Below are 72089 nucleotides of genomic sequence, written 5' to 3' on the forward strand. Positions count from 1 at the left end.
AACTATGAACTATGAACTGTGTACATACCTCACTTCCTGTCATATGTCACTTCCTGTTGGACTGGTATAAATACTGGACTGTTCAGTATTGTAAGAGGCTTCTACCAGAGGCATGGTAAAGACCTCTCTTGTATATAGTGTGTTTATAAGTTACTTAAAGCTTACTTTAAAGTTACTTGATGGTAAGACTCCTTTTTCTTACATCAATTTAAGTAACTTAAATATTTACACTTACAAATACTAGACCTTCGGACAAACTCGGAGTTAAGGATCCAGGGAACCACCCATCATGGAGAGAATCCTTAGACCTATTCGTCTGGACTTGGACCCGAATACACCAGCAGCTGGCAGGGTATGGAAGCATTGGTACCGTACTTTTGAGAATTTTCTGGATGAATGTAAAGCGGATGCTCCTACTAGATTGAGGATACTTATCAACTATGTGACCCCAAAAGTGTTCGAATATGTTGATGAATGGGATAATTACAATGAGGTGATTCGGGCACTTAAGAAACTGTATGCCAAGACCCCAAATGAGGTCTATGCTAGACATCTACTGGCCACAGCCCAACAAGGGCCAGGGGAATCAATTAACGAATTCCTGCAAGAACTTCGCAGGCTCAGCATAGATTGTAACTTTCAGGCAGCCTCAGCTGAGCTGTACCGCGAAGAAATGATTCGTGATGCTTTCATCTGCGGGATTGCCTCTCCATTTATACGCCAGCGTCTACTAGAAAGTAAAACACTTGAGCTACAAAAAGCTTTTGACCTAGCTTGTTCTCTGGATTTGGCAAAGAGAAATGCAGACCTCTATCAGCTGCCCAGATCTCGATCTGCTGCTGTAACTGCAACCAGACAATTCAAGCGGTCTCAGGTGAACCCTATCATGGGGGAATCTAATTATGATAATTCTGATGAAGAAGAGGAGGATGACCCCACTTTAGCAGCCTCTTGGCAATCTTGGAAGGAATGCTTCTTTTGTGGAGATGCTTTTCACCCTAGGAAAACCTGCCCTGCTCGCAATGCAATCTGCAGTTATTGCAAAAAAAAAGGACACTTTGCTAAAGTTTGCCTATCAAGGGCCTCTACGAGGGCCAATCCAGCTAAGGCCTACCGAACTGCCCCAATTAGGGCCTATCAAGATGCTCCAGCTAGGACCTATCAAGCTTCCTCTCGAGCTCTCTCCCGAAGAAGCACACCGAGAGTTTTAGCCACTCTCTGTGCAACGACACCAATTACAGCTGCTTGCCCACAGAACCTGTCTCATGCAGCCACAAAAGTTTCAATTAAAGGGCATACCTTAGATGCCTTAATTGACTCAGGAAGTACTGATAGTTTCATTAAGGAGCAGATTGTTGCGAAATTGAAACTACATGTCTTCCCATCGGACCAGGCAATTGCGATGGCTCAGTCGTCACTTAATACCAGAATCTCCGGCTTTTGTGTTGTTGATATGACACTTCATGGTCGTATGTATCCCTCCACCCGACTTTCGGTGCTCAAGGACTTATGTAGTGATCTCTTAGGGCTGGACTTCCAAAAACAGCATAAGAAACTCACCATTGAGTTCGGTGGATCCAAACCCGGACTTACTATTTCTAATATACCGTCTAAATTACCGTTTTGTGCATTGTCAGCAGCTTCACTTGATGAACCCTCATTATTTGCCAGTATTCTGCCTCGATGCAAACCAATAATAACGAAATCGCGGCGCTTTAATCAGGAAGACCAATCTTTTATTGCGGCTGAAATCTCTCGACTTCTAGCAGAGGATATCATCGAACCATGTTCGTCGCCCTGGCGGGCTCAAGTCGTCATTGTCAAGAACCCTCTAAAACCTCACAAACAGCGACTATGCATTGATTATTCGCAAACCATCAATCAATATACCGACTTGGACGCCTACCCATTGCCACGCATTGATGATATGGTTAATAAGCTGGCCGAATACAAAGTGTTCTCAACTTACGATTTAAAAAGTGCCTATCATCAGGTACCCTTGAAGGTCTCAGATAAGCAGTACACGGCCTTTGAGGCTAATGGACGGCTGTACCAATTTCGTCGCCTCCCATTCGGGGTTACTAATGGAGTGGCTGTCTTCCAACGGGCAATGGATGGCCTGGTTAAGCAGGAAAACCTAAGGGACACTTTTCCCTATCTTGATAACATTACCATTGCAGGTCACGATCAACAGGAACACGACGCCAACCTCCAAAAATTTCGGGATGCCCTCCATCGCCGTAATTTGACCCTGAATGAATCCAAATCTGTTGAGTTGCAACCGACCATCAACATCCTTGGCTACTGCGTAGGCAATGGTATCATTAAGCCAGACCCAGAAAGACTTCGCCCGCTCCAAGAGCTCCCGTCACCTAAGAATCCGGCTTCTTTACGTCGGGCTCTCGGTCTGTTTGCATACTACGCTAAATGGATTCCTCATTTTTCGGACAAAATCCAACCCTTGCTGCATGCTAGATCATTTCCATTGGGAACAGCGGCTGTTGCAGCCTTTAACCTTCTCAAAAAACAGTTGGAGAAAGCGGCTCTTCACTCCATCGATGAGAATCTCCCTTTCGTGGTTGAATGTGATGCCTCGGAGGTGGCGATCTTGGCTACTCTGAATCAGGAAGGTCGTCCTGTAGCATTTATGTCCAGGACCTTACAAGGTGCCGAGCTACATTATCCTCCGGTTGAGAAAGAAGCCACAGCCATCATAGAGGCAGTACGGAAGTGGAACCATTTTCTAGCTCGCCAGCACTTTACATTGATCACGGACCAACGATCAGTCGCCTTCATGCTCGATAATCGAAAACGAACCAAAATTAAGAATAATAAAATACAACTTTGGAGGATGGAACTGGCCTCTTTTGGTTATACCATTCTCTATCGGCCTGGCAAGGAGAATGTGGCCCCGGACACCCTCACACGGGCATTCTGCTCCACTATGTCATCCTCTACTCTCATGGATGTCCACAATGGATTGTGTCATCCTGGCGTTACGCGCATGCTACATTTCGTACGACCACGGAATCTCCCTTTTTCCACTGGAGATGTAAAGAAAATATGCTCAGAATGCCGGCTTTGTGCGGAATTAAAACCTCAGTTCTTCCGCCCCTCAGATGGTATACTCATACATGCAACCCAACCGATGCAACGACTTAGCATCGATTTTAAGGGCCCAGTGCCCTCTTCAACTCGGAACACTTATTTGCTCACCATGATCGACGAATATTCACGTTTTCCGTTTGCCTTCCCCTGCTCCAATATGCTGGCGTCCACAGTAATCTGCTGCCTTGAGCAGGTATTTTCTCTCTGTGGCATGCCGGCTTATATTCACTCAGATCGGGGTCCATCCTTTATGTCAAGGGAACTCAAGGACTACCTCTCAGAACGGGGAATTGCTACAAGCAAAACAACACCATACCATCCCATCAGAAATGGGCAGGTAGAGAGGTATAACGGTATCATCTGGAATTCCGTACGTCTCGCTTTAAGATCTCGGGGCCTACCAGACCAGCAATGGGAAACAGTGCTTCCAGATGCATTGCACTCTATACGGTCCCTGCTTTCTACAGCCACAAATACTACACCTCATGAGCGGTTCTTTGGATTCCAGCGTCGCTCATCTCATGGGACATCACTCCCATCATGGCTAACTACTCCTGGACCTGTATTACTCCGAAGATACGTTCGGACGTCTAAAAATGACCCTCTCATAGACGAGGTCGAACTAACCGATGACAACCCCACCTATGCAAACATACGATATTCCGACGGCCGAGAATCTACCGTATCATTACGGGACCTGGCTCCCTGCCCACCAGGACCTAGTGGGACATCGGGTGATGGCATTTCACCAGGAAACTCTTGAGACCTATCGGGTACCCCTCTCCAGGATCCTGATCGGACACCAACTAGCTTGGTGCCAGTAGAACCCCGTACTCAAAGTTGCGACCCTCCCAGTACCGCGCATGAAAGTACTGATCCACCACAGACCAGCTCTGCACCTCCCTCTGAACAGAGGCAGTCCGACTTTGAACCTATTGGGGCTCGTACACGAAGCCATGATCTCCCCAACCCTTCACAGGGCAATCCAGGCCACACAGACTCTGACCAATGGCCAACGGCATGTAAGCGGACCAGCGACCCTCTACGACGGGAATCCAAACGGGTGCGACTCTTCCTCGTTCGGCGGCTGCGGAACAAAAGGTAGACCACAGCCTCCTAATCCTGCAGGAGGGAAGAATGTGATAATAATAATAACTTCCGGGAAGTTATGTCATCACTTCCTGTGAACTGTGAACTATGAACTATGAACTGTGTACATACCTCACTTCCTGTCATATGTCACTTCCTGTTGGACTGGTATAAATACTGGACTGTTCAGTATTGTAAGAGGCTTCTACCAGAGGCATGGTAAAGACCTCTCTTGTATATAGTGTGTTTATAAGTTACTTAAAGCTTACTTTAAAGTTACTTGATGGTAAGACTCCTTTTTCTTACATCAGGCTCCACAGGCAACATTCCAAAGGGAGGTCAGAATTCAAAAGTGACATCACAGCCAAGCTGGTAGGTGATTGGCTTATTGGTGGGTATTTTTCCTTCCCTTTTAAACCTTTATAAGTTGGTAAGTTCAATTAAATAGAGGTGTGATATTCATCATCTAGAATCGGGGCAGAGGGTATTTAAAAATAATAATAATAAATTTAATTAATTACATAGAATGGGAGAGCAGGTGATGTGTTACTGCTGCAATATGTGGGAGCTGGTGGACACCATTGATGTTCACAGTGATCATATTTGCAGTAAGTGTTGGCTGCTCGAGGAACTCCGGCTCCGTGTTGATGAGCTGGAGTCCGAGCTTCAAACACTGCGATACATCAGGGAGGGGGAGCATTACCTGGACTCTGTGTTCCAGGAAGTAGTCACACCAATTAGATTAACTAATTCAGATGTACTCCGTGGTCAGGGACAGGAGGGTGTGACTATGAGTGAGGCAGGTACGGGGATCCAGGAGGTAGTGTTGGAGGAGCCGCAGCCCTTGCTCTTGTCCAACAGGTTCGAGGCATTTACTCCCTGTGAGGACGAGAACGGCGACTGCAGGGAGTATGAGCAACCTGGCCACAGCACCGTGGAACAGGGGGCCATTCAAGTGGGGGGAGTAAAAAGAAATGTTGTAGTGGTAGGGGATAGTATCATTAGTGGGATAGATAGGGTTCTTTGCAGCCGAGAGTGAGAGTCCCGAAGGTTGTTAAGGACATCTCCTCTGGGCTGGAGAGAAACTTGGAGTGGGAGGGGGAGGATCCAGTTGTCGTGGTCCATGTTGGTACCAATGACATAGATAGGACAAGGAAAGAGTTTCTGCTGAGGGAGTATGAGCAGCTAGGGGCCAAATTAAAAAGCAGAACCACAAGGGTAATAATCTCTGGATTACTACCTGAGCCATGAGCAAATTTGGCTAGGGTAAATAAAATCAGAGAGTTAAATGCGTGGCTCAAAGACTGGTGTGGGAGAAATGGGTTTTGCTTCTTGGGACACTGGCACCAGTACTGGGACAGGAGAGAACTGTTCCATTGGGACGGACTTCACTTGGCCAGTGCTGGGACTAGAATCCTGGCGAATTGAATAACTAGGGCTGTAGAGAGGGCTTTAAACTAATTAGTGGGGGGGAGGTGTCAAGAGAGTGAAAAATAAAAATATCAGCAGAGAAGGCAATAGAGCAAGGTAGCAGTGGGGGAATTAAAAACCAGAGCGTGTCAGGAAGGGACAGAATATATAAAGATAAAGGTAAAGTAGTAAAGGAGGTAAAAGCAGGAATAAATTGTCACAAAGCATATTCAAAAGTTCTTTATCTGAATGCTCGCAGCATTCACAACAAAATAGACGAGTTGACGGTACAAATAACTACACATGGGTATGATCTGGTGGCCATTACAGAAACATGGCTGCAAGGTGACCATGACTGGGAACTAAACATCCAGGGGTATTTGACTATTAGGAAGGACGGACAGGAAGGAAAGGGAGGTGGGGTGGCTATGTTATAAAGGGTGGAATCACTGCAATAGTGAGAAATGATATTGGGTCAAAGGATCAGGATAGTGAAACAGTTTGGGTGGAGATAAGGAATAATAAGGGGAAAAAGTCACTAGTGGGCGTAGTCTATAGGCCTCCTAACAGTTGCAACTCTGTTGGTTGGAGTATAAATCAGGAAATAGTTGGGGCTTGTAATAAGGGAACAGCTATAATCATGGGAGATTTTAACTTTCATATTGACTGGACAAATCAAATGGGGCAGGGCAGCCTTGAGGAAGAGTTCATAGAGTGCATTAGGGACGGGTTCCTTGAGCAGTATGTAACTGAACCAACCAGGGGGCAGGCAATCTTAGATCTGGTCCTGTGTAATGAGACAGGATTAATAAAAAATGTCCTAGTAAAGGATCCCCTTGGAATGAGTGACCATAACATGGTTGAATTCCAAATTCAGTTGGAGGGTGAGAGAGTTGGATCTCAAACCAGTGTACTAAGCTTAAATAAAGGAGACTATGAAGGTATGAGAGCAGAGTTGACTAAAGTGGACTGGGAAAATAGATTAAGGTGTAAGACGGTACATGAGCAGTGGTGTACATTCAAGGAGATATTTCACAACTTTCAAGAAAAATATATTCCACTGAGGAAAAAGGGGCGTAAAAGAAAAGTCAGCCATCCGTGGTTAAGTAAAGTAATAAAGGATAGTATCTGACTGAAAACAAGGGCATATAAAGTAGCCAAATCTAGTGGGAGGATAGAAGAATGGGAAGCAATTAAAAGCCAGCAAAGAATAACTAAAAGATTAATTAAGAAAGGGAAGATAGATTATGAAAGTAAACTAGCAAAAAATATAAAAACAGATAGCAAGAGTTTCTACAGTTATATAAAAAGAAAAAGGGTGGCTAAAGTGAATGTTGGTCCCTTAGAGGATGAGACCGGGAAATTAGTAGTGGGGAACATGGAGATGGCAAAAACGCTGAACAAATATTTTGTATCAGTCTTTACAGTAGAGGACACTAAAAATATCCCAACACTGGACAAACAGGGGGCAATGGGGGGGGAGGAGCTAAACACGATTAAAATCACTAAGGAGATGGTACTCGGTAAGATAATGGGACTTAAGGTGGATAAATCCCCTGGACCTGATGGCTTACATCCTAGGGTCTTGAGAGAAGTAGCGGTAGGGATTGCGGATGCATTGGTGGTAATTTTCCAAAACTCCTTGGATTCAGGAAATGTCCCAGCATATTGGAAAACTGCTAATGTAACGCCCTTATTTAAAAAGGGAGGTAGACAAAAGGCTGGAAACTATAGACCAGTTAGCCTAACATCGGTGGTTGGTAAAATGTTGGAGTCCATTATTAAGGAAGCAGTAACAGGACATTTGGATAAGCATAATTTAATCAGACAGAGTCAGCATGGTTTTATGAAGGGGAAGTCATGTTTGATAAATTTGCTCGAATTCTTTGAGGACGTAACAAACAGGGTGGATAAAGGGGAACCAGTGGATGTGGTGTATTTGGGCTTCCAAAAGGCATTTGACAAGGTGCCACACAAAAGATTACTGCACAAGATAAAAAATCACGGGATTGGGGGTAATATACTGGCATGGGTGGAAGATTGGCTATCTAACAGAAAACAGAGAGTTGGGATAAATGGTTCATTCTCGGGTTGGCAATCAGTAACTAGTGGTGTTCCGCAGGGGTCAGTGCTGGGATCCCAACTCTTTACAATCTATATTAATGATTTGGAGGAGGGGACCAAGTGCAACATATCCAAGTTTGCCGACGATACAAAGATGGGAGGGAAAGCAGTGAGTGAGGAGGACATAAAAACCCTGCAAAAGGACATAGACAGGCTAAGTGAATGGGCAGAAATTTGGCAGATGGAATATAATGTTGGAAAGTGTGAGGTTATGCACTTTGGCAGAAAAAAATCAAAGAGCAAGTTATTATCTAAATGGAGAGAAACTGCAAAGTGCTACAGTACAAAGGGATCTGGGGGTCCTGGTGCATGAAACACAGAAGGTTAGAATACAGGTACAGCAGGTGATCAGGAAGGCCAATGGAATCTTGGCTTTTATTGCAAGGGGGATGGAGTATAAAAGCAGGGAAGTCTTGCTTCAGTTATGCAGGGCACTGGTGAGACCACACCTAGAATACTGCGTACAGTTTTGGTTTCCATATTTAAGAAAAGATATACTTGCTCTCGAGGCAGTTCAGAGAAGGTTCACTCGGTTGATTCCGGAGATGAGAAGGTTGACTTATGAGGAAAGGTTGAGTAGGTTGGGCCTCTACTCATTGGAATTCAGAAGAATGAGAGGGGATCTTATCGAAACATATAAGATTGTGAGGGGGCTTGATCAGGTGGATGCGGGGAGGATGTTTCCACTGATGGGTGAGACTCGAACTAGGGGGCATAACCTTAGAATAAGGGGCTGCCCTTTCAAAACTGAGATGAGGAGAAACTTCTTCACTCAGAGGGTACTGGACTCGCAGTCCGACTGGGAGGAGGGGAGCTGGGAATGGTGGCCAGAGGGTGAGCGGGAGAAGCAGGCCACCACACGTGGAGCCGAGCCGGCAACAGTGAGGAGGAGGCCTCGGTGATGAGGAGTACGGAGTGGCCACTGCCACTGGATGCCCAAGAATTGACTTTTTGAACACGGCGCTGTAAGAATAGCTGACGTGTCCCTACGGGGAGTAAGCATTCCATTGTACTAGTTACATATGGCAAATAAAATTGAATTGAATTGAATTGATTAAATCTATGGAATTTGCTACCTCAGAGAGCTGTGGAAGCTGCGACATTAAATAAATTTAAAACGGAGATAGACAGTTTCCTAGCTGATAAGGGAATTAGGGGTTACGGGGAGCGGGCAGGGAAGTGGACGTGAGTCTAGGTTCGGATCAGCCATGATCCTATTGAATGGCGGAGCAGGCCCGAGGGGCCGTATGGCCTACTTCTGCTTCTACTTCTTATGTTCTTATGTTCTTTGTAAAATAATCTTTTCCCCAATTGAGAACTTTTGTTCCTGGTCTATCCTTGTCCTTTTCCATAACTACCCTAAATCTAACTGAATTATGATCACTACCACCAATATGCTCTCCCATTGATACCTTTTCCACTTGCCCAGCTTCATTCCCTAAAACTAGGTCTAAAATTGCCCCCTCTCTTGATGGGCTTGCTACGTACTGGCTAAAAGAATTCTCCTGAATGCATTTTAAGAATTCTGCTCCTTCTATACCTTTCACACTAACTTTATCCCAGTTAATATTAGGGAAGTTGAAATCCCAGTTAATATTGGGGAAGTTGAAATCCTCTACTATTACTGCCCTATTTTTGCACGTCTCAGAAATTTGCTACATATTTGCTCTTCTCTCTCCCTCTGACTGTTTGGGGGTCTATATTACACTCCCAGCAGTGTGACTGCCTCTTTTTTGTTTTTCAGTTCAACCCATATGGCCTCATTGGATGATCCTTCTAAGATATCATCCCTCCTCACAGCTGTAGTTGTTTCTTTAATCAATATTGCGACCCCCCCTCCTTTTTCATCCCTCTCTCTATCTCATCTGAAAACCCTGTAACCAGGAATGTTGAGCTGCCATTCCTGCCCTTCTCTCAACCATGTCCCAGTAATAGCTATAATATCATACTCCCACGTGTCTATCTGTGCCCTCAGCTCATCTGCTTTATTCCCTGGACTCCTTGCTTTGAAGCATATACCATTTAGCACTGACAAACTCCTTTGTTGTCTATTTTCTAGCCTTTGTTTCCTCTGTCTTCCAAACTCACTTACTAATGATCTGCCTTCCATTTCCAGCTTTGCTTCTCTCCCTTCTGAATCTACTCTCAGCTTCCCATCCCCCTGCCAAGCTAATTTAAACCCTCCCCAACCGCACTAGCAAACCCCCCGCGAGGATATTGGTCCCGGTCCTGTTCAGGTGCAACCCATCCGACTTGTACAGGTCCCACCTCCCCTAGAAACTGTCCCAATGCCTCAGGAATCCAAGACCTATCTCTTTAAAGGAATTAAAAACTGTTATAAATCTCATCATTCATCAAGAAACTACTCATGAAATAACGCTGGACGGCCAGCTGGTGGCGCCGTCCAAGGAGTATAAATACTCGGGCATCGGCCCCAGCTTTCCAGGGACATTTTGTAAGACAAGGAACTAGTGAAGTACAACTAGACCTCCATGTTCTGAAACAAGTGGATTAAAGCCTTGCTTTATGCTCAAACCAAGCGCGTGGTGAGTTTTATTATGTCAATTTAATCAACTTGTTTCAGAACATGGAGGTCTAGTTGTACTTCACTAGTTCCTTGTCTTACACAATGTCCCTGGCAAGCTGGGGCTGATGCCCGAGTATTTATACTCCTTGGACTGCGCCACCAGCTGGCCGTCCAGCGTTATTTCACGAGTAGTTTCTTGATGAATGATGAGATTTATAACAAAAACTATGGGGGGAAAATTGAGTCGTGCCCCCTTTGGGGCACTACTTTTAGTGCCCCGAAAATATTAGCGCTCCTGCGGCCGAAATTCATCGGTAGCGCCCTAAGAGGGAAGTGGGGCGTTACTGGAAGCGGCCCGCCACCCTCTTGGGGCGCTGCAAGCGGTGGCGCTGTGGCATGTCACGCCACGGTACTGCAGGCCTTCCTCCCATTCTTAAAGGGGAGGGGCCTTGCGCAGCATGACCCAGGGCCCAGATGGACCACCAGGGATCGGAGTGCCAGCAAAAGAGCCCGGCACTCAAGAGAAGTGCCAGGTTAACAGAGCGCAGCCGGCACTCCGCGAAGGGACTGGTCAGGAGGCTGGGGACGGCAATGGGGGGCAGGTGCCGGCAGGCGGCCAGCAACAAGAATGGCTGCCCAGCACCTTCCCTTTAATTAGCGCCGCCCCGGCCGCAGGTAGGCCCCTCTGACCCCGTCGGACATAGCGTCCGGCGGTAAGTCACGGGGCTCTACCGAAGATCGCGGCTGGGGTGCGAGCGGGGCGCTGCCCACGGTGATGACGTCATCGCCGGCAGCGCAGCACCACGGGGCGCTAACGGCTACCGCCGCCGCTAATCACCTGCTGAATTTCGCGGGAGGCGCTGGCGGTAACACGGCCGGGCACTAGTTGCTTTGCGCCCCGTTAGCGCCCTCTACTAACGGGAAGCGCAAAGCAACCGAATTTTTAGGCCTATCTCTTTGACCAATTTTTTTGCTCACTTGTCCTAATATCTCCTTATATGGCTCAGTGTCAAACTCTGTTTCATAACGCTCCTGTGAAGTGCCTTAGGATGTTTGGGTCTTGCCAATATCAACTCAGCTCATCTGATGAAGGTGACAAAGGCAGGCTTTCCTGAAAAATGAGAGGGTGAGTTAATTGCACTGTTTGCTCAAAATCTCCCAGCCCTGGCTCAGAGCAAAAGTAACAAATGCAGTTTGGAAAGACGTTACTTGGTTACCTATCCTCTCAGCCACAGAATGAAGTATCATGTTGGGAACAAAAAGTAACATAATAATGGGAGATATTACAGACGAATAGCTTTTAAAAAGGAACAGAACAAGGGAAAGTGGGAATGGGAAAATAACAAAACAACTACACACACAGGAAAAGAAATATAACGACCTGTAAAGTGCTTAGGTGGAGAACAGGACATGGTTAAATGGCAAAAGTGAGATGCACATGAGAGAAAAGGAGGCATAATGAGAGAAATCAAAGAAACATAAGACATCGACCGATTTACTGCCCCTTCTGCTCTATTTTAATTTGGGGCCAGTTTCTCCAAACTGGAGCACAGCAGTCTGCCATGGAGAGAATAGCACACATCGGGGCCAATGTTTTAATCAGCGGGATGATTCCCATTGCCACAATCTCACCTAGTCCATACTGGGAACAACACCATTTCCCTCTAACACCATTTTGTAGAATATGTGGGACAGAAAAACAGAAAACCCGCCTATCATTCACTCTGCCCAATTGTGTGATAATAGGATACAGTACTTTTTGTTGCTTTTCTTTTTCTTTTTTTATTGTTGAATATATATGAAATGGTTGTATTCATATTAAAACATCCAAATCAATCAATCTTCAAATTCAGCAACAGCAGCATGACACAGCAGACAATATGAACGTTTAGTGAATGGAACCCCTTCCTGTTCACGTATATAAAAGGTTGTACTGCTGGTGCCTTCAATGCCACAAATGTGCCATCTATGCTCCCAGAGAATTCAGCAATAAGAACATAAGAAATAGGAGCAGGAGTAGGCCATTCGGCCCCTCCAGCCTGCTCCACCATTCAATAAGATCATGGCTGATCTTCTCCCTCAACTCCACTTTCCCGCCCTATCCCCATATTCCCCTAGAGTCCAAATATCTATCGCTCTCTGTCTTGAATATATTCAACTACTGAGCATCCACAGCCCTCTGGGGTGAAGAATTCAAAAGATTCACAAGCCTCTGAGTGAAGAAATTTCTCCTCATCTCAGTCTTAAATAGCCGACCCTTTATCCCAAAATGGTAGAAATCTCTGGCTCAATCGCTCTGCTGCCTGGGCGCAATGCCAAAGTTGATGAACTCGGCAGTTCTATTGAACAGAGCATCTGTGACCTGTGCCGTGGCTGCCCTGACTGCTCCCTGATTGTTATTCCACAGATGTGCAATGGCAGCCTTGGACAATCGCACCCTTCAAACACAGAGCTCCTCCGAGAGGACCTCGAAGGACCTGTGCTGCCGATAGACACACTGTAGATGGTAGTATTTTGTGGGCTTGTCACATCTGCCACGCTGTCTTAGTCTTCTCACCTCCATGCATTGCTGTTCCTCCTTCTCCCCCACTTAAATGCTGGTCATTAGGAGGGTGTTCCTGGCATCCAGAGTTGTTTGGTGTGCAAAGGGAGGGATTTAATTTTTAATGACCCCAAAGGGAGTTGAATCAATCACAGAGCAACCAATTCAGCTCTCCAACCCTGCAAAGCTTTTAAATAAAAAATGACTCCTCTTCAGCTGCCCTGGAGGCAGTTGGACCTGCTAAGCTGCAGCAGGACCCCTCCTTCAAGGCATGCTGCCTGACGGGGCAGGAATCCGACTAGGAGCCCCAAAAAATTGCAAATTATCTTGACCCTGGAAAATTGACTGCGGCCAGGCACACAGCTATTGACTGGAGCCAGGCACACAGCTATTGACCGGAGCCAGGCTCACAGCTACTGACTGGGGCCAGGCCACACAGCTATTGACTGGAGCCAGGCACACAGCTATTGACTGGAGCCAGGCTCACAGCTATTGACCGGGGCCAGGCACACAGCTATTGACTGGGGCCAGGCACACAGCTATTGACTGGAGCCAGGCTCACAGCTATTGACTGGAGCCAGGCTCACAGCTATTGACTGGAGCCAGGCACACGGCTATTGACTGGGGCCAGTGCAGTGGGGAAAGAGTTAAACTGACATCGCTGGCAGTTTCACTGAATGGTGTAATAAAGGCCATACTTTGCAGTAGTAAGCTTTTTCTAGAATTGGCAGATCAGATAGCATAGCCGGACATGGAACCATAAGAGGCCTAAGAGGATGTACGTTCTGTTCTGGCAGGAAAGTAAAACAATGAGTTGGAGTAAAAGAGGCCTAGAGAGGCAGGAAAGAAGGACAATGAGTCAGAAGTACAATGTTGATGAGACCCCCATTTGGCATAAACAAAGGTCATAGGTGCAACAACAGCTTGAGGGATAACAGCCGATAATAAAGGCAGTACTTTAATGTAATGCGGCATAGGCGACCAATCAGTGAAGATGCATGCGGGCCAAGGTCCAATCAGGTGGCAGGAATTAATTTTGAATGAGCTGGACATATATGTTGTAATGTCATAAAAATGTAGTAGTCTGCTGTACCAATTTGGAAAGGTCTGGCTAAGACAGAGCAGACAGTTTCCCCACTGGTGCAATAAAGACAACTTGACTATCGATCTAAACCGTGGTGTCGAGTGTTGGTTTAAATACTCCACAACAGCCAGGCACACAGCTATTGACCCGGGGACAGGCACACAGCTATTGACCGGGGACATGCACACAGCTATTGACTGGAGCCAGGCACACAGCTATTGACCGGGAGCAGGCACACAGCTATGACCGGGACCAGGCTCACAGCTAATTGACCGGGACCAGGCTCACAGCTATTGACCGGGGGCAGGCACACAGCTATTGACCGGATCCAGGCACCGGCTATTGACCGGGGCCAGGCTCACAGCTTCTTGACTGGGGCCAGGGCTCACAGCTATTGAATGGAGCCAGGCACACAGCTATTGACCGGGGACCAGGCTCACAGCTATTGAATGGAGCCAGGTACACAGCTATTGACCGGATCCAGGCACCACGGCTATTGAACCGGGCCAGGCTCACAGCTATTGACCGGGACCAGGCTCACAGCTATTGAATGGAGCCAGGTACACAGCTATTGACCGGATCCAGGCACACGGGCTATTGACCGGGGCCAGGCACACGGCTATTGACCGGGGCCAGGCCTCACAGCTATTGAATGGAGCCAGGCACACAGCTATTGACCAGATCCAGGCACACAGCTATTAACCAGGGCCAGGCTCACAGCTATTAACCAGGCCAGGCTCACAGCTATTGACCGGGGGCCAGGCACACAGCTATTGACCAGAGCCAGGATCACAGCTATTGAATGGAGCCAGGTACACAGCTATTGACCGGATCCAGGCACACAGCTATTGACCTGGATCCAGGCACACGGCTATTGACCGGGGCCAGGCTCAACAGCTATTGACTGGGGCCAGGCTCACAGCTATTGAATGGAGCCAGGCACACAGCTATTGACCGGGACCAGGCTCACAGCTATTGAATGGAGCCAGGTACACAGCTATTGACCGGGACCAGGCTCACAGCTATTGAATGGAGCCAGGTACACAGCTATTGACCGGATCCAGGCACACGGCTATTGACCGGGGCCAGGCTCACAGCTATTGACCGGGACCAGGCTCACAGCTATTGAATGGAGCCAGGTACACAGCTATTGACCGGATCCAGGCACACGGCTATTGACCGGGGCCAGGCACACGGCTATTGACCGGGGCCAGGCTCACAGCTATTGAATGGAGCCAGGCACACAGCTATTGACCAGATCCAGGCACACAGCTATTAACCAGGGCCAGGCTCACAGCTATTGACCGGGGGCCAGGCACACAGCTATTGACCAGAGCCAGGATCACAGCTATTGAATGGAGCCAGGCACACAGCTATTGACCAGATCCAGGCACACAGCTATTAACCAGGGCCAGGCACACAGCTATTGACGGGGGCCAGGCACACAGCTATTGACCGGAGCCAGGATCACAGCTACTGAATGGAGCCAGGCACACAGCTATTGACCGGAGCCAGGATCACAGCTACTGAATGGAGCCAGGCACACAGCTATTGATCGGGGCCAGGCACGCAGCTATTGACTGGAGCTAGGATCACAGCTATTGACCAGGGCCAGGCACACAGCTATTGACCGGAGCCAGGATCACAGCTATTGCCTGGAGCCAGGCACACAGCTATTGACTGGGGCCAGGCACACAGCTATTGCCTGGAGCCAGGCACACAGCTATTGACTGGGGCCAGGCACAAAGCTATTGACCGGGGCCAGGCACACAGTTATTGACTGAATCCAGGCCCACAGCAATTGACCGGGGCCAATCACACAGCTATTGACGGGGGCCAGGCTCACAGCTACTGACTGGGGCCAGGCTCAGAGCTATTGACTGGAGTCAGGCACACAGTTATGGACCGGGGCCAGACACACAGCTATTGCCTGGGGCCAGGCTCACAGCTATTGACTGGAGACAGTCTCACAGCTATTGACTGGAGCCAGGCTCACAGCTATGGACCGGGGCCAGGCTCACAGCTACTGACTAGAGCCAGGCACACAGCTATTGACCGGAGACAGGCACACAGCTATTGACTGGAGACAGGCTCACAGCTATTGACTGGGGCCAGGCACATAGCTATTGGACCGGAGCCAGGATCACAGCTATAGCCTGGAGCCAGGCACACAGCTATTGATCAGAGACAGGCACACAGCTATTGACTGGAGACAGGCTCGCAGCTATTGACTGGGGCCAGGCGCACAGCTATTGACTGGGGCCAGGCACACAGCTATTGACTGTAGCCAGGCTCACAGCTATTGACTGGGGCCAGGCACACAGCTATTGACTGGGGCCAGGCTCACAGCTATTGTCTGGGGCCAGGCACACAGCTATTGACTGGGGCCAGGCTCACAGCTATTGACCAGGGTCAGGCACACAGCTATTGAATGGAGCCAAGCACACAGCCATTGACTGGGGCCAGGCACACAGCTATTGACCTGGGCCAGGCATACAGCTATTGACTGGGGCCAGGCACAAAGCTATTGACCGGGGCCAGGAACACAGTTATTGACTGGAGCAAGGCACACAGCTATTGACTGGGGCCAGGCACACAGTTATTGACTGGAGCCAGCCACACAGCTATTGACCGAAGCCAGGCACAAAGCTATTGACTGGGGCCAGGCACACAGTTATTAACTGGAGCCAGGCATAGAAACATAGAAGATAGGAGCAGGAGTTAGCCATTCGGCCCCTCGAACCTGCTCCTCCATTCATTGCGATCATGGCTGATCATCCAAATTCAGTACCCTGTCCCTGCTTTCTCCCCATATCCCTTGATCCCTTTAGCCTTAAGAAATATATCCAACTCCTTCTGGAATATATTTAATGAATTGATCTCTACTGCCTTCTGTGGTAGAGAATTCCACAGGTTCACCACTCACTGGGTGAAGAAATTCCTCCTCATTTCTGTCCTAAATGGCGTACCCCTTATCCTTAGACTGTGACCCCTGGTTCTGGTCTCCCCAACCATCGGGAACATCCTTCCTGCATCTAGTCTGTCCAGTCCTGTCAGAATTTTATAAGTTTCAATGAGATCCCCTCTCGTTCTTCTAAACTCCAGCGAGTATAAGCCCAATCGACCCAATCTCTCCTCATACGTCATTCCTGCCATCCCAGGTATCAGCCTGGTGAATCTTCGCTGAACTCCCTCCGTGGCAAGAACATCCTTCCTCAGATAAGGCGACCAATACTGCACACAATACTCAAGATGTGGTCTCACCAAGGCCCTGTACAACTGCAGCAAGACATCCTTGTTCCTGTACTCAAACGCTCTCGCTACGAAGGCCAACATACCATTTGCCTTCTTAACCACCTGCTGCACCTGCATGCTTACCTTCAGCGGCTGGTGCACAAGGACACGCAGGTCTCGTTGCACTTCCCCTTCTCGCAATCTATTGCCATTCAGATAATAATCTGCCTTCCTGTTTTTGACACCAAAGTGGATAACCTCGTGTTTATCCACATTACATTGCATCTGCCATGCTTCTGCCCAATCACCCAACCTGTCCAAATCATCCTGGAGTTTCTCGGCATCCTCCTCACAGCACACACGCCCACCCAGCTTTGTGTCATCTGCAAACTTGGAGATATTACATCTAGTTCCCTTGTCTAGATCATTAATATATATTGTGAATAGCTGGGGTCCAAGGACCGATCCCTGCGGTACCCCACTAGTCACTGCCTGCCACTTGGAAAAAGACCCATTTATTCCAACTCTTTGCTTTCTGTCTACCAACCAGTTCTCTATCCAAGTCAATACCTTGCCCCCAATCCCATGTGCCTTAACTTTACACGCTAATCTCTTATGCGGGACCTTATCGAAAGCCTTTTGACAGTCCAAATACACCACATCCACTGGTTCTCCCTTATCTATTTTACCAGTTACATCCTCAAAAAATTCCAGTAGATTAGTCAAACACGATTTACCTTTTGTAAATCCATGTTGACTTTGTCCGATCCTGTCACTGTTTTCCAAGTGCTCTGCTATTATATCTTTTATAATGAACGGTAGCATTTTCCCCACTACCAATGTCAGGCTTACCAGTCTGTAATTCCCCGTTTTCTCTCTACCACCTTTTTTGAATAGTGGGGTAACATTAGCTACCCTCCAATCCATGGGTACTGTTCCAGATTCCACCGAATGTTGGAAGGTGATCAGCAATGCCTCTACTATTTCTAGGGCCACTTCCTTAAGTACCCTAGGATGTAGATTATCAGGCCCTGGGGATGTATCGGCCTTCAATCCCATCAATTTCCCCAACACCATTTCCCTACAAATACTGATTTTTTTCAGTTCTTCCCTTTCATCAGACCCTATGTTCCCTGACATCTCTGGGAGGTTATTTGTGTCCTCCTTTGTGGAGGACACAACTATTGACCGGGGCCAGGCACACAGTTATTGACTGGAGCCAGGCTCACAGCTATTGACTGGCACCAGGCACACAGCTACTGACTGGGGCCAGGCACACAGCTATTGACTGGGGCCAGGCTCACAGCTATTGACCGGGGCCAGGCACACAGCTATTGACTGGAGCCAGGCACACAGCTATTGACTGGGGCCAGGCACACAGCTATTGGCCGGGCCAGGCACATAGCTGTTGACTGGAGCCAGGCACACAGCTATTGACTGGGGCCAGGCACACAGCTATTGACCTGGGCCAGGCACACAGCTATCGACTGGAGCCAGGCACACAACTATTGACCGGTTTCAGGGACACAGCTATTGACCGGGGGCAGGCTCACAGCTATTGACTGGGGCCAGGCCCACAGCTATTGACAGGAGCCATGCTCCCAGATTTTGGCGGGGGCCAGGCACACAGCTATTGACTGGAGCCAGGCTCACAGCTATTGACCGGGGCCAGGAACACAGCTGTTGACCGGGTTCAGGCACACAGCTGTTGACCGGGTTCAGGCACACAGCTATTGACCGGGGCCAGGCACACAGCTATTGACCGGGTCCAGGCACACAGTTATTGACTGGAGCCAGGCACACAGCTATTGACCGGCGCCAGGCACACAGCTACTGACTGGGACCAGGCACACAGCTATTGAATGGGGCCAGGCTCACAGCTATTGACTGGGGCCAGGCACACAGTTATTGTCTGGAACCAGGCACACAGCTATTGACCGGGGCCAGGCACACAGCTATTGACTGGGGCCAGGCACACAGCTATTGACTGGGGCCAGGCACACAGCTATTGGCCGGGCCAGGCACATAGCTGTTGACTGGAGCCAGGCACACAGCTATTGACTGGGGCCAGGCTCACAGCTATTGACCAGGGCCAGCCACACAGCTTTTGACCAGGGCCAGGCACACAGCTATTGACCTGGGCCAGGCACACAGCTATTGACTGGAGCCAGGCACACAACTATTGACCGGTTTCAGGGACACAGCTATTGACCGGGGGCAGGCTCACAGCTATTGACTGGGGCCAGGCCCACAGCTATTGACAGGAGCCATGCTCCCAGATTTTGACGGGGGCCAGGCACACAGCTATTGACTGGAGCCAGGCTCACAGCTATTGACCGGGGCCAGGAACACAGCTGTTGACCGGGTTCAGGCACACAGCTGTTGACCGGGTTCAGGCACACAGCTATTGACCGGGGCCAGGCACACAGCTATTGACCGGGGCCAGGCACACAGTTATTGACTGGAGCCAGGCACACAGCTATTGACCGGGGCCAGGCACACAGCTATTGACTGGAGCCAGGCACACAGCTATTGACTGGGGCCAGGCACACAGCTATTGGCCGGGCCAGGCACATAGCTGTTGACTGGAGCCAGGCACACAGCTATTGACTGGGGCCAGGCTCACAGCTATTGACCAGGGCCAGCCACACAGCTATTGACCAGGGCCAGGCACACAGCTATTGACCTGGGCCAGGCACACAGCTACTGACTGGGACGAGGCACACAGCTATTGACTGGGGCCAGGCTCACAGCTATTGACTGGGGCCAGGCACACAGTTATTGTCTGGAACCAGGCACACAGCTATTGACTGGGGCCAGGCACACAGCTATTGACCGGGGCCAGGCACACAGCTATTGACTGGGGCCAGGCACACAGCTATTGGCCGGTTTCAGGGACACAGCTATTGACCGGGGGCAGGCTCACAGCTATTGACTGGGGCCAGGCCCACAGCTATTGACAGGAGCCATGCTCCCAGATTTTGACGGGGGCCAGGCACACAGCTATTGACTGGAGCCAGGCTCACAGCTATTGACCGGGGCCAGGAACACAGCTGTTGACCGGGTTCAGGCACACAGCTGTTGACCGGGTTCAGGCACACAGCTATTGACCAGGGCCAGGCACACAGCTATTGACCGGGGCCAGGCACACAGTTATTGACTGGAGCCAGGCACACAGCTATTGACCGGCGCCAGGCACACAGCTACTGACTGAGACCAGGCACACAGCTATTGACTGGGGCCAGGCTCACAGCTATTGACTGGGGCCAGGCCCACAGCTGTTGACTGGGGCCAGGCACACAGCTATTGATTGGAGCCAGGCACACAGCTATTGACTGGGGCCAGGCTCACAGCTATTGACCAGGGCCAGCCACACAGCTATTGACCAGGGCCAGGCACACAGCTATTGACCTGGGCCAGGCACACAGCTATCGACTGGAGCCAGGGACACAACTATTGACCGGTTTCAGGGACTCAGCTATTGACCGGGGGCAGGCTCACAGCTATTGACTGGGGCCAGGCCCACAGCTATTGACAGGAGCCATGCTCCCAGATTTTGACGGGGGCCAGGCACACAGCTATTGACTGGAGCCAGGCTCACAGCTATTGACCGGGGCCAGGAACACAGCTGTTGCCCGGGTTCAGGCACACAGCTGTTGACCGGGTTCAGGCACACAGCTATTGACCGGGGCCAGGCACACAGCTATTGACCGGGGCCAGGCACACAGTTATTGACTGGAGCCAGGCACACAGCTATTGACCGGCGCCAGGCACACAGCTACTGACTGGGACCAGGCACACAGCTATTGACTGGGGCCAGGCTCACAGCTATTGACTGGGGCCAGGCACACAGTTATTGTCTGGAACCAGGCACACAGCTATTGACAGGGGCCAGGCCCACAGCTGTTGACCTGGGCCAGGCACAAAACTATTGACCGGAGCCAGTCACACAGCTATTGACCGGGGCCAGACACACAGCTATTGAATGGGGCCAGGCACACAGTTATTGACCGGGGCCAGGCTCACAGCTATTGACTGGGGCCAGGCACACAGCTATTGACTGGAGCCAGGTGTTAAGTATGTGTATTGTATTGAACAATTAACACAAAGACTTAAACGTGTAACTCAAACAGGTCTTTACTGGTTGGAGGTAGGGACTATACATAGGTCTTTACTTCATGCCCACAGGTGGGAACTGAGGGGAGATCAGTACCCACAGTACTATTTATACCCCTATGGCCAGGAGTGGTACTGCGTATCACTACGCCCAACAAGTAGTGCAGTCCTGTCCATAGGTTCAAAGTAGCACACATATTACATACACAACATTCCTCCCTTCCTAGCTTTACAGTCATCTCCCCATTTAACATAACGTAATAACATATATACATATATAACTTCAGGTTTACATAACAGAATAACATAGATACATAGATAACTTCATGTCAAAACAGATCACAGATTCAGTCTCTGCGGAAAACAGTTCACAGATTCAATCTCTGTGGTGGAGTCGGTTCACGTTGCTGGAGTGACTCATTCAATAGTCCTTCCATGGATTTAACAGTTTGAACTTCCGAACTGAATTGGCTCCGTTCGGAGGGACCACGTGTTTGATCTGGTAGAGGTAATAATGGTTCAGATGGGTCATCTTCTGTTTCGACTTTTCCTTTTCTGCTTCTTGGAGACTCTCTGGGCTCCACTGTCAGCTGCCAGCTGCATGCGCAGTTCCTCCTTCTCTCCCTCCTTTTTCCGTAGTAGAGCCACCTTCTCCCGATGTTCCGTAGACTTTCGGTGCTCCTCCATGATTTCTGTATGGTGGGAGTCGAAGTTACAAGTTGGGCAGGACAGGACATAGTAATATTCGGTGTCGTCCTGATCTAGGCCAGCGAGAGGGTCTTCTATTTCCTCCATACCCAGCTGGGCGTTAGCCAGCTTTTGTTCCAAGTCCAGACATCTTTCCTGAAGAGACTTCTTCATGCGTACCTCTTCATCCAGCTTTTTCTGGGCTTTCAGCAAGTCGTTTACTAATGACCTCATTTGAGATTTTACTACTTCAACTTCTTTTGGAGATTGATTGATCGGACTATTCAATCCCTCTACCGGAGCAGCTGTTTCAGCGGTCTGTTGTTCTACGTTGACGTGAGTCAGCGTACTTTTGGCATCCAAGGGCTGCTCTGTTGCAGTCATCTCAGTCTGTGTTGCCACCTCAGCTCTTCCAATAACCTTTGAGAGCTCCGAACCCCTTTCATTTGAATATTGAAGTTCGTGTTCAAGTTTTTCCCATTTCAGAGTCCTGTCCTTCAGCATATGTAGGAGTTGGCTGACCGTTAACTCCTCTGACATCAGACGTTTTGTGTGCTCCTGCTCCATTTTCTCCATCAGCTGCTTCTGTTGTCTTTCCAGATTCTCCAACTCTATATCAAAGAACTCTTTCATTGCATTCAACTCTTGCTCAAAACGGCGAAGCATTTGTTCTAATTGCTGTTGTAGTTTGAAATGGAGTTGAGTTCGAGCCCGGTGTCCCTCAGAAATGGGCACATCAGTAGACTTGCCAGACTCAGAATCCACAGTTAAACTATGTTGTTGTTGCTCAGTGGAATTCTGTGCTGAAACTTTGTCTTTTGCACCTGAGTTGGGCTTACCATCATCCGTTCCAGAGTCTGGGCCGACTATCTTCACCGAGTTCTCACTCGTTATTGTTTGTAGGAAATGCCAGTCCATATTCATTTTCCTAATCCACTCCCGTCCTAGTAGTGGAGGACCTCCTTCAGATATCACATATAAGTCCATTATTTGACTGTCTTCACCCTTGTGGACCACTGCAACCTCTATTTTCCCGATGGGGTACACTCTTTGCCCCGTGTATGTTTTCAATCTAATCCCCGTATCCTGTAGGGGAATATGTTGGAATAACTTTCCGTAATCTTTCTTATTTATGACCGTCAATGCCGATCCAGTGTCCAATTCCAGTTTTACTTGGACTCCTTCTATCTGAAGAGTGACCCAAATTGTCTGGAGGTCTGCACCCTTACCAGCGTTGAGTACTCTTAAGCTAGCCAGTTCATTACAGCTTAAGCTAGCCAGTTCATTACTGCTAGCGTCAGAATCGGACTCCTGTTCGGCCACCTTGTGTACCTTTGCGTATTTTCCTTGCGGTGACTTCTTGTTGCTGGTCTTCTTCGCTGACCTGCATACTCTAGCTATATGTCCAAGCCTACCACAAGTTCTACATTCTTGGTTTTTAAACCAACACTGGTTCTGATCATGCGTTGTCTTTCCACAACGATAACATTTGCCAGAACTCACACCCAATTTGTGTGCACTGAGCTCCGGTGACCGTAGCTGCATTACTGCCGTGCCTCTCGCTGCGGCTTCGTGTGCTGCTGCCATAGTGACCGCCTTCTCAAGCGTCAGCTCATTCTCCTCGAGCAGTCGCTTTTGTGTATCCTGTTTAAATAAACCACACACAAATTTGTCTCGAAGTGCCTCTGTCAGTCCCGTTCCAAACTGGCAATATTTCGCTAATTTACACAATTCCAGCAAATAATCAGCATTGCTTTCATGCTGTAGCTGCCTTCTGTCGTAAAATTTAAATCGTTCCGCTAGCATCAGCGGCGTGGGGTTTAGATGATCTTTCAGGACAGTAACAATCTCATCGAACGTCTTATCCGCCAGTTCATCTGGTGATAACAGGTGTTTCAATTGCCCGTATGTCTTCGCACCCATTAAATTTAATAATGTTAGTGCTTTATCAGCCTCACGAATTTTATTGGCCTTACAATAATTTTTAACTCGTTCAACATATATGGCCCAATCTTCGATGTCACTATCAAAGTTGCTAATATTCCCGTGTTTAGGCATTGTAGTACTTTATCAGATTTGCAATTTCTCAGATTTTTTTTTTTTTTTACTGCTATCCAAGATGGCGGCTTCCCGCTCTTGCCGTCGTCCTCCGCCCACAAAATGGCGGTTTTCCCGCGCTTGGCGGTCTTCACCCGTCCCCCGATGCCGTCTCCCTTCAGCCCCGAGTGCGGCCCTTATCTTTGGTCCCGATCGCTGGCCCGCGCTTTTCACCGCGGCTCTCGCGCCTTCAGTGTCTGCCGACGCTGCGCCTTCCAGCCCGAGTGCGGCCCTTATCAGGGATTTCGATCGATCGCCCTTCTACCTCCGACTTCCCCCAGCCCTGTCTTTGCAGCCAACGCTGCTTGGCTTACCCACCACCGAGGTTGAAAAAGCTGCAGGATGTCTTCTGTCCTCCCGTTTTCAGTCACTGATGGAGGCTTCAGGGTCCTAATGCCTGTCGCTTCCAGTGGGGTGGTGAGATTTGAAACCTCTCTTCAATGTCCTGTCTGTGGACGAAGCCGCCGTGGAATAACTGCCGCAGGGTAAGAACCTGACTCGTCGCCAGTGTTAAGTATGTGTATTGTATTGAACAATTAACACAAAGACTTAAACGTGTAACTCAAACAGGTCTTTACTGGTTGGAGGTAGGGACTATACATAGGTCTTTACTTCATGCCCACAGGCGGGAACTGAGGGGAGATCAGTACCCACAGTACTATTTATAACCCTATGGCCAGGAGTGGTACTGCGTATCACTACGCCCAACAAGTAGTGCAGTCCTGTCCATAGGTTCAAAGTAGCACACATATTACATACACAACACCAGGCACACAGCTATTGACTGGAGCCAGGCACACAGCTATTGACCGGGGTCAGGCACACAGTTATTGACTGGGGCCAGGCACACAGCTGTTGACCGGGGCCAGGCACACAGCTATTGACTGGAGCCAGGCTCACAGCTATTGAGTGGGGCCACGCACACAGCTATTGACTGGAGCCAGGCTAACAGCTATTGACCAGGGCCAGGCACACAGCTATTGGCCGGACCAGGCACACAGCTGATGACAGGGGCCAGGCACACAGCTATTGAGTAGGGCCAGGCACACAACTATTGACCGGTTTCAGGGACTCAGCTATTGACTGTTGCCAGGCTCACAGCTATTGACTGAAGCCGGGCACACAACTATTGACTCGTTTCAGGGACACAGATATTGACTGTTGCCCGGCTCACAGCTATTGACTGAAGCCAGGCACACAACTATTGACTCGTTTCAGGGACACAGATATTGAGCGGGGGCAGGCTCACAGCTATTCACTGGGGCCAGGTACACCGCTATTAACCGGGGCCAGGCACACAGCTATTGACTGGGGCCAGGCACACAGCTATTGACAGGAGCCATGCTCCCAGATTTTGACGGGGGCCAGGCACACAGCTGTTGACCGGAGCCAGGCTCACAGCTATTGACTGGGGCCAGGCTCACAGCTATTGACTGGGGCCAGGCTCACAGCTATTGACTGAGGCCAGGCTCACAGCTATTGACTGAGGCCAGGCTCACAGCTATTGACTGAGGCCAGGCTCACAGCTATTGACTGGGGCCAGGCTCACAGCTATTGACTGGGGCCAGGCTCACAGCTATTGACTGGAGCCAGGCTCACAGCTATTGACTGGGGCCAGGCTCACAGCTATTGACCGGGGTCAGGCACACAGTTATTGACTGGGGCCAGGCACAGAGTTATTGTCTGGAACCAGGCACACAGCTATTGACTGAGGCCAGGCTCACATCTATTGACTGGAGCCAGGCTCACAGCTATTGACTGGGGCCAGGCTCACAGCTATTGACTGAGGCCAGGCTCACAGCTATTGACTGAGGCCAGGCTCACAGCTATTGACTGGGGCCAGGCACACAGTTATTGACTGGAGCCAGGCACACAGCTATTGACCGGCGCCAGGCACACAGCTACTGACTGGGACCAGGCACACAGCTATTGACTGGGGCCAGGCTCACAGCTATTGACTGGGGCCAGGCACACAGTTATTGTCTGGAACCAGGCACACAGCTATTGACAGGGGCCAGGCCCACAGCTGTTGACCTGGGCCAGGCACAAAACTATTGACCGGAGCCAGTCACACAGCTATTGACCGGGGCCAGACACACAGCTATTGAATGGGGCCAGGCACACAGTTATTGACCCGGGCCAGGCTCACAGCTATTGACTGGGACAAGGCTCACAGCTATTGGCTGGCGCCAGGCTCACAGCTATTGACTGGGGCCAGGCACACAGCTATTGACTGGAGCCAGGCACACAGCTATTGACTGGAGCCAGGCACACAGCTATTGACCGGGGTCAGGCACACAGTTATTGACTGGGGCCAGGCACACAGCTGTTGACCGGGGCCAGGCACACAGCTATTGACTGGAGCCAGGCTCACAGCTATTGAGTGGGGCCACGCACACAGCTATTGACTGGAGCCAGGCTCACAGCTATTGACCAGGGCCAGGCACACAGCTATTGGCCGGACCAGGCACACAGCTGATGACAGGGGCTAGGCACACAGCCATTGAGTAGGGCCAGGCACACAACTATTGACCGGTTTCAGGGACTCAGCTATTGACTGTTGCCAGGCTCACAGCTATTGACTGAAGCCGGGCACACAACTATTGGCTCGTTTCAGGGACACAGATATTGACTGTTGCCCGGCTCACAGCTATTGACTGAAGCCAGGCACACAACTATTGACTCGTTTCAGGGACACAGATATTGACCGGGGGCAGTCTCACAGCTATTGACCGGGGCCAGGCACACAGCTACTGACTGGGGCCAGGTACACCGCTATTAACCGGGGCCAGGCACACAGCTATTGACTGGGGCCAGGCACACAGCTATTGACAGGAGCCATGCTCCCAGATTTTGACGGGGGCCAGGCACACAGCTATTGACCGGAGCCAGGCTCACAGCTATTGACCGGGGCCAGGCTCACAGCTATTCGCTGGGGCCAGGCTCACAGCTATTGACTGGGGCCAGGCTCACAGCTATTGACTGGGGCCAGGCTCACAGCTATTGACTGAGGCCAGGCTCACAGCTATTGACTGGGGCCAGGCTCACAGCTATTGACTGAGGCCAGGCTCACAGCTATTGACTGGGGCCAGGCTCACAGCTATTGACTGGGGCCAGGCTCACAGCTATTGACTGGGGCCAGGCTCACAGCTATTGACTGAGGCCAGGCTCACAGCTATTGACTGGGGCCAGGCTCACAGCTATTGACTGAGGCCAGGCTCACAGCTATTGACTGAGGCCAGGCTCACAGCTATTGACTGGGGCCAGGCTCACAGCTATTGGCTGTGGCCAGGCTCACAGCTATTGACTGGGGCCAGGCTCACAGCTATTGACTGAGGCCAGGCTCACAGCTATTGACTGAGGCCAGGCTCACAGCTATTGACTGAGGCCAGGCTCACAGCTATTGACTGAGGCCAGGCTCACAGCTATTGACTGAGGCCAGGCTCACATCTATTGACTGGAAATAACAACAGAAAATGTTGGGAAAACTCAGCAGGCCAGGGTAGCATCCATGGAGAGAGAAACGGAGTTAACGTTTCAGGTCGAAGACCCTTCGTCAGAACTGGAAAAAGTGCAGGAAGAGGGATAGTTTTTAGAGCAAGTGGGAGCTGGCAAAAGGGGGAGGCAATTAAAGAACAAAAGGGAAGGTCAGAGATAGGATAGAGAGCCGGAGAGATTCAGAGACATTGAGAGACATTAAGAGATATTCAAGGAACAAAGGATGGCTCTGGATCAAGTGTGAATGGCCCTGGCAGAATGAAGGACAGCTGCCATGTGGGAGGGAAGAAAAAAGCTCAGACGAAAGTGTGGATTAAAAAAAAAGAAAGGGAAAATATATATATATAATTTATATGATAGGGGCCAAGGTTATGATCTGAAATTGTTGAACTCTATGTTGAGCCCAGACGGCAGTAGAGTGCCTAATCGAAAGATGAGGTGCTGTTCCTCAAGCTTACGCTGAGCTTCCGTGGAACAATGCAAGAGCCCGAGTACAGTGAGGTCTGAGTGGGTATGGGGCGGTGAATTAGAGTGACAGGCCACCGGGAGCTCGGGGTCCCCCTTACGGACTGAACGGAGGTGTTCCGCAAAGCGGTCACCCAATCTGCATTTGGTCTCCCTAGTGTAGAGGAGACCACATTGTGAGCAGCGAATACAGTATACTAGTTTGCAGGAAGTACAATTAAATCGCTGTTTCACCTGGAAGAGGTGTTTGGGGCTCTGGACAGTGGGAAGGGGGGAGGTATAAGGGCATGTGTTGCATCTCCTGCGCTTGCACGGGAAGGTGCCAGGCAAAGGGGAAGGGGTGCTGGGGATGGTAGAGGAGTGGACTAGAGTGTTGCGGAGGGAGCGGTCCCTATGGAATGCGGAAAGGGGAGGTGAGGGGAAGATTCATTTGGTGGTGGGATCACGCTGGAGGTGGTGGAAATGGCGGAGGATGATCTGTTGAATGTGGAGGCTGATGGGGTGAAAGGTGAGGACAAGGGGAACTCTACCGTGGTTCCGGGAGGGAGGGCATTTGTGAGGGCAGAAGTGCGGGAGATAGAACGGAAACAGTCGAGGGCCGTGTCAACCACAGTAGAGGGGAATCCTCAGTTGAGGAAAAAGGAAGACATGTCAGAAGCACTGGTGTGGAAGGTGGCATCGTCAGAGCAGATGCGGTGGAGACGGAGAAACTGGGAGAATGGAATTGAGTCCTTACAGGAGGCGGGGTGGGAGGAAGTGTAGTCCAGGTAGCTGTGGGAGTCAGTGGGCTTGTAGTGAATGTTTGTCAATAACCTATCCCCAGAGATGGAGACGGCGAAGTCGAGGAAGGGAAGGGAAGAGTCAGAGATGGACCATGTGAAGGTGAGGGAAGGGTGAAAATTGGAAGCAAAGTGAATTAAATTTTCTAGTTCAGGGCGAGAGCAGGAACTGGCACCAATACAGTCATCAATGTACCGGAAAAGGAGGTGAGGGAGGGGACCCAAGTAGGACTGGAACAAAGAGTGTTCCACATATCCCACGAAAAGGCAGGCATAGCTAGGACTCATGCAGGTACCCATAGCAACACTGGAGCCAGGCACACAGCTATTGACTGGGGCCAGGCTCACTGCTATTGACCGGGGCCAGGCTCACAGCTATTGACTGGGGCCAGGCTCACAGCTATTGACCGGGGCCAGGCACACAGCTATTGACCGGGGCCAGGCACACAGCTATTGACTGGGGCCAGGCTCACAGCTATTGACCGGGGCCAGGCACACAGCTATTGACCGGGGCCAGGCACACAGCTATTGACCGGGGCCAGGCTCCCAGCTATTGACCGGGGCCAGGCACACAGCTATTGACCGGGGCCAGGCACACAGCTATTGACCGGGGCCAGGCTCACAGCTATTGACCGGGGCCAGGCACACAGCTATTGACTGGGGCCAGGCACACAGCTATTGACCGGGGCCAGGCACACAGCTATTGACTGGGGCCAGGCTCACAGCTATTGACCGGGGCCAGGCACACAGCTATTGACCGGGGCCAGGCACACAGCTATTGACCAGGGCCAGGCACACAGCTATTGACCGGGGCCAGGCACACAGCTATTGACTGGGGCCAGGCTCAAAGCTATTGACCAGGGCCAGTCTCACAGCTATTGACCGGAGCCAGGCACACTGCTATTGACTGGGGCCAGGCACACAGCTATTGACCGGGGCCAGGCACACAGCTATTGACCGGAGCCAGGCACACAGCTATTGACTGGGGCCAGGCACACAGCTATTGACCGGGGCCAGGCACAGAGCTATTGGCCGGAGCCAGGCACACAGCTATTGACTGGGGCCAGGCTCACAGCTAATGACCGGGGCCAGGCTCAGAGCTATTGACTGGTGCCAGACTCACAGCTATTGACTGGGGTCAGGAACACAGCTATTGACTGAAGCCAGTCTCACAGCTATGTGTGGCCGCATGATTATCTCAACCGTGCTTATGCTGTTTCCAGGAAATTACTGGCTCTGGGCTATTTACCTACTTCTTTACAAAAAACATATATTTACCTTCTACCATCTTAATTGCCTAAAAACTGCTTCAATCACCATATCTTTTCACCTCATGAAAAAAAGAGATTTCATTTATATTGTACCTCATCATGTCCCAAAGCTCCTTACAACCAATTTTGTTTTATCAATCTACGGGATGCGGGCTTCACTGGCAAGTCTGTCATTTATTGCCCATCCCTTGTTCCCCTTGAAAAGGTGGTGGTGGCCCTTCTTCTTGATTATTTTTGAAGTGCAGTCATTGTTGTTATATAGGCAAACACTGCAGCCACTTTGTACTGAGATAGGCCCCACAAAAAGCAAATGAGCGCCCAGATAATTTGCTTTTTGATGGTATTCGTTAAGGGATGAATATTGGCCAAGAAAAACAGGAGAACTCCTTTCATTTCTTCAAATTGTCCCATGGGAACTTCTATATCAACCTGAACAGGTACTCAGGGCCTCAATTTACCATCTCATCCACCACTCCCTCAGTACAGAAATGTCAGCATGTATTATATATTCAAGTCTGTACTGGGGCTTGAGCCTAGATACTTTTGAGTCAGGGGCAACTAAGGTGATCATATTACAATGCAACCAAGGCGATCTCTGCTATACTTGTATATCAAAGCAAGAATGCACTGTTAACAATGGCTCATTTTAACTTTGGTGCTGTCCCTTAGTTTGGGCTTTGGTTCTTCCCCTCGGTTTCACAATAGAAAGACAGATAGCCTATTGAATAAAAACATTCACAAGTTTAGACAGAATAGATAACTCCCAAGATAGCAACTAGCCACATCTGAAGAGATAGAAGAGTCAAGTCATGTTACATAATGGAGTGTATGAAGTGTGCATTGTACTTGTAATGGTTTGCAATAAAACAAAATAAACATAAGTATTGTTTGCAAAGTGGGGAATAGTAAGATATCCTATTTATTTCACTTACGAAGAATACCTCTGTAACTCGTAATAAGTCTCAGCTATTGAAATAAAGTGAATATTCCATTATTAATTAGTGCGTATAGTCTACTGTATCTTGTACAATATGTATTAATATTGCCATGTAAACTTGTGTTCATGCATAAACTGAACAACATAAGTTAACTGTATCTTTTTCTTAATGTGTAGCTGTTTAAGCTGACGCAACGCTCACCCATTTGCCCACTGGAATCAACTTTCAAGCAGGACTTTAAAAGAGTGGCTAGCACTCCTACCCAAAACAGGCGCATGTCTGTTTAAATATACAAATCAGGGCTTTATGCCTGTTGTAGTTCTCCGCTTGCAACTTGCAAGAAGAAATGGGCGCAGCATTCAACAACAACAACTTGTATTTATATAGCGCCTTTAATGTAGTAAAACATCCTAAGGCGCCTCACAGGAGTGTTATAAGACAAAAAATTTGACACCGAGCCACATAACGAGAAATTAGGGCAGGTGACCAGAGGTAGATTTTAAGGAGCATCTTAAAGGAGGGAATAGAGGTAGCGAGGCAGAGAGGTTTAGGGAGGGAATTCCAGAGCTTAGGGCCCAGGCAACAGAAGGCACGGCCACCAATGGTTGAGCGATTATAATCAGGGATGCTAAAGAGGGCAGAATTAGAGGAGCGCAGATATCTCAGGGGTTGTGGGGCTGGTGTAGATTACAAAGATAGGGAGGGGCGAAGCCATGGAGGGATTTGAAAACAAGGATGAGAATTTTGAAATTGAGGCGTTGTTTAATCGGGAGCCAATGTAGGTCAGCGAGCACAGGGGTGATGGGTGAACGGGACTTGGTGCGAGTTAGGACACGGGCGGCCGAGTTTTGGATGACCTCAAGTTTAAATAGGGTAGAACGTGGGAGGCCAGCCAGGAGTGTATTGGAATAGTCAAGTCTAGAGGTAACAAAGGCATGTATGAGGATTTCAGCAGCAGATGAGCGGAGGCAGGGGCGGAGACGGGCGATGTTAAAGAGGTGGAAATAGGCGGTCTTAGTGATGGAGCGGATATGTGGTCAGAAGCTCATTTCAGGGTCAAATATGACACCAAGGTTGCGAACAGTGTGAGTCAGCCTCAGACAGATGCTAGGGAGAGGGATGGAGTCAGTGGCTAGGGAATGGATTTTGTGGCAGGGACCGAAAGCAATGGCTCCGGTCATCCCAATATTTAATTGGAGAAAAGTTCTGCTCATCCAGTACTGGATGTTGGACAAACAGTCTGACAATTCAGGGACCATGGAGGGGTCGAGAGGAGTGGTGGTGAGGTAGAGCTGGGTGTTGTCAGCGTACATGTGGAAACTGATGCGTCATGGTGCATGTCAGGCATTGAGAGGCCTAACCAGCGGACCTTTTAAGATTTTTGCGGTGTCAGGAGGAACTGATTTTCTACCTCACCAAATGGGCGAGCTGCAGCAGGGCGCTCGTTTGGTACCTACAGGTCGCTGAGAGAACGCTAATGAGGCCTGAACCTGAAAGTGGTTTGGGCCTTGCGACTGCCACATTGGGTGTACGCCAATATCGATATCATGCCCGTTCAGTGCCCAACCTGAAGGTCTCCCCCTTTGTTTCAACATACCTGTTGTTGGCTCTATTTGTATCTCTGTGGAGCCAAGTGATTATAGAAACATAGAAACATAGAAGATAGGAGCAGGAGTAGGCCATTCGGCCCTTCGAGCCTGCTCCGCCATTCAATGTGATCATGGCTGATCATCCAAATTCAGTACCCTGTCCCTGCCTTTTCCCCATATCCCTTGATCCCTTTAGCCTCAAGAAATATATCCAACTCTTTCTTGAATATATTTAATGAACTAGCCTCCACCGCCCTCTGTGGCAGAGAATTCCACAGGTTCACCACTCTCTGGGTGAAGAAATTCCTCCTCATTTCAGTCCTAAATGGCTTACCCCTTATCCTTAGACTATGACTCCTGGTTCTGGACTCCCCGGCCATCAGAAACATCCTTCCTGCATCTAGTCTGTCCAGACCTGACAGAATTTTATAGGTTTCGATGAGATCCCCTCTCAATCTTCTAAACTCCAGTGAGTATAAGCCCAATCGACACAATCTCTCCTCATACGTCATTCCTGCCATCCCAGGTATCAGCCTGGTGAATCTTCGCTGCACTCCCTCCATGGCAAGAACGTCCTTCCTCAGGTAAGGTGACCAAAACTGCACACAATACTCAAGGTGCAGTCTCACCAAGGCCCTGTACAACTGTAGCAAGACATCCTTGTTCCTGTACTTGAACCCTCTTGCTACGAAGGCCAACATACCATTTGCCTTCTTAACCGCCTGCTGCACCTGCATGCTTACCTTCAGCGACTGGTGCACAAGGACACCCAGGTCTCTTTGCACTTCCCCTTCTCCCAATCTATTGCCATTCAAATAATAATCTGCCTTCCTGTTTTTGCCACCAAAGTGGATAACCTCACATTTATCCACATTATAGTGCATTTGCCATGTTTCTGCCCAATCACCCAACCTGTCCAAATCGTACTAGAGTTTCCCAACATCCTCCTCGCAGCTTACCCTCCCGCCCAGCTTTGTGTCATCTGCAAATTTGGAGATATTACATCCAATTCCCTCGTCCAGATCATCAATATATATTGTGAACAGCTGGGGTCCTAGGACCGATCCTTGCGGTACCCCACTAGTCACTGCCTGCCACTCGGAAAACGACCCGTTTATTCCAACTCTTTGCTTTCTGTCCGCCAACCAGTTCTCTATCCAAGTCAATACCTTGCCACCAATCCCATGTGCCTTAATTTTGCACGCTAATCTCTTATGTGGGACCTTATCGAAAGCCTTCTGAAAGTCCAAATACACCACATCCACTGGTTCTCCCTTATCTATTTTACTGTGTTTTCTTTCTTCTGCAATTCTTGGATTCCACACTAGTGTCATCAGCCACGACCGGAGAGCGAGGTGCTAACTTTAACTTTGGGCAATAGTATCAGATCGGCCGTCTGTTATACATCTCTCCATTTTCCTTTGATAGGAAAATTGGGCGTGCTGTATAACTCGATATCGCCGATTTTACACTATCACCAAAAGATAAAATCAGCCATGATCTAATTAAATGGTGGAACAGGCTCGAGGGGCTGAATGGCCTACTCCTGTTCTTATATTCCTACTTATGTTCGTTCCTACTCTTGGTATCACCGGCTACCCAAGGTCCACCTATCTATGGCAGAAATACTATAAAACTGTAGTGAAATTGTCGACTAGCAAAAAATAAATGAATCATAGCATCAAACTGTATGATATAGTTCCGATGGTCACATACAACCTGCATATTGATGGAATGAAAACTCTTCCTATTTATAAATGCCATTTTCAGTGAGGACTACACTTTTGGAAAACCAGTCACTCTGAAAAATTGAAGAGCCCTCTCCTGCGGCATGTCATTGTCCTTAGGAAAAGAGATTGGCCCAGAAAATCCACAATCCTCCCCGCCACTATAACCATAATGGGGCAGGGTTTCTGTCCACTGGCACCAAGCATGCTTGACCCTGTTTATTTTACCCCCTCCCCCGTAGCTGTTGTGTGCATATTGGGGCAGAATATCTGCCTTTTATATTCCTTAGAGATGGGAATAAACAGATCATGATGTTGTGAGCAGGAAAGCCATGGTCGGACAAGAAGAACATAAGAACATAAGAAATAGAAGCAGGAGTAGGCCATTCGGCCCTTCGAGCCTGCTCCGCCATTCAATGAGACCATTGCTGATCTTCTGCCTCAACTCCATTCACCGGCCCTATCGACATATCCCTCGATGCCCTTACTAGTCAGAAATCTATCAACTTCTGTTTTGAATATACCCAATGACTGAGCCTCCACCGCCCTCTGGAGTAGAGAATTCCAAAGATTCACCACCCTCTGTGTGAAGAAACTTCTTCTCATCGCAGTCCTGAATGGCCTACCCTTTATCCTGAGGCTGTGGTTCTAGACTCCCCAGCCAAGGGAAACATTCTCCCAGCATCCACCCTATCAAGTCCTATAATCATTTTGTATGCTTCAATGAGATCCCCTCTCATTCTTCTGAATTCAAGAGAATACAGGCCTAGTTTATTCAATCTCTTCTCATACAACAGTCCCGCCATCCCAGGAATCAATCTCGTGAACCTTCGTTGCACTCCCTCTACGGCAAGTATATCCTTCCTTAGGTAAGGAGACCAAAATTGTACCCAGTACTCCAGGTGTGGTCTCACCAAGGCCCTATATAATTGGAGTAAGACTTCTTTACACCTCATACATGGTCCCTGAATGAAAAAGACTTGGTGGGTTCATGGCCTTAATGAACTTTCTTATGTTCTTATGTGACAGCTACTTCCAACAGGATCTTGTTGTTATGCCATCAAATATACAATAAAAATGATCAGACCACTTCTTACTAACTAACAATTTCCACCTCATTATCCAGTATTCTACTTTGTGGAGGCTTCCCTCAAAGGCCTCATCATAACTAACCCAAAGCATTAAACGTCAAAATCATTTCTGAACCTTATTGTTTGCCACGATAATATTTAAAAATGAAGATTAAACTAAAGCTCCTTTGATATGGCCACACATTCATTTATGAGTTTCAAACTACTTGCAATGGCATTATTAGCTTTTTATTATTCCCTTTAACACAATTCAGAACCTTCAAAGCAACGGTGGAATGTGTCTGATAAAGTGAGCCTGAATTTGATAACGTTTAATAATTAGTGGCTGTCTGAGTGCTACAAATGTCTTGCTACTTATTGAAGTACTTTTGTCACAAATGGTTCAAGAGGCAAATGTCAGAAGTGCTAAGTAAGTATGAATGAAAACTATAAACCATGAAGTTTAGGAACCAAATATGAGATTGTCCATTACAATTTTGCTCTTTTCCAACTGACAGCCACAGAAGAAAAAAACAGCAAAGGGAAAAACAATCTATGTTTAAGTAAATATTGCACAGATCATTCATCGATGAAGTAATGATGTTTCAGCAGTGTTATTTGATCACTGGTACTAATCTATAGAAAGCATAAAGTACCTCCTTGGCTTCGAGTCAGTTTCTTTCCTGCTCACTGCAAACAATGTGTTAATTTGAATTTTAAGGAAGACTGGACAGGAATGTGGTGTGACTAATCCCTACTCCACCAGACTAAAGACTATGCTTGACCTAGTATTGGGTTTCATCCACTTATCAATGTCTCAGGTCTGTGCTGTGGATGGTAGATGTTTCCCCATCATTTATCATTAAAACATATGGTCAGTCAGAAAATATCTGTCATTTTCCAGACTATGCAGGACACAGTGCTTGCCAACAACACCATCAACGCTTTAACCACCTTCCACTCAGAGACATAGTGAGAGGAGAAAGAGGCCATGAGATGAAGATGGATTGCTTCCACCTTGAATAATTCTGCATTTGTTGTACACTGGTCAATTTTAGTGAAAAAGTTGACAGAAACTATGCTAGTTTAACAAGTAATGAAAGAATTTCTTCCATCCTACAAGGAACAGTTCTCTCAAATAAGGCAAAAAGTTTAAAAGTCGCAGCTTGTTATTAAACAATTCATTGCTACATATTATTTCTTCAATTCTACATAACAAGAAAAAAGAGAAAATGCCAGCACATCGCAACAAAAGTATATATTCTTTTGCACGCTACATCCTTATAACCTTCTGGTAACCTGAACGAATTAATAAAAAACATTCTTATTTCAGAAATGTATCGACACCCCTTCCAATCGTTGCCTCGGCCCCGCTCCTAATGGCCACACTCTCTCGGTTGCGCCCCTTTCCCGATCATTGTGACAGTAAATTGAAAAACAAGCAAGAAATTAAAATTACACATATAAGACAGAAAAAAATCTGTTGAAGGTTTTTAACCGAATTAGTGAATAAAATACATATTTGAAGAACACATCTGAAAAGAAGGGGAGGGTATCAAGGGTCAATCTATGACCTAAGATAAGGAGAGATTCTTGTGAGGGAGGAACTTTACACTGACCAAGAGAAAGGGACGGACCACTGAGAGAGGAAGTTACACGAGGCCTCAGAAACCAGACAAGCTGGGTATAGAGAGGAGAAGACAAAAGTGCCCTAAGCAAAGCACATCTAGCTAAAAGTAAATGTGAATGAAAGGGCAAATGAAGAAAGGAAATCAACTGCTCACAAAAAAGTAGAAGATTTTAATTTTCAAGTCTCACCAAAGTCCCAAAAATTATTATAAAAGCACTTTGGTGGAACAACCTTTATTCTGAAGTATAGAGAGAAAAAACGAATCACTACTACACGAGAAACAAAGTTCTCTTGTATATCTGGGCACCATTGAAATATGAGGAATCACAGAGTAGCGTAAATGCCAAATGAGGTGGAAACTGTCCAACTTGAGCAACAGTGTAACTTTAATCCAAAAGGAATTGACTTTCGAGCATTTTCACATCATATGAATGAGATTTTATTGGCCATTGTAAAAAATAAAAGGGATCCTAAAATCCAGCATCTATTTTGAACAATGGGATTTAGGCAGGTAATTACTGTTGGCAGTAGCTGTAATGCCAACTATATGATGTCAAGGTCTTGGAGAGGGTGTAGGGGAGATTTACTAGAATGATACCAGGGTTCCTGTACACAAATCTTTGTAGGTGGCAAAATGAAGGCACAGAGAACAAAAGCAAGGAAGTTTTGCTAAACCTTCATAAATCACTGATTAGGCTTCAACTGGAGTATTGAGTCTAATTCTGGGCACTACACTTTAGGAAGGATGTCAAGGCCTTGGAGAGGAGGCAGTAGAGATTTACTAGAATTAAACCAAGGATAAGGCCAGCATTTATTGCCCATCCCTAATTGCCTTCAAGAAGGTGGCAGTGAGCCACCTTCTTGAATACAACTGAGTGGCTTGGGCCATTTCAGAGGGCAGTTAAGAGTCAACTACATTGCTGTGGGTCTGGAGTCACATATAGACCAGACTGGGTAAGGACAGCAGATTTCTTTCCCTAAAGGACATTAGTGAACCAGATGGGTTTATTACAGCAGTTTCATGGTCACCAGATTTATTTTATTAACTGAATTTAAATGCCACAGCTGTCATGTTAGGATTTGAATGCATGGTTCCCCTGGATCAGTAGTCCAGGCCTCCGGATTACTAGTCCAGTAACATAACGACTATGCTACCATACCCATTCTGGCCTTGTAGCCACAGTATTGATTTGGCTGGTCCAGTTAAGTTTCTGGTCAATGGTTACCCCCAGGATGTTGATGGTAATGCCGTTGAATGTCAAGGGGAGGTGGTTGGACTCTCTCTTGTTGGAGATGGTCATTATCTGGCACTTGTGTGGCGCGAATGTTACTTGTCACTTATCAGCCCAAGCCTCAATGTTGTCCAGGTCTTGCTGCATGCAGGCACGGACTGCTTCATTATCTGAGGAGTTGCGAATGGAACTGAATACTGTGCAATCATCAGCGAACATCCCCACTTCTGACCTTAAGATGGAGAGAAAGTCATTGATGAAGCAGCTGAAGATGGTTTGGCCTACTTCTGCAGCGATGTCCTGGGGCTGAGATGATTGGCCTGCAACAACCACAACCATCTTCCTTTCAGTTATGTCGAGAGACCAGAGAAACTGGTATTGTTCTTCTTAGAGTAGAGAAGGTTAAGTGGAGATTTGATAGCAGTGTTCAAAATTATGAAGGGCTTTGATAGAGTAAGTAAGGAAGGTCGATAACCAAATGATTTGTTACATTCTGGAATGCACGGCCTGAAAGCGTGATGAAAGCAGATTCAATAGTAACTTTCAAAAGGGAATTGGATATATACTTGAAAAGGAAAAATTTGCAGGGCTATAGGGAAAGAGCAGGGGAGTGGGACTAATTGGATAGCTCTTTCAACGAGCTGGCACAGGCACGATGGGCTGAATGACCTCCTTTTGCACTGTATGATTCTATTAGTAACCAAACAGTAATGTTTGAAATTTGGGGCAGCACACATTTCCTGAATGTTTAATCCTACCAAATGGCTGTTCAGGCTGAGTAGCTTCTGTACCACTGGAAATATGCATTAGGCTAGTTTAATTTGTTATTTCTGGCAAAATAGGTACCTACTGGTAAAACAATATTGCAAACATATATGCTTGTGAGCTTTTACTCCAGATATTTTTCTCAGGTTCATCAGCTCAGGCCACTAACTATGAACCAGTGTGTCTTTGCCTGCCCAATATTTAGCTAATCTATAGTGAGTCCAAAGCTAAAAAAAAACCTCACCAGTGTAGTTCAGCGTATTGATTGTATCACATGCCGTCAAGTGACTTTCTTAAGGTCGTAGCATAAACATTTCATTAGACTTAGGCTATTCACTGCCAAACAGATTTATTAAACAGTAACTGTACACACTGTAGATTTACAGTAGTTACAGGCTTAACTATCCCTTCTCTGATGATAGGAAATAGAAAAACCTTCAACGTGAACTGAACCTTGCAGAAGGTCTCTGAATATTAACCTTACTCAGCGGTTCACAGCTGACTTTCCACAGAGTATCTCTGGCCTAAGTACATCTCTCTGATTGTTTCAGACAGGCTATTCAGTTGGAACATGACAAACTGGGATATAAGGACCAATATTACGAATGCTTTGCCCACTGATCATGTATATTAGGAACGATAGCAAAATACTGCGGATGCTGGAAATCTGAAATAACAACAGAAAACGCTGGAAAAACTCAGCAGGCCAGGCAACATCTGTGGAGAGAGAAACAGAGTTAACGTTTCAGGTCGAACTTGAAACGTTGACCCTGTTTCTCGCTCCACGGATGTTGCCTGGCCTGCTGAGTTTTTCCAGCGTTTTCTTTTGTTATTATGTATATTAGGAATTTGTGACTGCACTAATCATGATTTTCAATCCATTGGTACAGAATAATATAGGTCAATGCCTGCCTTTCTGACAGTTGCCACGATGCTTTCATTTTATGCCAATCCTGTGTCAGCCTTATTTGAAGGGACAGAAAGAGTGGGAGGACCAACGCTCCATCCTGCAGCCATGGCTAATGATGCACTTGCACCAACCATAGACAAATGCTGAGCACAGATATATTGAGACTCATGCTACTACAAGGATAATTATAGAGCATAATCCCGGGATATTGAAGCGACACTTCAGATGAACCTACCTTCTCTGCACCCTTTCACCCTCATCCTCTGCCTCCAAACTGCCTCCAGCAGTTCACCTTTCAGTTATCACTTCCTGAAGAGCCAAAAGTACAGCGACCTTCAATTTATGCAGGCAAGCTGGGCACAAAATGAGGAATTACTTGAACCTAATTTGCATGAAATTGGATATGTAAACATTTTGTGCAAGAGCACGTTGGACTGGCCTAAAAGACAAATAGGAAAATACTGAGCAGAGTGAATTAAGCAAGGATCCACCAAAATGGTTTCCCATCTGGTTTTCTGTCCCTCAGTTATCCTGTTTGGAAAAAAAAGTCCAAACCTACAAGTTCCATGCTCCACCTTTTAAATCTCTGGATGAAGCAGTCTGGAGAGGAAAGGCCACCTTACTATGATTCGGAGGTGAAACATCTAAGACCAACAAAAGCTTTAAGAAAGTGAAAAATCTGGTGAGGAAAAGAATCAGATGATTGCCTCCCAGAGCACTGCAGTGGACTTATCTGTAAATATTTAAACATTTGACCCTGAGGGAGTTGTTCTCAGAGCATTCTAAAGTGCAAAACAAATTATCCCAGAACAGATCTAAAAAATATGCCAAATGCCAGAGACGGACCATTCTCACAAAAGAATTGGTCTCTCTCCGAATTAGAGAGGGGGATTATGCAAGATTGGGATATTAGATTGAGTGATAAACCCTCATTACCATGCAGCCTCCGGCAGGCCTTCCCATTGACTCACAAGACAAATATCAATGGAGAGTTTCAGGTGCATTGCTGAAGGATCTGCCGCACTATACTGGAGAAAAATTAGAGCAGGACAAATATTGAACCAGCAGAAACCAAACCTATCTGTCTGTGAACGTATCCTTAAGGCCAAGGACTACAGCGCAGATTTCCCTGCCCTCTTCCACCCGCCACTGAACAGGAAATACGCTGCTCCTGCCAAGACCTAGGATTGGTGGGTATTTGATGAATCTGTTAGAGTTTTTTGTGGTTGTAACTATCAGAATAGATAAGGGGGAACCAGTGGATGTGGTGTATTTACATTTTCAGAAGGCATTCGATAAGGTGCCACACAACAGGTTAGTAAACAAAATTAGCTCATGGGATTGGGGGTAATATACTAGCATGGATTGAGGATTGGTTAATGGACAGAAAACAGAGAGTGGGAATAAGCGGGTCATTTTCATAGGATTTCATAGGATATACAGCACAGAAACAGGCCATTTGACCCAACCAGTCCATGTCGGCGTTTATGCTCCACTTGAGCCTCCTTCCGTCTTTCCACGTCTAAATCTATCAGCATAACCCTCCACTCCCTTCTCCTTCATATGCTTGTCTAGCCTCCCCTTAAATGCATCAAAACTATTCGCTTCAATCACTCCCTGTGGTAGCGAGTTCCACATTCTCACCACTCTTTGGGGAAAGAAGTTTCTTCTGAATTCCCTTTTGGATTTCTTGGTGACTATCTTATATTGATGGCCTCTAGTTATGCTCTTCCCCACAGGTGGAAACATTCTCTCTGTATCCACTCTATCAAAACCTCTCAGAATTTTAAAGACCTCTATTAGGTCACCCTTCAGCCTTCTTTTTTCAAGAGAAAAGAGACCCAGGGTATAATTAGTGGGGTCCCGCAAGGATCAGTGCTTGGGACTCAGCTATTCACAATCTACATCAATGATTTGGATGAGGGGACCAAATATAAAATATGCAAGTTTGCTGATGATACAAAGCTAGGTAGGAATGTAAGTTGTGAGGAGGATGCAAAGAGGCTTCAAGTGGATATAGACAGGGTAAGTGAGTGGGCAAGAACATGGCGAATGGAATATAATATGGAGAAATGTGAAGTTATCCACTTTGGTAGGAAAAATAGAAAAGCAGAGTATTTTTTAAATGGTCAGCGATTGGGAGATGTTGGTGTTCAGAGGGACCTGGGTGTCCTTGTACACGAATCACTGAAAGTTAACATGCAGGTACAGCAAGCAATTAGGAAAGCAAATGGTATGTTGGCCTTTATTACAAGAGGATTTGAGCATAAGAGTAAAGACGTCTTACTGCAATTATATAGGGCCCTGGTGAGACCACACCTGGAGTATTGTGTACAGTTTTGGTCTCCTTACCTAAGGAAGGATATACTTGCCATAGAGAGAGTGCAACAAAGGTTCACCAGACTGATTCCTGGGATGGGGGGATTGTTCTATGGGGAGAGATTGAGTAGACTAGGCCTATATTCTCTAGAGTTTAGAAGAATACGAGGTGATCTCATTGAAACATACAAAATTCTTACAGGGCTTGACAAGGTAGATGCAAGATGTTTCACTGGGCTGGGGAGTCTCGAACCAAGGGTCACAGTCTCAGAATAAGGGGTCAGCCATTTAGGACTGAGATGAGGAGAAATTTCTTCACTCAGAGGGTGGTGAATCTTTGGAATTCTCTGACCCAGCGGGCTGTGGAAGTTCAGTCGCTGAGTATATTCAAGACAGAGATCGATAGATTTTTTGATATTAAGGGAAGCAAGGGATATGGGGATCAGGCAGGAAGGTGGAGTTGAGGTAGAAGATCAGCCATGATCTTATTGAATGGCGGAGCAGGCTCAAGGGGCCGAATGGCCTACTCCTGCTCCTATTTCTTATGTTCTTATGTTCCTGACTGGGGAACTTACATAGCGGTACCTAGTGCTGGCAGAAGGGGCAGAAAATTTATGCACATTTGCATGCCTCAAATGGCACTTCTTTGTAGCAGCGTGCAATTTAACCAGAGCGCCTTCATATCTACTTTTGAGGTACCAGGGTGATGCGAATTCTATGTGGTTCAGTTAGAAAAAAAAATCAAACAAGTAGATATGTCCATGATAAAATAGTTATAAACAGACTTTAGGTGGAGTGAGCTTGATGTGCTGAATTACCTGTTCTTACTCTGGATTTTCTTATGTTCTTCTGTATATGAATTCCAGAAACATTGGCACACTAGATCGGAGAGGCGCAAGGTCCAAAATAAACTTCTCCTTGGGCCTCATCAGAATAAATCATGCAAGCTGCAGCATCAATGAAACGCCCCAATGCTGCTTGCCTGTTTGTGGGCCAAGGCCTAGTGATAAATCCAAGAGGGGTGGGGCGGTGGGGGGGAGGCCGGGAGCTGGGGGAGGTAATCCAGAGGAGGGTGAGGGCTGGCTGCTAGTGGGCTGCAGTTGTTTTGCTGTGCTGGGAGGAGCACTCCTGCTCCTTCCGACTCCATAAACCACTGAAAAGAATTCCAATTATTTGGGTTTTTCTTGAGCGGCCTCCAGCAGTCCCTTTAATGAAATGTTGACCAGGCTGTTCAAGACCCAGAGATGCTAGTTGGTCCTCCGAATGTAGGAGTCTGGGTCCGAAATAAGAGTGGGGCTTCATTACAATACTGAAATGTGGCCTGTGATCATTTCAGGCGACCACCAGGGCCGCCTAAAAAAAGGCCCCGATCAATTTAGTGGCTCGAATTTTCGTGCAGCTCAGACGTGGGCTTCTGCATTGCTGAACTGGTTATTGTTGCGCACGTTTTAGGCCCATAAAATGAGCACAATAATAAATTTAGAGCCCCCATATCCACTGTTCGATTCTATCCCAACAACACTCCCATGAGTGCAGAGCAAGGTATGAAAAGATCAAGGAGGTAATTTTCTGAGTTCCCACTAATGGCAGGTGCCTCATTCCGTGGTTAATTAAAATGCCGGATTTTGATATTTTGTAATTTAATATATCTTAATGAACACCAAGATCAGATTGAATAAATCCACTTATCTGCAGACATACCTCAATGTGTTCTGATATTGCCAATTCACTGAATTAATTGCTGTCTCTTGCATGCATAGATAAATGCAATTAGATCTAACCCCTGGTTATATATGTGTCACCAACAGGCCAAGTTCAGGATAAGAATTTAATTAGCTTTCAATAAGACAAATATGTGCTTTATCCATAGAATCCGATGTAACAGGGCAGGTTCCAGGGATCTAGTTCTGTAACTATTTGGATTTCAGACTTTTTAGATGGGTGCGATCTTTAAGACTTTTATCTGAAATCACCAGTTGTGGTTTACCTATTTGTATGAGACTGATTGTCATATTGTTAAGCTTTGAAATGTTGCAACAGAAATATTAGCATCTGAACACCTAACCCCATTTCAAATGGAAGGGTTAGTGCCTCTAATAATATAATGTATACAATCACATTTTAAGCTTTCATTCACGACGCATAATTCAAAGACCAAAAAAAAGTCACCATGGAATTATGTCAATGTAGAAATGAGAAACTGCAGTCCCAGTTCATATACTGTAAACGTAGCTCAGTATTTGAAATTTTTATCAGTATATTTTTTAACTTTACAGCAGAGTTCAAATTCAGAACTATAGAATCAGGTAACTGCTGCATCTGTGAAACAAATGCTTGGCTGCAAAACGAATGGATTTTTATCACATTATTTTCAGACTGTGTAAAATGTAACAGTAATTACAAACTTAAGCAGTACTTATGCTCCAGATGTAGGTCAAGTAATGTTGGCTCGTATCAAGCTATTCCCTGCAGTGCGACTGGATTAAAAATGGAACTTATTCTCTGATTTGCCACGCTGCTTGTCCGACATCCAGTATTGGATGAGCAGAAATTTCCTCCAATTAAATATTGGGAAGACCATTGTCTATGGTCCCCACCACAAATTCCGTTCCCAAGCCATCAACTCCATCCCTCTCCCTGGTCACTGTCTGATGCTGAACAAGGCTGTTTGCAACCTTCGCATCCTATTTGACCCTGAGCTGAGCATTTGACTCCATCACCTCTCCATCACCAAGGCCACCTACTTCCACCTCCGTAACATTGCTTGACTCCTCTCCTGCCTCAGCTCATCAGCTGCTGAAACCCTCATCTAGGCCTTTGTTACCTCAAGACACGACTATTCCTATGCTCTCTTGGCCGACCTCACACCTTGCACCCTCTGTAAACTTGAGCTCATCCAAAACTCTGCCGCCCGTATCCTAACTCGCACCAAGTCCCGTTAACCCATCACCCCTGTGCTTGCTGACCTACATTGCCATCCGGTCTGGTAACGCCTTGATTTTAAAATTCTCATCCTTGTTTTCAAATCCTTCCATGGCCTTGCCCCTCCCTATCTCTGTAACCTTCTCCAGCTGTACAACCCTCCGAGATATCTGCCCTCCTCCAATTCTGGCCTCTTGTGCATCCCCAATTTACTTCACTCCACCATTGGCGGCCATACCTTCAGCTGCAAGGCCCTAAGCTCTGGAATTCCTGCCCTAACCTCTCTGTCTCGCTATCTCTCTCTTCTTTTTAAGACACTGCTTAAAACCTACCACTTTGACCAAGCTTTTTGTCACCTGTCCCAATAAATGGTTCAGTGTCAAATTTAGTTTGATAATCACTCCTGCGAAGTGCCTTGAGATGTTTTACTATGTTAAAGGCGCTATATAGAATAAGAGAGGACTTAAAACTGTAATGGGACTTACCTCCAGGACTCCTGATAGCAACAGTGAAATGGCAGAATGCATTAATTCAGAGATTAAAGTGACTTGTAGCAAAAGAAGATTTGTTTGAATGGAAGATTTAAATTTTTATATCGATTGGGAAGAGTGGAATAGCTCAAGTCAGAAAGGTAATGAATTACTTCAGTGCATTCAAGATAGTTTGCTGGAGCAGTATGTTCTAGAACTAAAAAGAGGGCAGGCCATACTAGGTTTAGTAAAGAGTAATGAGCCAGACGTAGTTAATAATCTAACTGTAAGGGGACATTTATCTAACATTGTTCATAATATGATCAAATTCAATGTTAGTTTTCAAAAAGGAGAAACATAACAGTTTGATGAGGAGCTCTTTTGAAAGTTACTATTGAATCTGCTTCCACCACCCTTTCAGGCAGTGCATTCTAAATCATAACAGCCCGCTGTGTGAAAAAAAAATTACTCCTCATCTCCCATCTGGCTCTTTTGCCAATTATCTTAAATCTTTGTCCTCTGGTTACTGACCCTCCTGCCAGTGGAAACAGTTTCTCCTTACTTACTCTATCAAAACCCTTCTTAATTTTAAACACTTCTATTAAATCTGCCTTTAACCTTCTCTGCTCTAAGGAGAACAATCCTAGCTTCTCTAGTCTCTCCACATAACTGAAGTCCCTAATTCCTGGTATCATTCTAGTAAATCTCCTCTGCACCCGGTCCAAAACTGTGACATCCTTCCTATGGTGTGGTGTCCAAAATTGGACTCAATACTCCAGCTGAGGCCTAACCAATGATTTATAATGGTTTAGCATAAGTACCTTGCTTCTGTACTCTCTCGGCTGGATTTTGTCATTGGGGGTCGGGCTGGGGGCGGGTCAGGTGGTCGGCGGGTCCCGCCTCCACCTCCAATGTGAGGCAGGACAATTGAGCGATTTTGCCCTAATTGGGCACTTGATTCCCAGCGTGTGGGAACCCCTGGCCCAATGAGTCTTTTGGTGCTGAAACTCGCCTCTGATGACCTCATCTACGCAGCTGCATTTAAGGCCTGCAAGCAGCCTTGGTTCATTTTCTGCCTTACAACGTTTTGCTGAGACTTCTGAGGAGTTAGTGGTGCAACCATGGCAAGCTCCAGACCCAAGTGCGCACCCCGCTTTGACGAGGAGCCCCTCCAAACTCTGGTGGAGGGAGCAAGAGCTCAGAAGGAAGTGCTGTTTCCTTCTTCTGGGAGGAAAAAACCTCCCCAGCAGACCAAAGCTGTGTGGCTGCAAGTGGCACAGGAGGTCAGTGCCATCTCAATGTGTAGCAGAACCTGACTGCAGTGCAGAAAGAGGTTTCATGACCTTCTCCGCACAGGAAAAGTGAGTATTACATCACCATGACCCTCAATCTGCTCCCCATCGCCTCTCATCACCAGCACTCTTCATTGTCAACCTCCTCCTCCACATCCCACTTGACCCTTACATCCCTGCACCCTTAACCATTCCCTCTCTCTGTATGTTCACATTCACTTAACTATTCGACTATGCAGCCCTCACACTCCCCATCACTGTTATGCTATGACAACAACTTACAACACACAAGTAGGGCCCTTGGTCTTGCGACCTCACTCCATCTTTGTGTCCTTCTAAGCATCTATGCTATGGATTCTCTACACTCACTCCTTCAGTCTCACTCAAACTCCACTTGATTCCCTCATTGCAGGAAAAGAGAGCCCACAATAAGAGGGAAAGGGCGAAGACAGGAGGAGGGCCACCCTCAATAGCCCAGCTCACCAGTGCAGAGGAGGCGGCCCTCGAGATCGTGGGAGTCGAGGAGGATGCGCAAGTGGGGGACGGACAGACGGGCACAAGTAGTCATAAGGGTAGTCACTTGGGTGTTCTGTTCTGTTTAATTCTGAAATGCCATCCGTGAATTTATGTTATAAAATGACTTGATGGAAAACTGTTGATGTTGTGGGCTGTGTCATTTCGCAAATGGAACTTCCACATTGAGGGCTCAGGGCGACTTGGAATTGTCAGTATGGTGGTCAGAGTGATAGGAAGCCGCAGGTTCTTGTCCATTGTCGATGGTGTGGTAAGAAGGTGCGAGGCAAATGTGTTTGATTGGGCAGCCTCAGCAAATCTGGCCAAGATCAGTGCATCCCTTGCATCCCCTGGCAGCAATGTGCTCACGTGCTGCTGCCGCTGGTTGATGCACCTCCGCAAGCTGTTCATTGTCACTCTCCTCCTCCTCCTCCTCATCCTCATCTGAGGAGGCTATGCGATGAGCCACTTGTCCCTCAGGCAGCTGGAAGCCATGTTGTAAAGTGCACAGCAGACCACGATGATTCTGGAGACCCTGGCTGCTGAGTACTGCAGGGCTCCACCTGATCTATCAAGGCATCTGAATCGCATCTTCAGCAAGCCGATGGTTTGCTCAATTATGGATCTGGTGGAAATATGTGGCTGGAGTTGTAGCGCTCCTCGGCTTCGTTGGATGGCCTCCTCAACGGCGTCAATAGCCATGTCTTCAGGGGATAGCCCTTTTCTCCAAGTAGCCATCCGCAAAGTTGGTCTGGCAGACTGAAGAGCGGAGGCACACTAGACTGCCGCAGGATGAAGGAGTCATGGCAACTGCCAGGGTATTTGGCGCAAACATGCAAAATGTCCTTATTGTGGTTACACACCAGCTGCACGTTGAGGGAGTGGAAGCCCTTGCGGTTGACAAAAATACCTGGATTGTGATGGGGTGTCTTAAGGGTCACATGTGTGCAGTCTACAATGCCCTGCACCCTTAGAAAGCCTGCCAGATCAGCAAAGCCAACTGCACACGTGGTTACACTTGCTTAATCCTTAGAGTAGTTGATGTAATTGTGCGCATTGGCAAAGAGGGCATCGGTTACCTGCGTGATGCAAGTGTGTGCGGCCGCCTGAGAGATGCCGCTGATGTCTGTTGCTGATCCCTGGAATGAGCATGAAGCAAAAAAGTTGAGTGTGGTGGTGACTTTGACGGTCACTGGTAAGGGGTGTCCACCTGCTCCTCTGGGTTCCAGGTCTTGCTGCACCATTGCGCAGAGGTCACCCACTACCTCTCGCGAAAGTCAGAGCTGCCTGGTCACCCTGGAGCTATGTTTCCGTAATTCCAATGATATCATATCCGTTTACATCTATTTGCGCAGCTAATTCATCCACCTTATTACGAATGCTCCTCGCATTAAGACACAAAGCCTTCAGGCTTGTTTTTTTAACACGCTTAGACCTTTTAGAATTATTACTTACTGTGGTAATGTTTGATTTAAACCCTTGATTTCGCTGACTGCCACTTTTGCTTTTCTCCTTCCTGTCTTTTGCTTCTATCCTTGTTACCCTTTCCTCTGTCTCCCTGCACAGGTTCCCAACCCCCTGCCATTTTAGTTTAAACCCTCCCCACCAACACTAGCAAACTCTCCCCCAAGGACATCGGTCCCGGTCCTGCCTAGGTGCAAACCGTCCAGTTTGTACTGGTTCCACCTCCCCCAGAACCGGTTCCAATGTCCCAGGAATTTGAATCTCTCCCCCTTGCACCATTCCTCTAGCCATGTATTCATCTGAAATATCCTTCTATTTCTACTCTGACTAGCACCTGGCACTGGTAGGAATCCCGAGATTTCTACCTTTGAGGTCCTATTTTTTAATTTACCTCCTAACTCCCTATATTCAGCTTTTAGGACCTCATCCCGGTTTTTACCTATATCGTTGGTACCTATATGCACCACGACAACTGGCTGTTCACCCTCCCCACCTAGAATGCCTTGCAGCCGCTCCGAGACATCCTTGACCCTTGCACCAGGGAGGCAGCATACCATCCTGGAGTCTCGTTTGCAGCCGCAGAAATGCTTATCTATTCCCCTTACAATAGAATCTCCTATTACTATAGCTCTCCCACTCTTTTCCTCCCGTCCTGTGCAGCAGAACCACCCATGGTGCCAGGAAGTTGGCTGCTGCTGCCTTCCCCTGATAAGCCATCTCCCTCAACAATATCCAAAGCGGTATATCTGTTTGAGAGGGGGAATGGCCACAGGGGACCCCTGCACTACCTGCCTGCGCCTACTGCTCTGCTTGGCAGCCACCCGTTCCCTTCCTGCCTGTGCAGCCTTTACCTGCGGTGTGACCAACTGATTAAACATGATATCCACGATGTCCTCAGCATCATGAATGCTCCAGTATGTATCCATTCGCAGCTCCAGCGCTGCAATGCGGTCTGCTAGTAGCTGCAGCTGGATACACTTCCCGCACACATGGTCGTCAGGGACACAGAAAGTGTCCCTGATTTCCCACATAGTGCAGGAGGAGGATGCCACAGGGCCGAGCTGTCCTGCCATGACTTACCCTTTAATTAATTCAAATTAAATTAAATCAAATCATTACCACTAATTACACTACAATTAAATGATATACTCAAGGGCCTTTGTTTCCTAGCACTCCCCGGTGCACAACAGAGACCTTAGCAACTATAAACCACAAAATTAAGACCTTTTAAACTTTATAAACTATTAACCTTAACTGTCAAACTATAGAGTAGTATAAATACTCACCTGGCCGTACTCACCCAATCAGCTGCTTCCCCTGCACCGGCATCACTTTATGTTCTGTGACGTCACTCTCGCATTCTGCCGCCACTCCCGCTGCTGCCGCTGCTCGACTGGGCCTGAAAATCACCGACCTTTATTTTCACCCACAGCCGCTGCTCCCTCGCAGGTCCGCCGCTCCTGCTGCTGCCGCTGCTCCTGAAAGTTGCTCAGAGGTGGGTTGGAGGCAGGATTGGAGCCCGCTGCCATTTTTGCAACTTTCCCACCTGACCCGCCTTCAAACCCGCCTCCTCGGGCCTGGCAAAATCCAGCCCTATGCCTCTATTTATAAAGCCAATGATCCCGTATGCTTTTTAACAGCCTTCTCAACTTTCAACCACCTTCAAAGATTTGTGTATGTGAACACTGGTATAATTCTAGTAAATATTCTCTATACCCTCTCCAAGGCCTTGACATCATATAGTTGGCATTACAGCTAACGCCAGCAGTAATGTCCAAAATGGATGCTGGATTTTGGGATCCCTTTTAGTTTTTACAATGGCCAATAAAATCTCTTTCATATGATGCAAAAATACTTGAAAGTCAATTCCTGTTGGGTCAAGGTTACACTGTTGCTCAAGTTGGACAGTTTCCACCTCATTTGCCATTTACACTACCCTGTGATTCCTCATTTTTGTCTTGGCTACTCAAATAAACAAGAGCACTTTGTTTCTCTTAGTAAATGAGATGATTGCAGTGGAATTTTTTTTCTCTATATTTCAGAATAAAGGCTATTCCATCAAAGAGCTTTTATAATACGTTCTGGGACTTCGGTGACTCTCTTGAATATCAAAATCTTCCATTTGAGCTGCAGATAGATTCAGTCACCAGGAAGAAAAATTGATGCAAAAACAACAGGTGGAGATGGTTTCACTTAAGTCTCCACATTCAAGTTTAAGCACTGCAAGCGTCACACTGGCATGATGAAAAGGGTGGTGCAGCACTACCCCAAGGCTGTAGTAAGCCAGGAGGCTTAGAAAGCCGTAAGGGTGGCTCTGTTGCAGTAAGGAATGCTCTTCTAAAACTTGTTGAAGCAGAATAGAAATAAATTTCCTCTGCATCTGGTGCATAAACACTTGACCTGAGATTGTTTGATCCTAACAGTGGATGTTCACAGTATGAATCTGCAGTTTCCCCAATGCTGGCACATTGAAGAGCATAAAACTTTTCCCTAAAATGTAAATTTAAAAAAGCATGGTGGGGAACAGTTATAGTTATTCTAGGCTGACTTATTTTTTGTTACGTTTTTAATGAAGAAATGCTTCTGATAATGTGGCCAGGACATTGGATCACGCCAGCCTACCGGTGTGAACTCTCCGCAGGGAACAATCACTGCACCGGAACTTCCAAGGCCTCATTGGGCCTCAGGCCTCATTTCCATCAGATCTGCCGGGCGTCTCCAGGCAGCTCGCCAGCGAAGAACATTTGAATTTGGGGCTAGTTGGTCAGGTAAGTCTTGGGTGAAGGGAGTGGCGGGGGAGGTGATCCGGAGAAGGAGGGAAGGGCAGCCGGAAGAGGGAGAGGGCAACTGGGAGCTGAGCAATTGGGAGAGGGGAGTGATCCAGAGAGAGGAGTGATCGGGGTTGGGGGCTGCCGGGCAAGCAACAACCTTTTCAAGTGTTACTTACAGGTGCTGCCTGCACCTCTAGTGCTACAGACAGACCTTGGTCCAGAATGTAAGGCCAATTCATTTAAATATTATGCATTCAAGTGGTACAGTCACCTCTGAAGTTTGTCAGATTTCTGTGTTGAAGGGTCATCAATGAACACATAAGCACTTCCTCTCATCATTCAGCTCTCTTATCTATGTGTTGTGAAGGAATAAGCCATATAACCGATTCAGAAAAAGACACCATTCTATAAAAGTATTCTGGCCTTATTAAAACATGACAAACTGGGTCTGGAAATCTAGAAACCGAACGATGAAAAAGCTGTGATAGCATTCTGGCTATTGAGATAAGATAGTTGTTGACACTGAATCAATAGCCTTATTGAAACAGAAGGTTAAAGGCTTCTGACAGTCTGAACCTTTGGGAACAAGACAATAGTTCACCCTGTAAAAGGTATTCTAATTTACACCTCGTAAAGAAGCACATAAAAGTAACAAACATCTGTCTTCATAAAAATGATACCAAGTAAAGCGCACCTGCTGTTACATCATTTTTTATGATAAACTTAGAACACCTAGAGGCGAGACATGGTTCTGTAGTGCTACCAGCTGAGGTGACTGTAAGAATTGCAGGGGTCAGCAGAAAAATGACTAGAGATAATTAGCTTACATCAGCAGAAAACCTTAAAGGAAATACCACTGGAAAAGGGTATAAATATTGAGCTCTCAAATGGGATAGGAGACTCGCTTAAAGGGGCAAAGCGATTCTCGGCTTCAGAGCCAGCTCTGTAAATCTCCAACTCTTTGTACCTCAGGGATCAAAGGTACTGTATTTGATTTTGGTGGATGTCCTGAATAAAACTAAGAACTGTAAAACTATAGTGAAGTTAAGATTTGAGAGTAGGTTCTCTGATAATAGAATTGTAAAGCTTTCTTTCTTTGGAACTGTTAATGTTGCGATTGACTCACCGACTGTAAATTATATGTTGGTTCTTTAATATATTTTTAGAATTGTCTCACATAATACTTCTGTATCAAACTAGCGAACTCAATCTCTGTACACTCTTTGGTGAGGAGTTGCAGAATTCTGGGGGAGTTTTCCGGACCCTCATAATATCCGGAATGTTACAGTCTAGCTAAATGTATTAAAAGTGCTATCTGGAGGACGGTAACATTTTCAGGTTGTTCCTTTCCTTTAGGGAGTGATAGTCTGGACCTTTAGACTCAATTAAGCATCTTTAAGATTTGGCTACCTCAAACTCTAGTTGAAAGTGAACGTCTGAGGAATACGCCTGATCCAGGGTAGCCCTAAAGGGGCTAGGACTAGTAATTATCCCTTCAGTATCTGACATAAAATTTGACTTTCTACCAGTGCATACAAGCTTGATCAATTAATTCATAATTGCAAATGCATTTAATTAAAATTAGACACAGGCCTGCTTTTTCTTCAGTTGTATATTTTAACTATTGAAATAATTCTCAAAAACAGTGGGGTCATGCAGCTTTAAGTAATTTTATAACAAACTATCCAGATCCCTGCATTTAAGCCATGCCCTTTTAAGAAACACCGGGACCATCATCCATGCAAACAGCAATAAACCTTAATTTGAAGGTTTTGCGCCAGTGCCTTTGAAGTGGAGCTTTACCTGATCCTGGATAGGAAGGAATGAATAAGCTCTGTCTGTAGCACAGGATCCTCAGAGAGTACATCTGCTCTCACACGTCCAGTGAGAATAGAGCCCCTGTTAGCACCTACTTTCTGCACTCAGATGATGGACCAAGTATGTAATGAGAACAGGGCATACACCAAGAAAACAGGCCAAGAAGGTAATTAACTTTCGGATGCCTGTGTCAACATGTGTGACGACGACAGCTGTTCACGTCTTTCCAATATTGTTTTTCATATTTTTGGTGGCAGCCATCAGTCTCAGGTATTGCATCGACTCCCCTACCATGAGCTTTTACACGATTGATATGTGCACATGAAATGAAAAATAAAAATGAGTTAAGGAAGAGGTTAAAAACATGAAAAAAGGAAGCCCCAGACAGCGCAATTCATTCTTGAACGATAAGTGGGACACTTACTAAATCTGGCTCAGTTGGTCCAGTTGCAATTAAAAGAAACTGCAAACTTCAGAGCTTAAAACCTAACTGTGCAGAAAGATGGCAGGGTGGTCAAGTCCTAGCACGGCACTGACCTCCCTTGTTGCCTGCAGAGACGCGCTGCTGATCAAAGATAAGCTCCAGTGTCACACCAGGGCCATGTTTACGCTGTGCCGACATAGATGTCACACTGGTGTGTGAATCCTGTGATCTGTTGGCTGTTTTTTTAAATCCGTATACCATTAGAATATTTAAAAGTCTGCTCTCGAGTTGACTCTGTACCGGATGAGCACCAGAAACAGCGCTGTCATACAAAGTGAGTCTATCCTGTTATCTGGCAATGAGGTTTTAATTAAAGCTTGAAAGTCTTATTGAAGGAGCATTTAATCACTGGATATGAGGGAAATACTGAGGTTGTCGTGGGGAAAGAAGCTTTTTTAGAACTCCGTAATTGTAACAAGAAAATGTTGCTTCTGTCTGAAGGCAAAAATCCAACTCTCTCACTTGAACTCACATGTAATTTTCTTTACGGACAATGGAATATTTGAGGCGCTGTAATTTTCTTTTGTGAAGCAGGTTCGAAGTTGACTGCATCCTGCCCAAAGGAATAATGGAAAATATCTGCTCTAAACATCACCTTTGTTTTCACAACAGCTAATGTCACAGTATTCAAAAAACTACAAGGTTTTTTTATATCATAGCAACATTTCGAATTGGTCTAAAAGAAAGCTGTCTGTGCCACTTTAAAGGAATACAATTACACTGAAAGAAAAGTCTTTGCTCTAACAATGTCTACCCGAGGTGAGTGTGGTGCCAAATTGCATCGGAGCTCCAAATCCCTGTGCCACAGGTTGGGACAATGCTTTCTCTCATGGGGACCGGGGATCCTAATCTTATGTATGGCGACGAGGTGTAGCAGAGTGGAGGTGTTTCTCCAGAGGGACAGAGACACCTTGAGACACCCCAGATCACTCTTACACATCCACCAGCATTTGCTCTGAGAAGTATCTGAACAAGTCATCAGCCATCACCCACCTCCATCACTATCTCACTCCACCCTCTGCCAAAACCCTTATCCATGCTTCTCTCACCTCCAGACTCAATTTTCTCCAATGTCCTCCTTGCCGGCCTCTCATCCTCTATTTACCATAAACTTGAACTAATTCAAAACTTAGCTACCTATATTCTGTCCCACTGCCCAGCACCCTCTCGTCATTGATTTACATTGGTTCCCTATTCCCCCTGCATTGAATTTAAGATCCTGATCCTCATCTTCAAATCATTCCATGGCTTTGCTCCACCTGTATTTCTACAATGTTTTTCAGCTCCAAATCTCCTTCCACACCTTTTGGTCCTCTGACTCGGTCCTTTTATGCATTCCCTCCCCCCGTGCAGCCCACCATTGGTGGCAGAACCCTCAGTCACCTCACCTTTTCACTGGAATTCCTTTCCTAAACCCCTCTGCCCCATCACTTCTCTCTGTGCCTTTAAAAACCTCTTCAAGGTCCATCTTTTCAACCAGACTTTCAGCCACCTTTCCTAACTTTCTCACCATGGCTTAGCGTTTGCTCATTTATCCCTTTTATCCAGTTTATTTCATCCCTACCTTTTGTAAAACATGGGATGTTTTCTATGTTAAAGGTTCAATATAAATGTAGGTGATTGTTGTTTGAGACATCTTGGCAGAGTCCTGGATACAGGTCAACTCCCTGTCCTGTCAAGCAATTGTACACAAAGTAATTAGATTGTCTCAAAGCATTTTTACTTATCAAATATCACAAAGGCTTTAACAAACAGACTTCAACTGAATGTGCTGCCTGGGTAAAACATCTAACATATATGTGCACATAAAATGTGTATAGCTTCATAAATAAATGTTACATATGTAACATCAGAAGTGTGATGCCTTTTTCAGCCTCTGCTAATTAATGCCCCTTCACCATGCTCTAGTCTGAGACCACCTTCCTACCTCCAGCTGTTCCTGAATTTACTTTGATCTCGGGTTGAGAAAAACTTTAAATAGAAAAACTCTACAAATCTGCTTATCCTAAAATTATAGTGGTTCACCACAAAACAAGATGTTTTCTGAAGTACTTGTGGACATAGTTTGGAATTGTTGAATCATATCAGTACCTCGGTGATACCAACTTTAAGAACATAAGAATTAGGAGCAGGAGTAGGCCATGCGGCCCCTCAAGCCTACTTTGCCATTCAATAAGATCATAGCTGATCTTTGACCTCAACTCCACTTTCCTGCCAGATCCCCATATCCCTTGATTTCCCCTAGAGTCCAAAAATCTCTCTATCTCAGCCTTGAATATACTCAAAGATTCAGCATCCACAGCCCTTTGGGATAGAGAATTCCAAAGTTTCACAACCCGCTGAGTGAAGACATTTCTCCTCATCTCAGTCTTAAATGGCCGACCCCTTATCCTGAGACTATGCTCCCTAGTTCTAGTCTCTCCAGCCAGGGGAAATAACTGCTCAGCATCTACCCTGTCAATCCCCCTCAGAATCTTATATGTTTCAATGAGATCACCTCTCATTTTCTAAACTCCAGAGAGTATAGGCGCAATCTACTCAACCTCTCCTCATAGGACAACCCTCTCATCCCAGGAATCAATCTAGTGAACCTTCATTGCACCTAAGGCAAGTATATCCTTCCTCAGATAAGGAGACATTTAGCTTTGACACAGTTAGTCAAGATAGCACTGAGGAGCACTACAGACTTTATGTTCTCTCTTCAATGACATCAAACTCCCAGTTAATCTTGTGGTGTGTGAGGTATGGTTCCTTCATGACTTAATGCTATGGATCCTCCTAGGCATGGAAATGCTTCCAGGGACCATTTGTGAGATCCAGGACCAAGCTGTGAAGTGGATGGGCGGCAAAGAGGAGAAACAGTTGTAGGGACAGTTGGATCTGGCCTATAATGACCTCTCACTCAGCCCCCGAAGGGGTCAGCCTCACAGCAGACATGTCTCTTTGCCAAAGTCCCACGAGGAACTGGACTAAGGAGATGATAAGAAGTATGCCTAACATGTAGAATTGTATATAGATATCTAGAACATCAAAGTAGTTAGCATGTCACAAGCAGTTCACTATGTAGAAGTCAGCTATTTGTCATGTAGCTGATGATGAAAGTCTGAATCTTGGAATGACAGCTGCTGGAAGGCATTATCTAGATGCCAAATATGTAAACACACACTCATATATCCAGGGTTCTGTGAATAACTTGATTAAGTTGCAGAGAGGTTGTTAAGTTGCTGCGGATGTTCCACATCTCCAACTTGTGGAACATCTATCCTATGGGTTAGAGTGTGTATGCATGCTGTAGTTGGAAGGATGGTGGCAATGTACTCACAATATTTGGTGAGAGTTATTGGCACCAAGTTTATACTTACTGCTTGCCTTATATAGCTTGCAACTTATATTTCTCAGCTCTCAAGTGACCAATTAATGACTAGCCTTTCTCGGGTGGTGTTAAACAGGACAGGAGTCAATTTGGCATAAAGATGGCACATTTGACAATAAGAGACTGGAATCGTTCAGTTCCTCTGGGGGACACTTGATTATCCGATACCTGAGCCAGGCAGGTCCACAGTACTACAGGTATATTTACTAATTAACCAGCCAGCCTGGCTCGTTGATGTAACATGAAGGGGTAGACCTTCACTGGGAGGTAGGACACTCAGTTCCAGATATCTCTGCAAGCCAATGCCCAAGAGGGTAGAGTGATCCAAGTTAAACGAGCAGCTGGAAGCTCTCTCAGGTGGACATAAAAGATCCCACGGCACTATTTTGAAGAAGAGCAGGGGAGTTATCCCCGGTGTCCTGGCCAATACTTATCCCTCAACCAACATAACAAAAACAGATTATCTGGTCATTATCACATTGCTATTTGTGGGACCTTGCTGTGCGCATATTGGCTGCTGCATTTCCCACATTACAACAGTGACACCACTTCAAAAAAAAGTACTTAATTGGCTGTAAAGCGCTTTGAGAAGTCCGGTGGTCGTGAAAGGTGCTATATAAATGCAAGTCTTTCTTTCTTCTTTCTTTCTTTCTACCTGTACTGGTATGTTGTAGTTTTAGTTTGATAAGTTACAGTAACAGCTTACAGACACTTAAAGGTCTCTATGCCTTGGCTCTTACCAACCTCTGTCTAAGTTCTCTGTGGTGTGGAGATGCCGGAGTTGGACTGGGGTGGACAAATGTAAGAAGTCACACAACACCAGGTTATAGTCCAACAGCTTTATTTGAAATCACAAGCTTTCGGAGCGCTGCTCCTTCTTCAGGTGAAGTGGAGAAATGCATAAAGACACAGCTTATATTGTCAGAGAATCATGTCAGATGTTTACAGGTAACCTTTCCAACTGCCATTTATCACACCTCGGCAGAGAGATAATCACAGCAGTCGAAGGTGTGAATGGTGTCCAAACAGGTCAGTCAGGGAAACATTACATCAAAGAACAATGAGGTGGGGTCACAAGGGGTCAAATATTGCAGATGCTGGGGTCTGTATGAAAAACAAAAAAAGACAAAAAACATTTTTTTTGGCTGGAAATCACAGCAGGTCCGGCCGCATCTGTGTAGAGAGAACAAGCCAATGTCGACTCGAGTCTGGATGACCCTGCATCAGGTGGGGTTACATGTAGCGTGACATGAACCCAAGATCTTGGTTGAGGCCGTCCTCATGGGTGCGGAACTTGGCTATCAGTTTCTGCTTGACGATTTTGCGTTGTCGTGTGTCTCGAAGGCCACCTTGGAGAATGCTTACCCGAAGATCGGAGGCTGAATGTCCTTGACTGCTGAAGTGTTCCCCGACTGGGAGGGAACACTCCTGCCTGGTGATTGTTGCGTGGTGTCCGTTCATCCGTTGTCGCAGTGTCTGCATGGTCTCACCGATGTACCATGCTCCGGGGCATCCTTTCCTGCAACGTATGAGGTAGACAACGTTGGCCGAGTCACATGAGTATGTACCATGTACCTGGTGGGTGGTGTCCTCACGTGTGATGATGGTATCTGTGTTGATGATCTGGCATGTCTTGCAGAGGTTGCTGTAGCAGGGTTGTGTGGTGTCGTGGTCGCTGTTCTCCTGAAAGCTAGGTAATTTGCTGCGAACGATGGTCTGTTTGAGGTTAGGCGGCTGTTTGAAAGCGAGTAGTGGAGGCGTGGGGATGGCCTTAGCGAGGTGTTCGTCGTCATCGATGACATGTTGAAGGCTGCGAAGAACATGGCGTAGTTTCTCCGCTCCGGGGAAGTACTGGACGACGAAGGGTACTCTGTTGGTTGTGTCCCGTGTTTGTCTTCTGAGGAGGTCTATGCGATTTTTCGCTGTGGCCCGTTGGAACTGTCGATCGACGAGTCGAGCGTCATATCCCGTTCTTACAAGGGCGTCTTTCAGTGTCTGTAGGTGTCCATCGCGTTCCTCCTCGTCTGAGCAGATCCTGTGTATTCGCAGGGCTTGTCCATAGGGGATGGCTTCTTTAACGTGGTTAGGGTGGAAGCTGGAGAAGTGAAGCATCGTGAGGTTGTCCGTGGGCTTGCGGTAGAGTGAAGTGCTGAGGTGTCCGTCTTTGATGGAGATTCGTGTGTCCAGGAATGAGACTGATTCTGGGGAGTAGTCCATGGTGAGTTTGATGGTGGGATGGAACTTGTTGATGTTATCGTGTAGTCTTTTCAGTGATTCTTCACCGTGGGTCCATAGGAAGAAAATGTCGTCGATGTATCTGGTGTATAGCGTTGGTTGGAGATCCTGTGCAGCGAAGAAGTCTTGCTCGAACTTGTGCATGAGGATGTTTGCGTATTGGGGTGCGAATTTGGTCCCCATGGCTGTTCCGTGTGTTTGGGTAAAGAACGGGTTGTCGAAGGTGAAGACATTGTGGTCAAGGATGAAGCGGATGAGTTGTCGGATGGCGTCTGGAGATTAGCTGTTGTTGGTGTTGAGTACTGAGGCTGTCGCAGCGATGCCGTCATCGTGGGGGATACTGGTGTAGAGTGCCGAGATGTCCATCGTGGCGAGGAGTGTTCCTGGTTCAACTGGTCCGTGGGTGCTGAGCTTCTGTAAGAAGTCTGTAGTGTCGCGACAGAAGCTGGGGGTTCCCTGTACGATGGGTTTCAGGATGCCCTCGACATATCCAGAGAGGTTCTCACACAGGGTTCTGTTGCCTGATGCGATAGGACGTCCAGGTGTGTTGGCTTTGTGTATCTTTGGGAGGCAGTAGAAGTCTCCCACGCGGGGAGTATGCGGGATGAGAGCATGTAGGATGCTTTGAAGGTCTGGATCGAAGGTTTTGATCAGTCTGTTGAGTTGGCGGGTGTGTTCTTTGGTCGGATCTGCGGGTAACTGTCTGTAGTGTTCCTGGTTGTCCAGTTGTCGGTATACTTCTTTGCAATAGTCCGTTCTGTTCTGTATGATGATGGCACCTCCTTTGTCTGCTGGTTTGATGACGATGTTGCGGTTGGTCTTGAGAGCGTGGATGGCGTTGCGTTGTGCTCGGGTGACATTCTGGACTGTCTTGTGAGTGCGGCTGATGAATCTGGCGTTGATGCATCTCCTGACAGCTTGAGCATACATGTCAAGCTTAGGGCAGCGACCCTCCGGAGGGGTCCAATTTGACTCTTTCTTCTTCGGTTGCTGCACTGCGGATCCCTCTGTCTGCTGTTCCGGATCATTGACTGTCTCATTGGGTTCGCTGCTGACATCTTGGGATTTGTGGAAGAATTCCCAGAGCCTCATTCTCCTGATGAATTCCTCTGTGTCTGCTGCGAGACCGATGGGGTCTATTTTGGTGGTGGGGCAGAAATTGAGCCCTCGGCTGAGAACTTCAATTTCGTCTGGTTGAAGGGTGTGGTCGGACAGGTTGACGATGGATTTCCCTGGCAGTTGGAAAGGTTACCTGTAAACATCTGACATGATTCTCTGACTATATAAGCTGTGTCTTTATGCATTTCTCCACTTCACCTGAAGAAGGAGCAGCGCTCCGAAAGCTTGTGATTTCAAATAAAGCTGTTGGACTATAACCTGGTGTTGTGTGACTTCTTACATAAGTTCTCTGTGCTTAGTTAAGTGTGGTATATACACACGAAAGATGAAGTGTACACTCCCTGTCAGACAAATGAAAACCAATTATTTAGATTTCTTAATTATTTAGAACCAATTATCAACAATTTCGGATCATAACAGCGGCCCCTATCATATATATATTTTTTATCCACACTTTTTGTTTGTGCCTTCTGTTCTTCTCTCCCACATGGCAGCTGTCCTTCATTCTGCCAGCGCAATTCACGCTTCATCTGGAGCCATCCTTTGTTTCCTAGCCTGTCCCATTACCGTCTCCTTTTGCCTTGAATATCTCTTAATGTCTCTTAACTTCTCCTGCCTTCTATCCTATCACAGACCTTCCCTTTTGTTCTTTCATCCCCTCCCCCATTTCCCAGCCCCTAAACTTGCTTAAAAATCTGTTCCATTTCCTGCTTTTTCCAGTTCTGACGAAAGGTCATCCACCTGAAACGTTAACTCTGTTTCTCTCTTCACAGATGCTGCTTGGCCTGCTGAGTACCTCCAGCATTTTCTGTTTTAATTTCAGATTTCCAGCATCTGCAGTATTTTCTTTTTGTATTTAGATTTCTTATTTATTTGGTTTGGAAACTTTTAAACATGGAAATGGTTTTACACACATTTCAGGCTCTCTGCTGAATGAACTTGCCCACAATCAGCTCTTTGTAATGATATCAGCAAATAGTGATGTTATTTGCCTGTTTGATTATCATGCCTTACCAGCATAGTTGCATGGATTGATTACTTATGCCTGACCAGCAGAGGTCATGTGACAGAGACAAAGAGTTTAGTTTAGTTTCAGTTTCGTTCTAGATGCATCACTAGCATCGTGTCTCCTGAAAAGCTGTATAAAGAGTTGAACAGACTTTAGATTAAAAGACATTCTCTTTCATAAATGTCTCGTCATTGAACCCACAAAGAAATCAATACATGGTGTCAGAAGTGATTGAAAGAGATGAAGAGAAAAAATCTGAAGTTAAAGCAGCTCTCCACAAATTAGCAAGCCAAAAGAGAACATCGTTGCTTACCATTGGAGAATAGCTAATGAAGTGAAAAAATGGAAGGTTTACACCCACCAGCGACGCTTCAGTTGACAGGTAATGTGGCTGAAAATTGGAGGAGATTCAAACAACGTGTAGAGTTGTATTTAGCGGCAATCGGAGCTGACGAGAAAAGTGATAATAAGAAATCGTCAGTGTTCTTACATGTCATGGGTGATGAAGCGCTGGAGGTGTATAATAACTTCACATTCGCTGCTGATGGAGACAAAATGAAGCTAGATAAAATAATGGAACAGTTTGAGGCCTACTGCATACCTAAACATAACGTGACGTTTGAGAGGCACAGATTTTTCACATGTGTTCAGAAAATGGGTGAGACTAATGATCAGTATGTGACTGAACTGAGAAACCGAAGCAAATCGTGTGAATTTGGGGGACTGACAGACTCGCTGATAAAAGACAGACTGGTGTGTGGTATTCCAGATAATGGTCTAAGGGAAAGACTGCTAAGAGAGCAAAATCTAGACCTGGGAAAAGCCATAGCACTGTGTAAGGCTACAGAGACTGTGAAGTTGCAGGCAAAGGAGCTGTTCAGTGACAATAGCTGCAATGTGGATGCAGTGAGAAAGAACGGATACAAACCGTTCAACAAAACGAGCGCCAATGTGAAAAAAGAGGCGTGGCCAGCGAACGAAAATGAAAGGGACAATCGAAAGACATGTAGTCGATGCGGTACACAGCATCCACCAAAAAAGTGTCCAGCATATGGTAAAACATGCAATTGTTGCAACAAAAACAACCATTATGCCCGTTGCTGCAAGAACCAAGTGCAACAAAGCAAGGTCCATGCAGTAGATGAAAGCGACATAGAGGAGTTCTATGTAGATGTGGTGTCTGAAAACAAAAAAGAAGAAAGAGACTGGATGTTGACACTAAAAGTGAATGACATACACATTCCATTTAAATTGGATACTGGAGCACAAGTTAATGTGATATCAGAGACTGATTTTAAGAAAATTAGACCCAGACCAAAGATACATGGAATAAAAGTGAAAGTGACAGGATACTCAGGTACTGATATACCAGTGAAAGGAAGATGCATTGTCAAAGTAACACACAAGGACAGAGAGCACACGCTAGCATTAATCATGGTGCCAAAGGATGTGCAAGCCATACTAGGTTTAAAAGCCTGTGAGAGACTGAACCTGGTAAAGAGAGTCCTCGTTGTGGAAAGCAAAGGAGAGACAGTCTATGATGAACTCATGAAAGAGTACAACGACCTATTTAAGGGTCTAGGCTGCATTCCAGGAGAACACACGATCAGAGTAGATAAAAGTATGACACCGGTCATACATCCATGCAGAAAAGTCCCGTTTGCTCTTCAAAAGCAACTGAAGGCAGAGTTGGACAGGATGGAAAGCCTGAACGTGATTCAGAAGATAGATGAGCCAACTGAGTGGGTGAGTTCCCTCGTCGTAGTGGACAAAAAGAATGGAAAGCTCAGAATTTGCCTGGATCCAAGAGATCTAAACAGAGCAATAAAGAGAGAGCACTTCAAGCTTCCTACACGTGAGGAAATCATGGCACAGTTTGCAAATGCAAAATATTTCAGCAAGTTAGATGCATCATCAGGATTTTGGCAGCTGAAGCTGGACGAAGCAAGTTCAAGACTGTGCACGTTCAACAGTCCATTTGGCAGATACAGATTCCTAAGGTTACCATTTGGCATTGCCTCAGCTCCTGAAGTGTATCACAAGACTATCCATATGATCTATGAGCACCTGGAGGGAGTTGATACATCAATGGATGACATCATAGTATGAGGAACCACGAGAACTGAGCATGACGAGAGACTGAAAAAAGTGCTGGAAGCAACAAGGAAAACAAACCTGAAGCTGAATAGAGAGAAATGCCAGCTCGGGGTGACAGAACTGACATTCGTGGGAGATATCCTTAGCAGTGAGGGCATCAGACCAGATCCCAGAAAGGTGTCCGCCATTGAGAATATGCCAAAGCCACAATGCAAAAAGGACGTGCAGAGGTTTAATGGAATGATCAACTACATGGGGAAATTCATATCCAACCTCTCAGAAAAGATGGCGCCACTGAGAAGACTAACTGAAAAGAACATAGAATGGGAATGGAATCATGAGCGTGAGAAGTCATGGAGCGATCTAAAGAAACTGCTCACAGAGGAACCAGTTCTGAGGTTTTATGACCCAGTGAGACCCATCAAGATATCATCAGATGCATCACAGAGTGGGCTCGGTGCCGTTCTTCTGCAAAAATATGACTACTGGCAACCTATTGCATATGCATCGTGCTCAATGACAGACGCAGAGACGCGATATGCTCAAATAGAAAAGGAGCTGCTCAGCATCACATACGCCTGTGAAAGATTTCACCAGTTTGTGGCAGGACAAGCAATCAGTGTAGAGACTGACCATAAGCCCTTGATTGCATTGTTCCAAAAGCCACTAAATAGCTGTCTGCTTAGATTACAAAGAATGATGATCAGGCTGCAACGCTATACACTGAATGTTGCGTACACACCAGGTAAGCTGATGTATACAGCAGACACGTTGTCCAGAGCTGTTGACCCAAGTGAGCCCGCAAACACCACAATGGATGAAAAAGTGAAGGCCTACGTGGACATGATCACAAGTGCACTGCCCATAGCAGATGCAAAAATGGAGCTCATAAAGACTGAGACAAACAAAGATGAAACAATGAGACGACTGAGAAAAAGCATCTTGGATGGATGGCCCAACATGAAGCAAGACTGCTCACCTGACATGGCAGAGTACTGGAACTGCAGGGCGGAACTATCAGTGGTCGAAGACATCATCTACAAAGGAAGTAAAATAGTTATCCCAAAGAGTCTGAGAAAAGAGATGTTAAAAAAGATCCATGGAGGACATCTGGGAATCGAAAAGTGTAAGAAAAGAGCACGAGAGGTGATGTACTGGCCACGAATCAACCAAGATGTGACAAATGAGGTGTCAAACTGCACAATATGCCTGAAATATCGAGCAAGCAATCCGATAGAACCACTAAAGCCACACCCAGCGCCAGACAGACCTTACCAGAAGGTAGGCGCTGACCTATTCGTATGTCAAGGGAAGGACTATCTTGTAGTCACAGACTATTACTCCCTGTATCCAGAGGTTTGTAGACTGTACACCACCACTGCAGATGCTGTGATAACATGTATGAAAGCCATATTCTCCAGACATGGCGTGGCAAGCGAGGCCTTCACAGACAACGGACCCCAGTTTTACAATGCAAGTTTCCGACACTTTGCCAAAGAGTGGGACTTTGTCCACACAACGTCAAGTCCTCACTTTCCACAGTCCAATGGTCCAGTGGAAAAATCGGTCCAGACAGTGAAAAGACTGATGTACAAGGCAAAAGAGAGTGGAACTGACTTCTACCAGAGCATGCTTGTATACCGCACAACGCCGCTCGAGTGTGGTATGTCACCAGCCCAACTCCTTATGGGATGTAGGCTAAGGTCAAACCTACCCATCCCGGAGAACCTCCTGAAAACAAAAGAGGGGGAGAAAGTGAGGAAGTTCAAAGAACAACAGAAAGAAAAGCAGAAGTACTACTATGACAGAGAAACACAAAACCTACCTGAACTCCACACTGGTGACCAAGTAAGGTTCAAAGACAAAACAAACACATGGACTCAGAAGGGAACTGTCCTGAGTGAAGTTCAACCAAGATCATACACCATTCAGACAGATGAGGGTGCTGTTCTGAGAAGAAATCGTCAAGATCTTCTCATGGGACCAGCCACAGCAGGTCAAGAGACTGATACTGTTGAACAACCTGATCACACAGCTGAGAAATCATCATCTGAGGCAACAACTCAGATTCAAGGACAATCAATCAGAAAATCCTCAAGACACGTGAAGCCTCCTGAGAGACTCATTGAGCAAATTTAAGGACTATTGTTATAGAAGGAAGTAATGTTATCTTATTCTTTCTTCAAGTTCTAGTGTATTGACATATTTCATGTGAACACACAAAGCAAGGTTAAAAAACTTGATCATGATAATGATAATGTAAGTTCATTAAGTGTTACAGTTAAAATGCAGATTAATACAAAGAAAACATGTTGTTAGTTAAAAGTAAAATACTTTTGTTTTAAGAAAGGGAGATGTAATGATATCAGCAAATAGTGATGTTATTTGCCTGTTTGATTATCATGCCTTACCAGCATAGTTGCATGGATTGATTACTTATGCCTGACCAGCAGAGGTCATGTGACAGAGACAAAGAGTTTAGTTTAGTTTCAGTTTCGTTCTAGATGCATCACTAGCATCGTGTCTCCTGAAAAGCTGTATAAAGAGTTGAACAGACTTTAGATTAAAAGACATTCTCTTTCATAAATGTCTCGTCATTGAACCCACAAAGAAATCAATACACGCTTCAGGCTTGATTTTAACACGGGGAAGGAATGGGGGGCATGGGGCCGAAGCAATTTTAACTCCCAGGCTTCATTGGCATGCCTGACACTGACTCCTGCCCGAAGCCTGCGGTGATGTCCTCAAGGTAAAAGGGGGAAAATCAGCCAAAGTTCCTGCTCCAGACAACTACCCTGTGACTGTTGCTCAAAAGCGCCTATGTGTGGATGTCAGGTGAGCAATCAATTTGACTTGGCTGTGAGGCCCCCCATAGTTGAATAGTCTGCCAACACTCAGGAGGGTGAAATTGGCCTACACCAGTAGCATGAAACAAGGCTCATAGCGAATCGACAGCCAGACTTCAATGGAAAAGAAAATCTGTGTAAAGTGGGAATGCTGATTCGCTGAAATCCCATTTCAGGTGTTTCTGGCATCGACCAATTTCGGCCCCCTTGATGTCCAGGTTCATACGAAGAATGGGCCTTTTGGTAAGGCACCAGAGGCCACCTATGGCAGCGTGCCCTTGCACAGTGAGCTTCTTCAAGAGTGAAAAGGAGAAAAATAGAGCAGAGAGCAATAAAAGTGCTTTCTTTTCACATTCCTGTCTGCAATCATCCTATTTTCCTTCTTGTGCTATCGCTAACACTTATTCCCACTTTTCCAACTGCCCAGGTACTCGGGGATCAGTGGGTAGCGGATATTAGATTTATTAAGGTGACTTAAAATTTAAAGATGGTATTGTTGGAAGAGCAGTTCTGCACCTTTGATGTTTACGGGAGGAACAGCTGAAATATTCAATCTTTATCTTCTGTTGGGCAGAAGTACTGAACTGTGAAATGCCCCTGCCGCTGGGCAACAATAGGGGGTGCTAAAGAGCAGGAGATGGTTGGGCTTCAAAGGGACACAGCTCAGCTTTCAATCTCTCGTCAGCTGCATCTTTTAAAAACAAGTAGAACATTCCCTCCAAATAAGCAACGGATCTCGCTCCACAATAGTGTCAGCCAGCTTCTCACACGTATTCACATTAGTCTTTTTAACTGACCCAAATAAGAGCTGTCACCCATGAGTTGGACCCCAATCAAATGTCTTTCAACTCTTTAAGGATGGAAAGTCCTTTGCAACTTTCAAAATACAGACATAGTTTCTATCATATTACATCTGCCAAACTGCTCTTCTGAAAATGTGTAATGATAGAAATGTGCCAGAATCACAGACCTTTCATAGTAAACTAGAACAGACAAAATAAGTTTGACACTTTTAATTGAAACTGTAACATTTATGCTAATAACAAATAGGTTGACTGTAATATTGTTTTACTTTATACTTGGTGCTAAAATGCTGCTACAGCCCTCAAAGGATCAATAAGGGCATTTACTTGGTACACACAGCTTATTGTTTCAAATAAGGGTGTCATATAACAATGTAGGCCCGAAAATCTGTGTGTCCGCAATCCTGGCACTTATACCATGCCTGCTGGGGACTTCTGATAAACTGACCCCGATAAACTGACTGGGGTCAGGGGAATAGCACATCATTGCCTGCAAATGACGGGCACCCGTGTCATGCCATGATTTAGTCCCCAGAGGCTCTGCCTCTACATCGCCATCCCCAAAACGTGGCCACCGAGCTGGGATCCAGCAGGGGAGAAACTCTGATGTGTCTTGCACGTTTTCAGCGTCCAAAACTGGTGCGACGAAGTCGAATACAGCAGCGTGATGTTCTGCGCCGAAAGAGCAGCGGAAGTTTGCGCAGTGCCATATTGGTACTCGATAGGTGCCCACAGCAGCCGCCTGCAATGTGCAAGCATCATTTAAATATGATAATAAGGGTCGTATGCCTGAATCGTCCTACACCTTTTGTTAAATTGGTGTCCATGTGCACATGAAAGTATTATGTCCGTGAATTATTGAGACACGGACAGCAGGAGTTAAACAAAACACGTCTTTACTGGTGGAAGTCAATAGTGAAACTAAAACAACAGAGGCTCACTAGCGCCTTTTATACAGGGGTGGTCACTGCCGGTACTGCAGTCTGAGACCAGTTATTCTCTTAAAGGTACATACACAACAATTCCTCCCCTTTTAGATAAACAGTACATAACATTCATTTAACAACTAAATGATAACTAATTACAATCACAATTACTGTTGCAAGATACATTGGTTAAGTTTAAGCAATTATAAGTTCAGTCTTTGAGGAGGCTTCCTGATTCTGTCTGGATAACGCCTCTTTGGAGTATCAGGTTCTTCTGGCAATGTTGAGTCGGGATCAATGTCGTTGTTTGGTTCATCTGCTTCCAATATTACCGGTTCTGCGGTAGCTGCAATTGGAACGTCGATTTCATTACCAGGTGTATCAGATCGTGGTGTGGAGTTGGCGTTTTCCAGTGACTCTAGAATCTGGTCAGCATGGCGTCTTACAATGCTCTCCCCAACGTCCACGGTATACATGAGAGGTCCTTGTCGTGTACAAATCGTTCCTGGCTGCCATTTCTCAGTGCGGTAGTCCCGGGCCAAAACTGGTTGACCTATCTTAAAACTCCTGGTCGGCCTTTCATTCATATTCTGAAACTGCCTGTTCTCCACATCTCTTTGGACGTTTGGCTTAACCAAATCCAAGCGACATTGTAGTCTTCGACTGAAGAACATCATGGCTGGAGTTTGGTTGGTAACTGCATGTGTCGCATTCCGGTAGGCAAACAAGAAGTTGTCCACCTTGTGTTGTAGGGGTATATCTTCATTACACATTGCCTTGATAGCCTTCTTGAATGTTTGGACAAACCTCTCGGCCAATCCATTAGTGGCTGGATGATATGGGGCAGATGTGTAATGCTTAACACCATTGTTCTTTAAGAACCTCCGGAACTCTTCAGACACAAACGGTGGTCCATTGTCAGAGCAAATCTGTTCAGGCAGCTCATTCCTGGCGAATATGGTTCGTAAAACTGTGATAGTTTTTTCCGTGGTGGTTGAGGACATTTTTATTACCTCTGGCCACTTTGAATGTGCATCCACCGCAATTAAAAACATCGAGTCCATGAAGGGACCAGCAAAATCAATGTGCACCCTTTGCCATGGAGATGAGGGCCACTCCCAAGGATGCAGAGGAGCTTGTGGTGGGGCGTTTTGGACCTTCTGGCATCCTGCACAGCTCTTGGTCATCTCTTCGATTTCTCTATCGATTCCCGGCCACCACACAAACGCTCTGGCTAAGTTCTTCATTTTTACCCCACCCAGATGACCCTCATGAAGCTCATTGAGCACTCTATCCATTAACTTAGGTGGAATTACTACTCTGGATCCACACATCAAGGTTCCTCTGCACACTGACAGCTGTTCTCTTCTCGGCGAGAATGCTGGCAGCATTGGTTCACCATGTGCTGGCCATCCCTTCACCGTTAAATCATAGACCCGTGATAGTGTCGGGTCATTCCGTGTTTCCTTTTATATGTTTGCATTCGTCACAGGGAGACATTCGACTATGGTCGAGTGGAATAACTCCATTGGATCCACTGCAAGGTCTTCTTCTTCCACCGTCGGCAACGGTAGGCGTGACAATCCATCAGCATTTCCATGCTGTTTAGTTCCTTTGTACTCGATGTCATATTGGTGTGCCCCTAGGAAAAGGGACCATCTCTGCAGCCATTGTGCTGTCATTATCGGTACGCCCCTCTGAGGGTTGAAAATGGAGACAAGAGGTTGATGATCGGTTAGTAGAGTAAATTTTTGACCGTGCAGGTAGTGATTGAACTTCTTCACCCCCCACACTAGGCTGAGGGCCTCTCTGTCAATCTGGGCGTAGTTACGCTCGGCAGAAGTTAACGAGCGTGACGCAAAAGCTATCGGCCTCTCTAAACCATCAAGGAATTTATGTGACAGTACCGCCCCAATGCCGTAGGGAGACGCATCACACGCCAGTCTGATCGGCAGTGCTGGGTTGTAGTGAGCCAATACTTCCCTTGAAGTGATTAAGTCCTTACTCTTCTGAAAAGCACGCTTACAATCATCGCTCCATTTCCATGCTACCCCCGTTCGTAGCAGGGCGTTCAGTGGGTGCAGAATTGTCGACAAATTCGGCAAAAACTTATGATAGTAATTCACCAATCCGAGGAATGACCTCAGTTGCGACACATTTTCAGGCGTTGGGGCCTTAACAACCGCTTCAACTTTGTCAGGGGACTTATGTAACCCCTCTTCATCAATCACGTGGCCACAATACGATATCTGTTTCTTAAAAAATCCGCACTTGGGGCGGTTGGCTCGTAGCCCATGTTCCCGTAGTCTAGTGAGCACCTGTTCTAGGTTGTTAAGGTGTTCACTATCATCTTCACCTGTCACAAGGATGTCGTCCAAGTAACACTGAGTCCCCGGAATCCCTTGCAGGACTTGTTCCATCGCTCTTTGCCATATCGCCGGAGCCGATGCTACTCCGAATACCAATCGATGATACTGGTAAAGACCTTTGTGAGTGTTTATCGTGAGATACTTCCTAGAGGACTCTTCAACTTCCATCTGCAAATATGCTTGTGCCAGGTCAATTTTTGTTAAACGCTTCCCTCCAGACAGTGAGGCGAAGATGTCTTCTATCCTTGGAAGAGGATATTGTACTGTGTGAAGGACTGGGTTCACCGTCACCTTGAAATCCCCACAGATGCGAATCTTCCTTGGCTCCCCGGACTTATTGCTTAACGTTTTCTTCATGACAGGAATGATGGGTGTTGCCCTCTCACTCCAGTCGACCTTAGACAACACGCCTGCCTTCTCCAGATTCTCCAGCTCTGCCTCGACGGCTGGTCGAATTCCATATGGTACCGGTCTTGCTTTGAAAAACTTGGGAACTGCATTCTCTTCTATTTTTATCGAGGCGGTTACGCCTTTAAGCGTGCCCAGTTCTTGTTGAAATACCTCTTTGGCGTTAGCTAAGATTGTTGACAATCGTCCAGGAGTGACGTCTTCATCTTTTTTACCGTCCACCGTCATTGCATGAATGGAGTGCCAATCTAAGTTTATCTTCCTGATCCATTCCCGTCCCAATAACGGTGGTCCACCATTTGGCAGTATGTAGAGATACAATTTCCGTATTTTCTTGCCGTTGTATTCGACAGGCACCCTTATTTTTCCTCTGGGGTATACTTTTTGCCCCGTATACGTCGTCAAGACGATGGATGTCTCTCTCAAGGGTATGTGTGAAAATAGCCGCTCGTAGTCTCGTTGATTCATGACGGTTAGCGCTGATCCTGTATCCAATTCCATTTTAACTTGGGACCCTGCTATCGTGAGGGTGACCCAAATGGTTCGGTGATCCTCTTTTGCGATTACATTGTGAAGTTTGAGACAGCTTCGTCTCCTGTTCCCGGATTCACTATCGCTCATCTGGTCTTCGGAACTACTGTCCGTCATCTTTTGTACTTTCTTGTACGGTTCCTTAGTAGCCTTTTTGTTGTCGCTGGTCTTCTTCCCAGACCTGCAATCTCGTGCAATGTGTCCCATCTTCCTGCATTGCCTGCATATTTTGTCTTTGGACCAGCAGTCCTTCTGGTCATGGTCAGTTCTGCCGCAGCGATAACATTTTGCAAATCCCCGTGTCATTTCGTGGGTGCCATATTCCTGTGGTTTTTGTTGAATTTCTGCAGCTCCCCTGGCTGCTGCTTCATACGATACTGCCACGCTGAAAGCCTTATCTAGCGTCAGCTCTTTCTCTGAGAGTAACT

Source organism: Somniosus microcephalus, chromosome 10 (assembly GCF_052327205.1).
Source record: "Somniosus microcephalus isolate GS21.2 chromosome 10, FLI_Smic_1.0, whole genome shotgun sequence".
Taxonomy (NCBI): Eukaryota; Metazoa; Chordata; class Chondrichthyes; order Squaliformes; family Somniosidae; genus Somniosus; species Somniosus microcephalus.